The 72,089-nt window shown below is 42.6% G+C and overlaps 1 protein-coding gene across 1 annotated transcript; it reads left to right on the top strand.

The window, feature by feature from the left end:
• Nucleotides 1-11,950: 11,950 nt before the first annotated feature.
• On the top strand, nucleotides 11,951-69,795 carry LOC105732814 (cytospin-B). The gene is given in 7 exon segments (XM_064378054.1): nucleotides 11,951-12,003; nucleotides 13,243-13,340; nucleotides 21,602-21,681; nucleotides 23,602-23,781; nucleotides 26,821-26,915; nucleotides 66,176-66,295; nucleotides 69,763-69,795. Coding segments are annotated over 6 exon segments (606 nt in total). The 5' UTR covers nucleotides 11,951-12,003.
• The last annotated feature ends 2,294 nt before the right edge of the window (nucleotides 69,796-72,089 follow it).

The following is a 72,089-nucleotide window of genomic DNA, read 5'->3' as shown; positions in this document are numbered from 1 at the left end:
ATTCTGTTTTGTTTTGTTTTTGTTTTTGTGATATATTGCTGTTGAGAATAGGGTTGTATTGTCCCTAAATCCTTAGAAGTCAGCACAGACACACCAAGAAAACCAGTGTATAATTAATGTCCACAGCAAAATTCAGGCCCACCCTGTGGTTATATCATCATATATCCAAGACTGACAATAACCCAAGCAGTCTTTTGAAAAGCTGTTAAACTTTTTTTGAAAGCATTTTGAAGTATTATTCAGATTTTTTTTGCTCAGAAACCCTGGGACACTTGAATCCAGCCCTAGACCAATCACTCCTCCTGGAACATAAGATCCTGATAGGAGAGAAATGGACTGAAAAAATAAAAAGAAATTAAGGAGTGTTTTCTACTCTGCAGAATGACCTCAGACACAGACTCCCAGGCCCACTAGAACTAGAACTGCTGAGGCAGGACCTGCCCTGAAGCATCTTTTTAGGCTTCTCTAGTGATTCTGATTCACATCTTTCATAGAAAACTACTGCTCTAGGTTAGAGCATGAGGACTCATTGAGGAATTTCAGCTCGGTGACTGACACCATAAGATTTAAACTTGAATGACTCTGTTAGCCATGTGGAGTGAATTGGAGGCAGGGAGAACGAGGGGCTGCAGGTATCTTTAAGTAGGGAGAGGCGATCAAGCCACCTGGGAAGCTGTTAAGTGCACACATGCCCGGGTTCCTGCTCATGGAAATTCTGCCTCCGTGTGTCTGGAGTGTGGAACTAGAACATCGGTGCTCTTGAAAAGCTTCACCGGCTGGGCATGGTGGCTCACACCTGTAATCCCAGCACTTTGGGAGGCAGAGGCAGGTGGATCACGAGGTCAAGAGATCGAGACCATCCTGGCCAACATCGTGAAACCCCATCTCTACTAAATATACAAAAATTAGCTGGATGTGGTAGTGCTGCCTGTAATCCCAACTGAGGGAGGCTGAGGCAGGAGAATTGCTTGCACCTGGGGGGCAGAGTTTGCAGTCAGCTGAGATCGTGCCATTGCACTCCAGCCTGGGCAACAAGTGTGAAACTGTCTCTCTCTCACACACACACACAAAGAGGTGGGAAAAGTGAGTCGTTTTCAAGGTCCCTTGAAGCTCTGCTATTCTCCGGGCTGGTTGGTCAGGTGACCTTTCCCTGGTGGGAGAGTCAGAAACTCCAGTGCCGGCCTTAGCATCTTTCTGGTGCAATCCTTTGAACCGCTTTGACACAGTGGTATCCCCCTTGTTGATGAGCAGCGCATGACCCAGACCTCTCTAACAGCAGCAGGGAAAGACCTCCATTTACTGTGTTCATTTATTTCTCCTGTTCTGAAACAGTAAATGCCATTATTTTAAGGTGACTTACTTAATTCTTATCGTGTTTATATAACACCAGTAAATATCCATGGAAAACATCTTTAAAAGAGATCATTAAGCACACTTAACATCTGTGCCTAAATTATGCTATTGGTATCTAAGTAGAATGTTTGTGATTCGATTGTGTTTTGCCCGTAACACCAGTTCTTGGGTTGTCCCCTCTCAGAGGTGAGCAGTGTGGTGGCGCAGCACGTGCAGACTTCACTAGAATCGGCTTTAATTCTGTGTGTGCACGTCTGTGTCAGCCCGAGCGTCACTTCATGTGCCCGCACTGCCCTCTGTGTTGCTCTGATGGCTCTAATGGGTCACAGCCGCTCAGCACATGTTCTCCAGCTGCTGCGGAGAGGGGAAGGGTGGAAGTTGGTGGTATAGATTCTTGGGTCCCGAAGGTCCCTTTTCTAGCTCTCTTGGCAGAGATGCTCTGGTACCGAGCCCCTCTCCCAGGTGGAGGGGCCCATTCCCCTTAGGATTTCTAAGCAGTTTCAGAACAGATCTCATCTTAGCACCCATGACAGACAGGGGCCTCTGGCATTTAATTTGACTCTTGTTGTAGAACCTGGTCCTCTCATATCCTCTTACTGCAGCCAGCATTATGTGTTCACTCACATAGTACTTTTTTTCATAGTTTACATTTATGGCATTAGATACACAGTCTTTAATTGTAAAGAGCTGTGTCTACCTCCCTGTTCCCTGACGCCTGTCTTTACAGATTTGAACAGTGTGGACATAAACTTCCCTTATGCCTTTGGATTTCTAGGTTGAAATTATGAAATAAAAAAGGTTTTTTGGCCTTGGCAGTAGAGGGAAGCACAGGCCTCTGTGGTGTTCATCCTGGACATCTCTGCTTTACCACACAGTTCTTTGTTGGAAGTTCTCGTGGAAGGAGCCTAGTACAAGCATTTGCAGCCTGATATTTTTTTATGTCTGAAAACCTTTGGCTTCCAAAAAATTGGAACAGTAGGAATTAAAACCCGTTGGCCTGTCCTAGATATTAGCTTGTCCCTGTGGGACAGTGTAAGCAGAGCATTTGGTGGAAGAAAGACAGCCCAGCCCTTGCCATGATTGGGAGCCATAGCCATGTCAAGATGAAAGGGGGAATGTGTAGAAGAGAAATTGCCTCTTTATAAAGAGCCCACTTGTATCCCCATGACATTCACTATTTCTTGGAGTCATTGCCATCAAGTCTCTGCTTTTTGTCCACATTTTTTAATCAGCTCACTGCATGATCAAAGATGATCCTTCACTCTTTTTTCTTTTTCTCAAAAGCTTCAGTATTTTATTTGGAGAATAAAATGAAGTTGTCCTGAAAAAACAAAGTACAAGTCTCATGAAGAAGAGTTATTTGTAGCTGGAGCGTTGAGAGGGCACAGTGCCAGAACAGAGGCCGAGCTGGGTGCAGCACAGGCCCAGGTTCTACTTTTTGGCATTCATTTCTCTGCTTCCTTTTGACTGCGATACATGATTATCTTGGAATTCACACTACTCAAGGCAAAACAGGAAGCCATTTGAGTGATTCCTTAATCCAAAGAAGCCAGAAAGTTTGGCTTCCTTTTGTGGGGTCTTGATTGAGCCTTTTCGCGCGGGTCTGACTTGCATTACCTATTCTGAAACAAGGTGTTACTAATCTTTGGGCTGATTTCCAGAATCTTGCTGGGCTCAACATAAGCAGATGTTTGGTTGATCATGAAAGATGTTGTTAAGCCAAATAGATAAGCACGGTGACAACAGCAACAGAAATCTAACGGAAAAAGATTGAATGACAGCTACACCAAAAGCCTCGTGGATGAAACTCACCCTGGAAACTTAGTGTTCAACTCAGAGTGATCCACAATTCAAAATGTTGTTTTAAGCTTCCAGAGATAACGTGTATTTGTGAAGATCCAAATCCAATTCAGCAACATCCATCAGATAAAAACCTCCTGCAATTCTCAGCATGGAACTATTAGCTACATTATCCAAAGGATAAGACAAGAGTTACTGTCTAATATAAGGAAAATCAGGAACAGGAATGTTCTTTTTTTTTTTTCCGAGCTGAGCCAGAGTCTCACACTATTGCCCAGGCTATAGTGCAGTGGTGTGATCTCAGCTCACTACAATCTCCGCCTCCTGGGTTCAAGCAATTCTCCTGCCTCAGCCCCCCAAATAGCCAGGATTACAGGCGTGCACCACCATGCCCAGCTAATTTTTTTGTACTTTTAGTAGAGATGGGGTTTTACCACGTTGACCAGGATGGTCTCAATCTCCTGACCTCATGATCTGCCTGCTTTGGCCTCCCAAAGTGCTGGGATTACAGGTGTGAGCCACCACGCCCAGCCAGGAATGCTCTTTAAACTCAGGAAGTTGTTTTGGGATGTCAAACCAGATAGCACAGAATCGGTAAAAAATTAGGTTGGTGTGAGAAAGAAGAGACATTAATGTCTTCTGTGTAAAAATAACTTAAATACTTGCAAGTGAGACTGAAATTTATGTTCTGGAATCTCTTTACCTCGGATTCAGAGTTCTTGGGATGGTTTAAAACTCATTTGCTGGATGTTTTTAAATATAAACAGTAAGAAAACTGCAATGTCAATTTAAAAGACACCGCTGCATTTGTACCCCACATTTTGTCCTGTCTTTACTCCAGGTACTGTTGAGTATTTTTATCTGTAAGCATTTATAAAATGAATGTTATTATACAGAAGCTCCTCTGCTGCTTGAGTTTTAATCACTAGCTATGTTTCTGCAGGGCCTTTATGTCATTTTGTTCTGCATTTTTTTCATGAATACTGTTTCAGAACTTCAGAGCCTCCTCAAATAACAAGAATTTGAGGGAGAAACAAGCTGGACTTTAAATATAAGTTGTAGATAGAAGGTTGACATGGGATATGAATGATTTGATTATTAGAACAAGAGGATGTGGAGCAAAAGCACTAGTTTTGCATAAATTAATTTTTAACAAAACTATAGAGTCTCAAAAAATATAGTATGGACTTTGTAGTCTAGATGTGTCTTGTTGAAATTTAAAAATGAATAGATTGGTGAATTAATGTATTGGACTTTTTCTTAATTACGAAGTAATGTTTAGGTGTACTGGTAGCAAAATGGAAATGTGTGAAGAAAAATATTAATCTATCTCCTCCTTCACTACTCACCCTGAAAGGTAATCAGTGGTAACAGTGAGTATATTTTTTGTTACTCATAAAATGTATGGGTTCATTTATATATTTTTAAGTAAAAATAGGACTATATTCTACACAGTACACTGCACCTTTGCACCTTCACTTTTTTTTTTTTTTTTTTTGAGACGGAGTTTCGCTCGTTACCCAGGCTGGAGTGCAATGGTGCGATCTTGGCTCACTGCAACCTCAGCCTCCTGGGTTCAGGCAATTCTCCTGCCTCAGCCTCCTGAGTAGCTGGGATTACAGGCACGCGCCACCATGCCCAGCTAATTTTTTGTATTAGTAGAGACGGGGTTTCACCATGTTGACCAGGATGGTCTCCATCTCTTGACCTTGTGATCCATCTTCCTCGGCCTCTCACAGTGCTGGGATTACAGGCTTGAGCCACCGCGCCCGGCCGCACCTTCACTTTTTATGTCTTTTTTTTTTTTTTTTTTTTTGAGATGAAGTCGCCCAGGCTAGAGTGCAGTGGCACAATCTTGGCTCACTGCAGCCTCCGCCTCCCATGTTCAAGCAGTTCTCTGTCTCAGCCTCCCAAGTAGCTGAGGTTACAGGTGCCCGCCACCACGCCCAGCTATTTTTTTTGTATTTTTAGTAGAGATGGAGTTTTATCATCTTGGCCAGGCTGCTTTTGAACTCCTGACCTAGTGATCCACCCACCTTGGCCTCCCAAAGCTGGGATTACAGGCAAGAGCCGCCACGCCCAGCCCACTTTTTGTTTCATGTATCATAGACATCCTTCCAGATCAATACATACAGATCTAACTCTTTTTTTTTTTTTTTGAGATGGAGTTTCATTCTTGTTGCCCAGGCTGGAGTGCAATGGCGTGATCTCAGCTCACTGAAACCTCCACCTCCCAGCTTCAAGCGATTCTCCTGCCTCAGCCTCCCTAGTAGCTGGGATTACAGGTATGTGCCACCACGCCCGGCTAAGTTTTTGTATTTTTAGTAGAGAACAAGGTTTCTCCATGTTGGTCAGGCTGGTCTCAAACTCCTGACTTCAGGTGATCCGCCTGCCTCGGCCTCCCAAAGTGCTGGGATTACAGGTATCAGCCACTGTGCATGGCCAAATCTAGCTCATGTGTAGAGCTACATGACCTTCCATAGGAGGGACATGCCCTGGAATATTAAAATATTGTCTTACTAATGCACAGCAAGGTTATAGTTTTCCTCATTATCAGTAATGCTGTAATACTAGTCCTATTCATGTAGTCTTATATAGTTGTAGTTTTATTTTTATAGGATGAATTTCTAAAACTATGACTGCTGCGCTAGAGAATATGCACATTTTAATTTTAATAGATGGCTCCAGGTTACTCACCTTAGTGTTGTGACATTTCACTCTTGATGAACGTGCCCATCTCAACGTAGTCTGAGCCACCGCAGAGAGCATTTATCTTATTTTTGGCAATAGGATAAGTGAAAAATACTATCTTATTAGACTTTAATTTGTATTTCTCTGAGCACATTTTTTTTTTTTTTTTTGAGACGGAGTTTCGCTCTTGTTACCAGGCTGGAGTGCAATGGCATGATCTCAGCTCACTGCAGCCTTCGACTCCTGGGTTCAGGCAATTCTCCTGCCTCAGCCTCCTGAGTAACTGGGATTACAGGCATGAGCCACCGCGCCCGGCCCTTCTCCGAGCACGTTTTTATGTTTACTAACCAATTGCACTTTCTCCTCTAGAATTGCTAGTTTAGCACTTTTGCCTATTTTTTCACTGAGCTGATTGTTTCTTGTCAGTATTTTATTAGGGATATATAGAGCTTTTTTGTTTTTTGGGGGATGGGGGTTGGTTTTTTAAATTTCTTATCAGTATTTTATTAGGGATATGTAGGGCTTTTTTGTTTTTTGTGGGGCGGGGGTTGGTTTTGTTGTTGTTGTTTTGAGACAGGGTATTGCTCTGTCACCCAGGCTGTGGTGCAGTGGCACGATTATGGCTCACTGCAGCCTTGACCTCCCAGGCTCAAATGATCCTCCCACTCAGCCTCCCAAGTAGCTGGGACTACAGGCGAGCACCACCATGTCTTCCTAATTATTTCTAATTTTTGTACATATGGAGTGTCATTTTATTGCCCAGGCTGGTCTTCAACTCCTGGGCTCAAGTGATCCTCTCACCTCAGTCTCCCAAATCACCGGAATTACAATCGTGAATCACCATGCCTGGCCAAAATGTGTTTTTAGCCCCAGTATACTATGGGCCTTTGGCTTTAACATCTGTATTATAGAAAAGTTTATATTTTTATATAATGTTAACTGTGTTTTCATTTATTGTTTCTTTTTGTTTGTTTGTTTTAAGATTTTCCTTCTCCAATCTTATTTGTTATAAATAAGCTATTAAGTTTTGTCAGCTATTTTATGCGCATGCACACACACACACACACACACACACATGCATTTGATCCCCCTTTCTTTATTTAATCTGATATGAGCTGTGGGTCTTTCTCTCCCAGGTAGATAGCCAGTCATACTATTATCAGAACCATCCTTTGTCGACTGAATTGAAATTCCACCTTTACATGGTTCATTTCATCTATATTCAGAAAGACCTGCCCTAAATATGCCCCCATTTGTTTTTCTTTGAGTTAGTTCTGCTTTAAAATATTCATGAGTTATTAGATTGCTTGTATTATTTTTAATTCACCTTTCATTTTAAATTGTCATCTTTAATTTATGTCTTCTTGTTTTATTGAACTTTAGTGTTAAATTGTTTCTGGTCATGAATTTACAAATGTTGGTCCTCTTGTGAGTCCAGTTTCCCCTTCACTGTGTATTATGGAATATTTGCATCAAGCAGGGCATGATTTTGTTTGTCACCTTCTCTTGCTGAATTAGATCCAGGTGTGGCATGGCCTGATGTTTGCCCCAGGTCTGTGTCTGGATTCTGCTCAGTTCCATTGCCTTTGCCTGACAATGCTTAGAATGAAACACGATGGAAGGCTCTTGAAGGTGCATATATATTACATATTGGAAGGTACAGACGCTCAGGTAGAATAGAGAAGGGTGAGTGCCTAGCTGGGAAATTCACCTTTGCCCAGTTTCTTTCTTTCTTTCTTTTTTTTTTTAAGACGGGGTTTCACCATGTTGGTCAGGCTGGTTTTGAACTCCTGACCTCAGGTGATCTGCCCGCCTTGGCCTCCAAAGTGCTTGGATTATAGGCGTGAGCTACCACGCCTGGCTGCCCAGTTTCTTCTCTGCTTGGTGAGTCTGGAATGCAGATCCAGCTTTCTGGATCTACATTTGTGTGCCCCTTGTCCATTTTAGATGCACATTGTGGCTCTTTCTGCCTTGTCACTACTGTTGTGTCTGGGGTAAACCAAGCTTAGACCTTCTCAGATGTAAATTCCTCTTGTTCCTGATCCTTTACCAGAACTCCCTGCATCTCTCTGGGCTGCTTGTGCTTGGCATATACAGTGGAGTTATACTGTATTAGTTTGTTCTCACTTTGCTATAGAGAACTACCTTGAGACTTGGCACAGTGGCTTATGCCTGTTATCCCAGTACTTTGGGAGGTCAAGACAGGAGAATCACTTGATGTCAGGAGTTCATGACTAGCCTAGCCAACATGATGAAACCCCATCTCTACTAAACATACAAAGATTAAACCAGCATGGTGGCACACACCTGTAATCCCAGCTACTTGGGAGGCTGAGGCAGGAGAATCACTGGAACTCGGAAGGTGGAGGTTGCAGTGAGTTGAGATCACGCCACCGCACTTCAGCCTGGGCGACAGAATTGGGGGACGGGGGGAGGGGAAGAGGGGGAGGGAAGGAGGAGAGAGAAAGAGAAAGAAAGAAGGGGAAGAAAGAAATAACTGTAAGTGGGTATTTTTATAAAGAAAAGAGGTTTAATTTACAGAAAGGAAGGAAGGGGAGGGGAGGAGAGAAAGAGAACTATGACTGGGTATTGTAGAAAGAAAAGAGATTTAATTTACTCACAGTTCTACAGGTCATACAGGAAGCATGGCTAGGGAGACCTCAGGAAACTTACAGTCATGGTGGAAGGTGAAGGGGTTGCAGGTGCATATTCACATGGCTGGCAGGAGAGAGAGAGTGAATGAAGCAGGAGGTGCTGCGCACTTTCAAACAACCAGATCCCTTGAGAACTCTATTGCAGGACAGCAATAGGAGGACAGTGCTAAACCATTAGAAACCACCCCCATGATCCATCACCTCCCACTGGGCCCCACCTCCAATATTGGGAATTACAGTTCAACATGAGATTTGGGTGGAGTTACAGAGCCAAACCATATTAAATATGCATATTTGTTTTGGTGAAATTTTCAACTGTTATTTATCATAGTTTTATATGCTGGGGGCAAGTAGAACACATGCTTCATTTTTGTTGTGTTAAATATGGCCCCCAAACACAAAGCAGCTATTTTATCAACGACGTAACTAAAGAAAGAGCCAACCTCAGTGGCTCATACATGTAATCCCAGAACTTTGGGAAGCCGAGGCAGACAAATGGCTTCAGTCCAGGAGTTTGAGACCACCCTGGGCAACACGGTGAAAACCTATCTCTAAAAAAATAAGAAAACTAGCCAGCTGTAGTGGTACACATCTGTAGTCCAAGCTACTCTGGAGGCTGAAGTGGAAAAAAATCACTTGAGCCTGGGAGATTGAGGCTGCAGTGAGCCGAGATGGTGCCACTACACTCCAGCCTGGGTGACCTACCTTGTCCTTCTAAAGTACTGGGATTACAGGTGTAAGGTGTGAGCCACCAGGCCTGGACACTGATAGCATTCCTTTTTTTTTTTTTTTTTTTTTTTTAAGAGACAAGGTTTCTCCATGTTGGTCAGGCTGGTCTCGAACTGCCGACTTAAGGTGATCCACCTGCCTCAGTCTCCCAAAGTGCTGGGATTACAGGCGTGAGCCACTGCACCCAGCTTTTTCTTTTTTTTTTTTTTTTTTGACTGAGTCTTGTTCTGTTACCCATGCTGGAATGGGAACGATCACTCCTGCAACCTCCGCCTTCTGGGTTCAGGTGATTCTCCTGCCTCAGCCTCCCAGGTAGCTGGGATGACAGATATGTACCACCATGCCCATCTAATTTTTGTATTTTTAGTAGAGACAGGGTTTCATTAGGGCAGGCTGGTCTTGAACTCTGAACCTCAAGTGATTTGCCTGCCCGCCTCAGCCTCTCAAAGTGCTGGGATTACAGATGTGAGCCACTGTTTCCAGCCACCAGTAGCATTCTTAATAACCATTTTCTTTGGTTATTCAATTCAGGCTTTGTTTTGTGAATCCTTTCTACACACACACACACACACACACACACACTCACACACTCTCTCTCTCTCTTTCTCTGTCTCACAGAATTGCTGTTATATAACATGGTGAGTATTTAGTGAGTATTTCTCTAATCTGCTTAAATGACACAGGGTTCTCTCATACTGACTTGTATTGTTCTAGCCAAGCAGACTGAGTATTTGAAATAACAGCTTAGGATGCCCGAAGATAGGGGTACTGGAAATTGATTCTTGTGGCCTTACTTTTTTCTTGTAAAGTCTAAATGAGTCTCTTTATCATTCAATATTTTGAATTGCAGAGAAATTTAGATAACTGAAAGGAATACCTCAGCAGAATGTAGGCGTCTCTATTTTGTTCTTATTAAATTATCAAAGAAAGAAATGAAAATGAATTATTTAAAATGATCGTCCTTGGAGGCCTTGGGCACCAGGCCATTTAAATGGACTGGTAAGAAGGTGGCCCATTTTGTTCGTTGATGACCTTCCTGAGAATGGCTGGTGCAGACAGAGGAGATTTTTTTCTCCTCGGACCTAACCTGATTTCATTCTCTTTCTGCATATTTGCCACCTGATTTTATTCTATGTAACATAAAGGGGAAAGTGTGAAAACAAGTTCCTTTCAGTAAACCTTTAAAAAATTATTTAAAAACCCAACCCCTTACAATTTCTGAAGTTCCTGATGGTTTCTTCCAATGAGGTTTTCAGTTTACTGATTTTATTTCACTCAGAAGAAGGGGCTGTAAAGTCAAGAGTGTAAGGCAGTGTGGGGTAACTGTTTTTTACGTTCTATTTCTGTGAAATTTATTCTATTCATTTTTACAGAGCAACAGAAGAAAGCTTAGAGAATTAAAGACACGTAAATTCAACCACAGAAGCCTATGAATAGCTAGATTAACTTCAAAACAATCAGTAAACAAGTATTTTAAACTTCCACTGACCTTATTAAAAACTACTTCCAGAAACATTGTTTGAACTATTCTCATAAATTAGTCATCTTGCAAAACAGCTATGGCAATATGATATAATAAAGAGAGCAGTGATTTAGCAGTCAGAAGGTTGGGAGTCCCTGTCTTGGCTCGTTCACAGGGAGATCACATGACATGCCAAGGTTCCCTAGATGAGGAAGCCAGGCGTGAGAGGCTAGTCAATGATCTGTCATAAAAGACTTTCTATGAGTCTGTGTGTAAACTTAGAAACCTCACAAAAAACACACCAGAAAATTTGGGTGAGAGCAGGAGCTTCACCTCATGCAAAATTGCAGTGTTATTTTAGATTGCTATTATGATTATGTTAGGCTTAGAAGACAGAGTGTCTGAGTCTGGATTGCACTCTCGTTGGCTTAGGCAGAAAAGTGTTAAATGGCTTGCAGAATTGTTGGGAGGGCTGAGCTTCCACGAGCAGCTCCCAAGGTCTTCACACAGAATTGGACCACCAGAAAACCTGCTCCCTCCACCGGGACAGGAGCCTTAACTTCAGAAAGCTGCCCACCCAATTGGAAAGTTGCCACCACAGTTACCAGCACCAGAAGCATCTTGTTTCTGCTACAGTCTCTGTCCACATAGTGAACACCCTGTGCTCTGCCTCTCTCCCCCTGACTCAGGTGCCGCTCCAGGTCTTGCTCAAGTTTTCTGATTGGTGCAATTTAAATCACACCCAAAATACTGGCTGTGGGAGAGCTCTGAGATTTCATCTTTCCAGCCTCTGTGTGCTGCGTGGGGTTTGGAGCATTTGCCAACAAGCCAACCCACTGTATTCACCATTGACAGTAAGTGAAATGTTTATGATCAGTAACATTTGCATTTTTCACAATTTGCAGCATACATACTTCTTAATTAGAGCTAATGTCAAGTCATTCTACATATAAAAATATTATTTCTGACCATTACTGAAGAAACAGCTTTTTTAGAAATGGAGAGCAATGCCTACATTATTTCCTAAAGATGCAAAGCTGGTAGAGAAAATAGGATGTTAAATTGAAAATTTCCCTTCCAGCTTTGTTTATTTTCTCCACATCAGCTCTGTTTTCCTCTGTGCTTTTTCTCCTGTGGGAACGTCCTCTACCTTTTCAATCTGATTTGCCCTTTGCCGTGCAGACTTGTGGATGAAGAGCCAGAGTTCCCCGAGGTTGATGCTGATGACCAGTGGCCTAGTGTCTGTGTTAACAGAACATCAATGCCCTCAGAGCCTGAGACCACTATAAGGCACTCATCAAGTCATTTGCCCAGGTATTGAATCATTTTTTCCTAAAAGCAAAGCTCCGAATTCAAACTTTGGCCTGACATATCAAACATTTCCCAACTGTACCCTGGCCCCATGTTGTTACAACCACAGGGGCACTTTCAAGCTCCTACCACATGCAGCCACTGCCTGCTAGAGCCTGGCTGAGGCTCTGGGGAGGCACTGATGGAGAACCTGACTCATGAATAACACAAATACAGCCTCTTCCTCTCTACCTCTTCCTCCCCTCCAGTTCCTGCCTTGCCACATTTCTTTTCTGTGTCTCATAACCATTAAATTCAGGTTACTATGATTTGCCATTTTCTCATCTCATGAGAATTAGCATGGTCAGCCAGAGGCTTCATCTCCTAGGAAACAAGGCATCACAACTGTGCACCTGACCCTTTTGTAGGCACCCCGGCCATCCCCATCTTGCAACCTAATAGACATTTTTCTACCTGGTCTTATACATGGGCACCTGTACTGATCTGTCACTCCTGATCTTGGTGTGCTCTCAGCTTTTCCTGGAATTTTCTGACAAACTCATAATTCCCCTTTAGTCATGCTTATCTATCTTCATATATGAGAAAGATGCATAGCTATACTTCATACACATACTGTACACAGAAACATAGCAAATAGAAGAAACAGAATATGCATCTCTCCACAGTAACAATATCTTTCTTCCCTGGACTGCAACAAACATGCCATTGTATTGGAAGACTGTAGTAAAAATTAATCCTAGAGTGTACCTGATTATTATGTTTGCTAAAATAGTTTGCAATTAAGTTAAATGAAGATTAAACTTAAACTTAAACACATAAAGACATGAAATAGTTTGCATGAAATAGTTTGCAATTAAGTTAAATGAAGATTAAACTTAAACACATATTTAAAGACATGAAAGCCCAGTGAGTTATTTTATGAACATGGGAAATGAATTAACAGTAACAATTTGTGCAAAAACTTTCCTGTTCCTTCCTCCCTTAGGCACCTCATTATTTAAACATTTTCATTTTATTCAGTTATCCTACATCTAGAACTGGCCTCTACTCAGCTAACTCCTCTTCCCCTCTCTTTTCTCCAATTCGGCTCTAGTGCAGAGGTGAAAAGGATAATAGAGTAAATATTACACTAAACATCATGGGTTACTTCTCAAGACACCAAAAAGATAACAAATCAAGAAGTATTATTTGCTATTTTGAACTGGAACAACATGTAAATGTTCCTATCTCTTTTCTTGGCAGATGGAACTGGACAGAAATTCTGTCCATAAGGCCCTTAGAAACCCCCTAAGTGGGATATCAGCAAGGACTGCACCAGCAGCTGCTTTCTCTGCAGTCAGGTAGATGAGCCTCAGAAATAACCACTGCTTATGGTTTGCCTTGTATCCCTCTAGGCGTTTTTCTGTGTGTGCGCGTGTGTGTGCACGTGTGTGTGTGTGTATGTAGAGAGGGTGTATGTTTTATAAATGGTATTGTACTACACATTAGTCCAACACTTACTCATTTCGCTTTATCATTGGAATGTGAGCTCCGTGAGGACCAAGATTTTTGTTTATTTTGCTTGCTAACACATCGTTTGTCTATAATAGAGGGTGAAACATGGTCACATCATAGTAAAAGCTCAATAAATATTTGCTGAATGAAGAAATATGTCTGAGACATCTTTACATTTCAACATTTAGAGAAATGATTCCTTTTTGTAAAGGTTACATAATATGCATCGATTTATGTAGCCGTACTTCACTGTTAGATTTTAGGTTGTTTTGGGTAAACATACAGTGAAGATCCTTGTACCATTTTTTGACCACTAAAGGAACTATTTCTGCATAAGGGTGTATCAAGATTCATTTGCAAATATGAGAGATCACTACAGTTAAGCAGAAAGGGATTTCATACAGGGTATTTGGTACTGAAAGGGCTGGAGAAGGCAGTAGGCTCCACTGAGCTTCCAGGAAGGGTTCCCAGAACATCTCAGTGCTGGCCCATTAAAGGAGCTTCTGTTCCTGCCAGAATCAGGAAATTTTTCTGTAGGTACATGCCAGGACCACCACTGCTGCCAAGATCAGCTTCACAGCCCACTCTCATTGGCTTAGGCAGAAAGGTGTTAAATGGCTTGCAAAATTGTTGGGAGGGCTGAGTGATTTATAAATTGGATTTATTTATAAATAATAGTACAGTCCATGCCAGCAAACTGTGCTTTATACCTGTCTCATACTACCCAGAAGATGATGGAACAGACCCCAGAACCTCTGCTTTCCTGCCACAGAACAGCAAATGCCTTCCCAGCCATGCTTGCCAGGGGAAGCGGCAGAAGGGCAGCCTTACACTCCCTTATACCTTTCTGATCCTCTGAGGGGGTCCTGTTTGACAGAAACTAGGCTACTTGATGAGCCAAGCTTCAAGGACTTTGGCAAATACACCCTTGGCTTTCCAGTCTCTTATAAGTCAGTAAGTCACCCTACAAAGAGACGAGGATAGAGCCAAGTGAGCCCATCCTGAGATCTTCCACACATCGATTCCTAGAAAAGGAAAATGGAGTCTTAGAAAAGGAAGTGTATTTGACCTGTCCTGGCACATTGAAAAACTTGATAGACGCATTGCCCTTCAATTTACCCTCCTACTCACAGTATGCAAGGTAGTTTTCCCAGAATTTTCACACTGTATGAATTTTAAAGCTTAAGTAAATGAACAATAATATCTTGATTTACTTTGTTCATCAGTAAGGTTGTGCACTTCCTCATATGTTTATAGACAATTTATCTGTCTTTTGTATGTGTAAATGAAAACTTACATACTTTGTCTATATTTCTTTTGAGGTATTAGTGTTTTTCCTATTTGCAAGAAATCTTGATATATTGTGCTTTTTAACTTTTTTATATATAGTACTATTATTTTCTTTATCTTTGAACTTTGAAGTTATATTTTACTGAAGAAAAACATTGCATTTTGTGTTCAGTGCTTTCCTTTATGGTTTTAAATGTTTTGTTTCCTGCCTTAAAAATGTCTTTCTAGCTATTAGATTATTAAAATATTCTTCCTTAACATCTTAAAGAAGTTTTTTATTTGTTCAGTCTGTAGAACTCAAAGAAATATGAGTTTGGATTTAAGTGATCTTTCCCTATCTTAACTGCCTTGTGGAATCAGATATAAATACTCTTTGAAGGAAGATTACGTCATCCAGAACCTCAAACTATACACATTAAAAAAAATACAGTGTCATAGTCAATTTAAAAAATACTAGGCATACAAATAGATGATACCAAATGATGAAAAAACAAGAGAAAAATATAGGCAACAGAAACAGACACAGGAGATCCAGATATTGATATTATTAGACCTGGACTTTAAAACAAGTGAGATTCATCCATTAAAGAAAATAAGTAACAAGGTGGATAATTTCAGCAGAAAACCACAATCTGTAAAAAAATAATCCATCAGACATTTTATAACTTAAAAATAAAATGCCTAAATTTAAGACTCAACAAAGTTTACCTGTAGATTAAACATTTTCAGAGAGACTTAAGGAACTGAAGACAAGTCAATAGAACTATCTAAACTGAAGCACAGAGAAAAAGAATAGAAAATAGAGTAAAGGACATAAGAGATATATGGGATGACGTGAAAAGATATGGTGTGTAATTGGAATCCCCAAAAGGGAAAGCAAGACAGATAGGGCTGGAGCAATATTGGAAGAGATAATGGCCAAGAATTTTGAAAACTGGTAACAGATATCAAGCCCCAGATTCAGAAACAATATGAACCAAAAGCAACAGAAGTGCAAAGAAAACCACCTAGACATATTAGGCTAAAACTGCTAGTAATGAAAGAGAAAGCATCCTAAAAGCACTCAGAGGGAAGAAAGAAACCTTAATGTCAAAGGAGCATTAGCAAAACTGACATCTGTCTTCTTAATGAAAATGATGGAAGCCAGAAGACAGTGCAATGGCATCTGCAAAATGCCGAAGGAACGCCTGCTTTCCTAGAATGCTCTACTTGGTGAAAATACCCTTCAAAGGTGAGCACAAAAGAGAAGATGCTTTCAGTCCAACAAAAACAGATTTCTTTTTTACTAGTGTGCTTGTAATGAAAACGTTATTTTTAAAATTTTTGCATGAAGTTTGTTCTTTTAAAAGATTATTAAAATTGACAAGCCTCTGACAAGGCTGCTATAAAGAAGAGACATAAATTAGTTATATCAGGAATTTTAAAAGGGGTGTATCACTAAAGATCCCACAATTATGAAAACAATGATAAGGAGATTACAGATTACTGCTCTGTGTATAGTACCACTCTATAAATTAGAAAATGTTGATGAAATGGTCAAAATCTTTGAAGAACATCACTTACTAAACTGACATAAGAAATAAGTAGTAGGAAATCCTGATAGCCTATAATTTAAATAATTTTCTCAAAGGAAATGCCAGGAGGCCCAGATGGTTTCATCAGGCAATCTCCCAAACATTTAAGGAAGAAATAACACCAATATTACATAAATTCATACAGAGACTAGAAAAAAGGGTAAACCTTCCTAGCTCATTTTAAGAAGGCAGTATACCTTCAATACCTAATTCTTGCAAGGACATTAAGAGAGGAAAATTAAAGGTCAGTCTCTCTCATGAACCTCCACCTAAAAATCCTGAACAAAATCTTGGAACACCTAATTCAGAGATACATTATTATATTTTATTTTATTATTTTTTCTCTTTTTGAGATGGAGTTTCGCTTTTGTTTCCCAGGCTGGAGTGCAATATTTATTTGTTTTTCAGACAGAGTTTCGTTCTTGTTGTCCAGGCTGGAGTGCAGTGGCGCGATATTGGCTCACCGCAACATCTGCTTTTTAGGTTCAAGCAATTCTCCTGCCTCAGCCTCTCGAGTAGCTGGGATTACAGGCATGCACCACCACACTTGGCTAATTTTGTATTTTAGTAGAGTTGGGGTTTCTCCATGTTGGTCAGGCTGATCTTGAAACTCCCGACCTCAAGTGATCTGCCCGACCTAGCCTCCCAAAGTGCTGGGATTACAGGTGTGAGCCACCACGCCCAGCCTCAGAGATACATTTAAAAGATCATGTTAAGTTGAGTTTATTCCAGGAATGCAAGATCAGCTGAAACCAGTCAGGGATATTTACTACATTAACAAAGGTATAAAAAGTGTGCAATCATTCAGTAGATGACAGGAAAATATATTCAATAAAGATTAATACCTCTCTTGATGAAAAATCTTAGGAAACCAGGAATAAAACAGCAATTCTTTAATCTGATGAAGGGTCTCTATTATATATCTACATCATATGTCATTGGTGAAATTTTGGACACTTTCCCACAAGATTGTGAATAGAATGCCCAATATTGTCACTTTTGTTCAGCTAATTTCAAAAGCAAAATTTAAAACTACTTTTGAAAACTGTATACCACAACCATTGTATTTATGTGGGACGTGGATACATGGAATTGTGTTTAATGTGATGTGGAGTAGGGCCTCTAAGGGAAAGAATGCTTTGGAAAGCCTCACAATGGCCCTGCTCACTCATATGCACAGACTGATGTACCAGGGTGTTCATTTCCTAATACTCGTATCAGTATCAATGCCAGTATTAACAGAGGATTGATCAAATAAATTATGGTAATGAAAATAGCTAAAATCTACTGAATGCTTACTATGCACCAGGCCATGTTTTGATTGTTCTAACTGGTTTTAACTCTTTTTTTCTTGAGACAGACTTTCACTCTTGTTGCCCAGGCTGGGGTGCAATGGCACGATCTCAGCTCACTGCAACCTCTGCCTCCTAGGTTCAAGCAATTCTGCCTCAACCTCCCAAGTAGCTGGGATTATAGGCATGCGCCACCATGCCCAGCTAATTCTGTGTTTTTTTTAGTAGAGATGGGTTTTCACCATGTTGGCCAGGCTGGTCAGAACTCCTGACCTCAAGTGATCCACCTGCCTCAAGTGATCCCAAAGTGCTGGGATTACAGGCGTGAGCCACCACACCCAGCTGTATTTAACTCAATCCCCCCAACAACCCTCTGGGATAGGTACTATTTGTATCAGTGCCATTTTATAGATAAAGAAAATGAAGCACAGAGAATGAAGTAACCCAGAATCATGCACCTGGGTGGTAGCTGTCTGGCCCCAGAGCCCCATGCTTGGCCTCTCGTGTAGCACTTCTCATGGGAAGCCACCAAAATGGTGGGTAGAGAATGACCTCCAAAATACAGTAAGTGAAAGCAGCAAAACTGTGCAAAACAATGTAATCCTATGATAACATTTGTGTTTTCGGAATAACAGAGGGTTTTTCTCAAGGTTTTTCCTTGAATAATATCACTCTCACCTGCATTCTGAAATGCTTTTTTTAATGATGGTGAAACAAGTATGCCACGAAATCTACCCCTTAACAAATTTTTAGGTACAGTTAACTGTAAGCACAATGTACAGCAGATCTCCAGAAACTTTTCCTATAATTCTTTTATTTTTTATTTTTTAAGACTAGTCAAGTGCAGTAGTGAGAAGGGGGGAAAGAGTAGAACAAGGAGTTTGATCTGTAACTGACTGTGAACATATAATTTCAACTTCATTTCAGATTCAGGGGGAACATGTGCAGGTTTGTTACATGGGTATAGTGTAGGATGCTGAGGTTTGGGGTATGATTGATCCCATCATCCAGGTGGTGAGCATAGTACCCAATAGGTAGTTTTTCAACCCTTGTTCCCCTCCCCCCTCTAGCACTCCCCAGTGTCTATTGTTGCCATCTTTTCGTCCTCTAGAACTTTTTTGTCTTGCTTGACTGAACTCTGTACCCACTGAACAACTCCCCACTTTTCCTCCCCACAGCCTCTGGTAGCCACCGCTCTACTCTCTGCTTCTGTGAGTTTGACTACTTTAGATTCTTACTGATACAATTTTGCTCTGTGTCCCCACCCGAATCTCATCTCGAATTGTAATCTCCATAGTCCTCATTTGTCTAGGGAGGGACTTGGTGGGATGTGATTGAATCATGAGGACCGTTTTTCCCCCATGCTGTTCTTGTGATAGTGAGTTCTCATGAAATCTGATGGTTTTATAAGTGTTTGACAGTTCCCCCTTCACACGCACTCTCTCTGTCTCACCCCTCCCCCTGCCTCCCTCCTGCCACCTTGTAAAGAAGGTGCCTATTTTCTTTTCCACCATGATTATAAGTCTCCTGAAGCCTCCCAGCCATGCGAAACTGAGTCAATTAAACCTCTTTCCTCTATAAATTACCCAGTCTCAGGGAAGTTCTTTATAGCAGTGTGAAAACTGACTAATAGAGTAAATTTGTACCAGTAGAATGGGGTAGTGTTATAAAAACAACCTGAAAATGTGGAAGTGACTTTGGAACTGGGTAACAGGCAGAGGTTAGAACAGTTTGGAGGGCTCAGAAGCGGATAGGAAGATGTGGGAGTTTGGAACTTCCTGGAGACTTGTTGAATGATTTTGACCAAAATGTTGATAATGATGTGGACAGTGAAGTCCAGGCTGAGGTGGTCTCAGGTGGAGATGAGGAACTTATTGGGAACTGGAGCAAAGGTCATTCTTGCTATGCTTTAGCAAAGAGACTGGTGGTGGCATTTTTTCCTCTGCCCTAGAGATCTGTGGAACTTTGAACTTGAGAGAAATGATTTGAAATTGGAACTTGTATTTAAAAGGGAAACAGAGCATAAAAGTTTGGAAGATTTGCAGCCTGACAATAGGATAGAAAGGAAAAAACAATTTTCTGGAGAGAAATTCAAGCCAGCTGCAGAAATCTGCATAAGTAACGAGAAGCCAAATTTAATTGCCACTCTGTGGCAGTGGGAAAAATGTCTTCAGGACATGTCAGAGATCTTGCTGGCAGACTGTCCCATCACAGGCCCACAGACCTAGTAGTTAAAAATGGTTTAGTGGGCTGGACCCAGGACTGCCCTACTCTGTGCAGCCTTGGGACTTGATGCCCTGTGTCCCAGCTACTCCAACTCCAGTGGTGGCTAAAAAGGGCCAATGTACAGTTTAGGTCATTGCTTCAGAGAGTGCAAGCCCCAATCCTTGGTGGCTTCCATGTGCTGTTGGCCCTGTGGGTACACAGAAGTCAAGAACTGAAGTTTAGGAACCTCTGCCTAGATTTCAGAGGATGTACGGAAACACCTGGATGTCCAGGCAGAAGTCTGCTGCAGGGATGGACCCTTCATGGAGAACCTCTGCTAGGGCAGTGCTAAGGAGAAATGTGAAGTTGGCGCCTCCACACAGAACCCCAATGGGGCACTGCCTAGTGGAGCTGTGAGAAGAGGACACCGTCCTCCAGACCCCAGAATGGTAGATTCACTGATAGCGTGTACTGTGCACCCAGAAAAAACACAGGCATTCAATGCCAGCCCATGAAAGCAGCTAGACAGAATGTTGTAACCTGCAAAGCCATAGGGACGGAGTTGCCCAAGACCATAGGAGCCCACCCCTTGGATCAGTGATGGGAATGTGAGACATGGAGTCAAAGGAGATCATTTCAGAGCTTTAAGATTTGGACTTGCATGGGGCCTGTGGCTTCTTTATTTTGGCCAATTTCTCCCATTTGGAGCAGGAGCATTTATTCAATGCCTATACTCCTATTGTATCTTGGAAGTAACTGACTTGTTTTTGTAACAGCATGAAAACAGACTAATACACTCACATACGTGGAATCATGCAGCATTTATCCTTCTGTGTGGCTGGCTTCTTTGACTTAGCATAATGTCTTCAAGGCTCATTTATGTTGTAGCATGGGACAGGATTTCCTTATTTTTTAAGGCTGAATAATATTGCATTGTATATTATATACCATGTTTTCTTCATCTATTCATCTGGTGGTGCACACTTGGGTTGCTTCCACCTCTTGGCTGTTGTGAATAATGCTGCAACAATGATGAGAGTGTAAATATCTCTTTGAGATTCTGTTTTCAGTTCTTTTGGATAAATACCTAGAAGTGGCACTGCTGGATCATTTGGTAGTTCTATTTTTATGTTTTTGAGGAAGCTCTGTACTGTTTTCCTTAACAGCTGCACCATTGTACACTCTCATGAACACTGTGCAAGGATTTCTCCACCTTCTCACCAGCACTTGTTATTTCCTGGTTTTGGATAATGGCCTTCCTAACAGATGTGAGATGGCATGTCACTGTGATTTTGATTTGCATTTCCCTGATGATGAGTGATGTTGAGCATCTTTTCATATACTTGTTGGCCATTCAAAATAGAAAACTTTTACACACGTCCTTGAATATACAGAGAACATTCCAGGAAAGATATTCACCAAGTTGATTATTAATGATTACCCTCAGGGAGAAGAATTGAGGAACAGGAGTGAAAGGGAGACTTTCTCTTCACTATTTGCCCTTTATGTTTCCTTTGAGGATGGTGTCTATTGCATACTATTTGAATAAATGAGTTAATTAAAAACTCCCCGTTATTCCACTGTGTTTAAGAACTGTTGGGCGTGCACGCACACACACATGCACACACATACCCCTGTGTTTGTGCTGTTCTTGATGTCTCAAGCTCACTGTGCTGGTGTCCCCCTGTTTTTTTTTTTTTCCTTTTCTTTTCTCTGTAGAAATGGAATCCCCTGTTTTTTACAGAGGCATCTGGCTTAGAGCAGTGTTCAGTCTGCCAGCAAAGGGGTGACTCAATGCTTGGACCTTCCTGACCTTCCACTCTCAGGTAAATTACATAAACATAAAGGACTTTTGACTTACTACAGTTTCAACCCCTGAATAATGGACACGTCATGGACGTTAGATCCAACAGTGCAGCTGACACAAGGAAAAAGTGTCTTGTCTCCTGCCAGCTGCACTTCTCAGTGTGCTTGTGCTAGGGAGACAGGAACTTTGCTGCTGATTTTTTCAAGACATAGGGTCTCACTTTGTTGCTCAGGCTGGTCTTGACGATCCTGGCTTCAAGCAATCCTCTTGCCTAAGCCTCCCAAAGCACTGAGGTGTGAGCTCCCATGCTTGGCCAAAAAAAAAATTCCTTTTTTTTTTTTAAATTTCAACATTTTAATTTCTTTGGAATATAAGTCATTTTTTGCAAGCTAAAAAATAGAATAAAACTAAGGCAATCTAGTGCTCCAGGCATCCAGGCTGAGCCTTGCAATCATGAGCAGAATAATGACATAATACAAGGTGCTAGCAACAGGGCTATACACTCTAACTAATAAACACTTATCTATGTGTTTCATTAGGAACAGCCAAAAGTCTTGCCTTTAAAGGAATAATCTGTAGAACATCTTGATTTAGAGGGGACAAATGACCCCAATTATATGCTATCCAACCTACTGGTGAACTGGATCAGAATGGGCCAAGGACTGTTAAAACAGAGGAAGTATTTTAATTGCCAAGATGCAAACTAAAGTTGAGATCACAACAACTATTGCTGTGAAGTAAATATCTTATTGACAGTCCTCCCCGCTCAGCCCCCACCAGGCACCTTTCTGCTTGGATGATTCTATTTACTGTAATAACAAAGGACCACAGTGACAACTCCTTGCTTGCAGCAATCCCCAGAAGTTGCTTGTCAACACTGAGGTCATCAGAAGCTGCAGAAACAGGGATTAATGGGCTGTTTTTGTTGTTCTCTTTCCTGATGTAAATACTGTTTTTCTCTGTTATTTAGAACTAATTAGCCCCACTCCCAACTTTACTACCCATAATTGGTGGCTGTGAGTTGTAGAAGGATTGTTTTCTTCTGTGACTATTGTGGGTCATGGGTAGCAACTGTGGGCCTGGTCTCTGGCCTGCTGTGTGGCTCTGAACAAGACACTTAGTTCTCTGAGCTCCAGTTTCCTCTATAACTATAAACTAGACAATCTTGAAAAGTTTCTCCTATTCTATACTTTTATTGTCCTTTACGAAATATCATCTGATCAGGCATCTGGCATTCTGTAGTCCCAGATACTCAGGATTCTGCAGTGGGAGGATCACTTGAGCCCAGGAGGTTAGGTGCAAATCAAGCCTGGGCAACATAGCAAAACCGCATCTCTAAAAAAGAAAAAGAAATATCATCTGGAGGATTTAGTCTATTTCATTACCTGTTTTGATTCCGACTAATATGACAGCAGAAAAGAGCTTTGAAAGAATGATTTCTACTTTTTTTATTGAACCAGGCCCTTGGCTGGAGTGGCCTTTTCTCTTGTAAAATAGTTCTTTTTGGTTCCCAGCCTCTTGCCTGCTGCTACCTGTGAACTGATCATCACATGAGGCATTTTCCTGCCACTCTGTCTCAATCTCTCTCTCTCTCTCTCTCTCTCTCTCTCTCTCTGATGTCTGTCAATAAATGTCTTTCCCCAGGTAAGGGCAATTTTACAAGGCCCTTATAAGGGTATATGCTTGGTTTAATTCTCTGATGACATCGTCTTGAAATTAATAATAATGTTTGAACAAGGTTGATTGGTGATAGATCCTATAAAGATGTAGTGGTCCTGCCTGGAGAATCCACGTCCCTATTTCATTTTCACCACATCAGAAGCATATATATGTTTATGCTTGAGGATAAAATGAGAACTGCACTGTACTGGAGAATGAAGTTTGATGGCGATCAGAGCTTCTTCTTCAGGAATAGGTGATTATGCGATTGTTCCCACAGATCTTCTAAATGGAGGGACCTAGGAACTGAAGCCAGACCCCCACCTCTGCAAGAGTCCCTCGCTGGAGTCACTGAGCACATCCCCTTCTCTGGGATCTGGGGGCATGAGACTGCTGAGCACTTCCACCAGAGGGAAAGTGGAAGTGGCCCCAAGAAAGAGGGAGTCACAAAGTAGTCCAGGTGTTGTGTCTCAAACAGTAAGAAATCAGAAAAACATAGGGCTGATCAGCTTTCATTCTTCCTTCTGTTTTGTCCTCCTGGCCAATTGACTTTGACAAATATTTCCTGCATGAAAATAATTAAGATGCAGTGCACGCCTTCTGCGAGTTTAAAAGGAGGACGCTGGACGGACAGTAAGTAGTTTGCAAGATGAAATTAAGGGCTGTGAAAAAACAATACTGAATAGGGAAAGTACTTGAGAGTTGTTAGTTGGCTTAAGAAGTCTAGAGAGCAGTAGTAATTCAGGGAATGTGGGTAGTGGTATGTGTCTGGACTAGACTGGCCTTCCTGAGGGCAGATACCCTGCCATATATGTGCATGGTAGGCTCTCTGTCAGTATGTGTTGGTTGGTGGATAGGTGACTAGGACGTTCCAGCTGGAAGGCAGGTTGGAGCCATATTGCAAATAGTCTTCATTGCTAAGGAAAGAGGTTTATGCTTTATTTAGGTAAAGCACCGAGGAACCACCAAGTTTATGGGATTTTGTTCCTGTTTTTGAGTTGTGGTACAGTGAGATTGGACCCACATTTTAAGGAGGAGTCATCAGAAAACTGTGGCTTATAAAGCTTAGGGAGGCATTTGGAAATCAGTGTTTAAAGAGGAGTTTCCCAGTGTTTAAAGAGGAGTTTCCCAGGGATGTGAAAGAGGGGTTGGCAGAGGGAGAGGACTGTAAGGCCAGCAGGGTGGTCACTAAGAGCTGGCCTTTGCTCCCATACCTCTGTCACCTCCTCCCTTTTCAGTGCCTCTGGTCACCCAGGTTACAGCAAACCTCTTTCAACTGTTTTTCTCTGTCATGTCTTCCTGTTTCTTCATGTTAGTTAATCTTCTGAAGCACTGAGCGTATCCTGCTGCAGACCTTGCAGAAATCTGCCATGACTCTATCATCCACACTCCTCATCCTGGTCTTCTAGATGCTCTACTACTTAGCACCACCCCTGCCCACCTGAATGGCCCAGCCTCTCCCTCCAGCTGAGCCTGTTTTAGGCCGTGCCTTAGCAATATTGCACAAGGATTTTTGAGTGTAAGTCTTTGTATATAAGGTTCTAACTTAAATTGTCTTCTCCTTTCATACCCTAAATACTGTTCTCTTTATTTGAAGGTCCAAACTTCCATGAAGTTATAGCTAATGCCTGGCAGCATTGACATTTCCCTTCTCTCTCTCTCTTTTTTTTTTTTTATTTGAGATGGATCTTCACTCACTGTCACCAAGACTGGAGTGCAGTAGTGTGATCTGGGTTCACTGCAACCTTTGCCTCTTGAATTCAAGTGATTCTCATGCCTCAGCCTCCTGAGTAGCTGGGATTATAGGCACGCACCATGACACCAAGCTAATTTTTGTATATATATATATATTTTTTTTTTTAGTAGAGGTGGGATTTCAGCATTTTGGCCGGGTTGATCTCAAACTCCTGACCTCAAGTGATCTGCCCACCTCAGCCTCCCAAAACACTGGGATTGCAGGTGTGAGCCACCGTACCTGGCTGACATCTCCCTTCTCTGACTTTGGTGTCTTACACTGTTTCAGTTGTTTAGTTTCTGTACTGCTTTGTGGTGTGGATAACTGCTGCACAGTATATGCCTTGATCTCCATTTATGCTGTAATTTAGTGGACAGTAAATGTTCAGCTCACATTTGGTGTCTCTCCCAGCCCCTTGCATTGTGCAACACGTGTAACAGTTCACTCAGTAAGACGTATGAATGAGTATACTCATTCATATCCAATATGAATGTATTGAATACTTATCAGTATACAAAATTGGCCACTTTTGGAGTAATCACTTTTTTTTTTTGGAGACAGAGTCTGGCTGCAGCCTCTCTTTGGGTTCAAACACTTCTCCTGCCTCAGCCTCCCAAGTAGCTAAGTTGTAGCTTTTTAATAACTATTATAATTACAAATACAAGTACTATCAAAGGATTCATGAGTAAGTTCAGGTCTTATTGTTATACTTTGGATGTAGCCTGTATTTGGACCCAAAAAGATGAAGTCATATATTTTAGAGGTTTAATTTAAAGCCCCAGATATTACATATTGTCCTGTTTATGTGCATGAGATTTAAATAATCAAAAGAGGTTTTGAAAACCAGAATTAGTGCTTCTCTAAAATTGTTTTCAATATACCAGAAATGCATACAGGAAGGCTATTTGTATGTTAATATGCTATTGATGTCAATCTCTTTCATAGTGAAAAATTAGTAAAATTAATTTATTTCAATTTTGCATTTATCTTATTGAGATAAAGCAATGGCAGAATATCCGGTATTTTTAATATGACCTTCCAATATACCTTAATTTTTTTTTTAAGAGATGAGGGTCTTGTTCTGTTGCCCAGGCTAGAGTGCAGTGATATAATCATAACACACTACATCCTTGAACTTCTGGCCTCAAACAGTCCTCCCACCTCAGCCTCTTGAATAGCTGGGACTATAGGTGTGCATCACCAGCCCAGATTGCTTGCTTATTTATTTATTTATTTCGGAGTTGCGGTCTCACTCTGTTGCCCAGGTTGGATTCCAGCTCCTGGACTCAAGTGATCCTCCCCCCTCAGCTTTCCAGAGTGCACGGATTACAGACATGAGCCACTGTGCCATGCCAATCTCTATCTTTTACCTATTATTTAGATACTGGTATAGTCTTAACGTGTAGAATGCTTTCGTATAGGTATGTTTCTTTAATTCAAATGAGATTGAATTAAAGGTTCTACCCTGAATTATATTTACACAAATAAAAGACTAGATGGATGAGCGACAGATGGATTTTAAAACAAAATGTAGCAAAACTCTCCCCAGACTCATGACAGTCAGGAGGCACAATTTCATGTTTATTTCACACTATGAGGCATCATAAAATGTATTAATGTCACTAATTTGGTTGTTTCTGTAGAGTCTGACTGAATAAACTAGACATTTGCTTTTCTAAAGTAGGTAATTATTTCTGTGTATTTGAGGATTCTGAACATTAGCATCTTCTCCTTACCATATGCTCTTCTCTGTAACCAGTGTAGAAAGAAGAGACCCTCTCGTAGCCTTGGCCCAGGAATATGGCAGCTCCAAGCACAATGCTCTACTGAAATGGTGCCAGAAGAAGACCAAAGATTACATGGTAAGGGACAACGTCAGCCAACTTCCAGCCAGCCCTGGGCAGTAGTAGTCCTGTACTAATACATGTCTGTGTGTGCCTGTGCTTGGTGGGCCAATGTGTGTATAATTATCATCTTTGTATTCAACTAGATAGAGAGGCAAATAGAGTATGCAACCCTCAGTATTACCCCTCACTACTAAGATAACCATTGTCCTCAATTCTTCTCCTTATGGATTTTAACAAAAGTATGCAGCCCTAAATACTATGTTAGTATTGCTTGCATTTGAATTTTATTACAAATGGAACTTTAAAAACTATATAATGTTTGCATCTAGCTTTTTTTTTACACAGTGTTGAATCAGTAAGATTTATTCATGTTGTCGCCTGTACTGTAGTTTGTTCATTTTCTTCACCATTTAGTAACCCATTGTAGGGTTATACCATTATTTAGCTGTCCATTCTGTTATTGATGGACAGTTGAGTCATGTCCAGTTCGGGGCTAAGGTGAATAGTGCTGTTGTGTTCTCGTGCGTGTTTCTTGAAACACATATGTGCTCATTACCACCGGATACATACTTAGGAATGGAATTCCTGGACTGTAGGGCATGCATACGTTCTAGGATCATGCCAAATAGATGACTGAAATATTTGTATAATTTATGTCTTTTCAGCAATTTATGAGAGGTTGATTTCTGTGCATTTTCATCAACACTTGGTAGCATCAGTCTTTTTACTGGAACTCATGTGGGTAATGTGTAGTAGTGTCTCATTGTGGTTTTCTTTTGGCAGTGGGGACCGAGCACCTTTTCATATGCGAATTGGCCATGTGGATAGTCCCTTCGGGGATGCACCTGCTCAGATATTTTGCTCACTTTGTTGTTGGGGGTGGATTTATTGGCTCTGTTGGCAGGATATGAACCTTTGCTCATTTTAAGAATCAGATGTCATTCTCTTCCTTATTGCTTTTAAGAGTTATTTATATATTCTTCATATAAGTCCTTTGCGAATACCTTCTCCCAGTGTGCCTTCAATTTTCTTCTTTTGATGAACAAAGTTCTTAATTAAGTCTAATTTATCAATCTTTTCTCTAATGGTTAGTGCTTTTTGTATTTTATATAAGAAATTGCTTATTCCTGGATGATAAGCATGTTGCCGTATGTTTTCCTGTAAAAGCTTTATTGTTATATCTTTCACACTAAATAGAAATCCTCTTTAAAATCAATGATAGTTTGTTTGTTTTGGAAATGGAGTCTCAGTAATCCCCAGCACTCCTACAACATTTTGCTAAACCTTCTGAAGATTCTAGCACCACAACACTCCCTCCCCAGTCTCAAGCTTTTTGGAGAGGTGGGGAGAGAAAGAAGCTGGAAAGAAAAACCCAGTCTTAGGCAAGATGCAGGCCAGATAGTAAATTAGCAGGACTGGGAGTCTCTGTCATATCAGTAGTCAGAATCCCAGGACTTTGGGAGGCTGAGGTAGGAGGATTACTTGAACCCAGGAGTTTAAGGCTGCCATGAGCTGTGATAGATAGCTCCACTGCACTCCAGCCTGGGTGACGGAGGGAGATCCTGTCTCAAAAAAAAAAAAAGGAAGGAAGAAAAAATCTGTCATGTTAAAGGGAGATCCTATCTAAAAAAAAAGGAAGGGAAAGAGAGGGGAAGGGTTAGGCCGAGGTTGGCGGATCACCTGAGGTCAGGAGTTCAAGACCAGCCTGGCCAATATGGTGAAACCCTGTCTTGTTTTTTTTTGAAAGAAAAAAGAAAAAAAAAAGAACGGGTGAAAGTCAGATGGTTCACAGTCCTTTTGAAAACCAGTAGCCATGTTCATATATGTATATATATATTTCACCTTTTATTTTAGATTCTTGGGTACATCTACCCCCAAAACCTTACCAATGTAAGGTTTGTTACATTGGTATATTGTGTGATGCTGAGGCTTGGGGTACAGTTGATCCCATCACTCAAGTACTGAGAATAGTACCCAATGGTTAGCTTTTCAGGCCTTGTCCCCCACCCTCCCTCAGCCTTTTTGGAATCCCCAGTTTCTGCTGTTCCCAGTTGTACTTGATGTTTAGCGCCCATTTATAAGTGAGGACATGCGGTATTTGGTTTTCTGTTCCTGCATTAGTCTGCTCAAGATAATGGCCTCCAGCTGCATCTATCTTGCTGCAAAGGACATGGTTTCCTTCTTTTTTATGGCTGTGTTGTATTGCACGGTGTATATGTACATATTTTTTTTTATCCAGTCTGTCATTGATGGGTATTTAGATTCATTCCATATCTTTGCTATTGTGACTTGTGTTGGAATGAACATACAAGTGCACGTATCTTTTTGGTACAATGATGTGTTTTCCTTTGGGTACATACCCAGTAATGAGATTGCTGGGTTTAATGGTAGCACTGTTTGAAGATCTTTGAGAGATCTCCAAACTGCTTTCCACACTGGCTGAACTAATTTACATTCCCATCAACAGTGTATAAGTGTTGCCTTTTCTCCACAGCCTCACCAGCATCTCTTACTTTTCAACTTTTACTTTTCAACTTCTCACATCTGACTGATGTGAGAAAGCATCTCATTGTGGTTTTGATTTGTATTTCTCTGATGGATGAGTGATGATCAGCATTTTTTCATATGTTTATTGGACACTTGTCTGTCTCCTTTTGAGAAGTGTTTATTCATGTCCTTTGCTCATTTTTTAATGGGGTTATTTGTTTTTTGCTTGTTGGTCTGTTTAAGTTCCTTATAGATTCTGAATATTAGATGCATAGTTCCTGAATATCTTCTCCCATTCTATAAGTTGTCTATTTACTCTGTTCATAGTGTCTTTTGCTGTGTAGAAGCTCTTTAATTAGGCCCCAATTGTCAATTTTTGTTTTTGCTGCAGTTGTTTTGGGGACTTAGCCAAAATTTTTTTGCCAAGACTGATGTCAAGAAGGGTATTTTCTAGGTTTTTCTTTTAGGATTTTTAATAGTTTGAGGTCTTACATTTAAATCTTTAATTCATCTTAATTAATTTTTGTATGTGGTAAAAGGTAGGTATATAGTTTGAATTTTTGTTGAGAGACCTGTTCAGCTCTAGGTAATTGCAGGTGCTGGGGATTACACAGCAAAAGTTCCTGCTCTCATGGAACATACATTCTCATGGGGACTGGCAGTTAACTGAAAGAAAAAGGTAACATGTGCCATATTTGAAGGGAGTATTGCTGTGGAGAGAAATAAATCAGGGAAGGAGGTTTGGGAATGTTGGGTGAATGGTACAATTTATATTCAGTGATCGGGGAGGTGACATTCTAGCACTTGTTCCACTCCCCTGAAGGGCTTTGGTGTCTGCACGAAGGTTTATTTCCCATCAAGGACTAGGCTTGGAGGGTCAGAGTAAGGAAGTCCTTACTGCAGTGACTGTGCCAATAGGAGCTGAAGTGATGCACGGTCGCCGCCCCAGGTCAGCAGCACTGGGAAGTGAGCATCGCAGCCAGACCCACCTGCAGAGCCCTGGGCCAAGCTGCCTAACTTTCTTGAGTGCCTCAGGATTAAGACCCAGTGAAGAATGTGAGTCTGCCCTCACCGTGAAGTGAGGCCCTCACTGAGCTCAAAATGATGCACCTAGGAGACCCTTTCACACATTCTGCTCAACTTAGACATCCTGAGGTCTTTTTGGAATAAGTCACTCCCAGAAAGGCCCTGCAAACTACTCCCAGTCCTCAGATTTCATGCTCCTAATGCCTGTTAGCTATTTTCCAAGCCAAGGACTTCCCTGACCCAGCGAACCCCTACACCTCCCTTCTTTGATCTAAAAATCTACTTAGAGCTTCTAGTTTTGTGTTATGATAAGAAAATCTCTATCTCTAATGTAATTACCAGTGAGAATTCTGAAAGGACAAAAAGCCAAGAGGGTGAATGTGACAGGCAGAATTCTAAGGAGGACCCCATGACTCTCCCTTGTCTAATGTCCTCCCCTTTTTATGACACACGGAGATGGTCTGGATGTGCCCCACCTGATCACAGAGTCCCGTAAAAGCCAAGCGATGTCTCTGGCTTGTGGCAGAAGTGGGGAAATTCAAAGCATGAGAAGGACTCTGCATGTTCTTGGTGGCTTCAAGAGGGAGAAGCACGTGAGAAGGAGCCAAGAAGGGCCCCTAGCTGATGGCCAGCAGGAAACAGGGACTTTCTAGCACTAAAGTATTAGTCCTCGCTGAGGTCCTAGCCATGGCCAGAAATTGCCACATGGGCTGCTCTGCAGTTATGAGGTTGACAACTGCAATTGTGGTGCCACCGAATCCTTTGTCCTCTCTCCCTGTCTTGATGCCCTCAGACCTCAGCTAGGCCAAGGATGCTCAGTTTGCTCTCCCTTCTGCCTTCCCTCAGCTGGGGGATCTTAGGCTAAAAGTCATTCTGATGAATGTATGTAATTCAGCTTTAAGTTTCTCCTACGTCTTCTGTCACCTCCCAAGAAGCATCAAGAGGTACAGCTGCCTCACCCCTTCATGGGTGGCACCTTGGCTATGCTCCCTGGGCTTTTGGCCAATACTGGTGAATCAGTCAAGGGCATGGGTAGGGAGTCTGTACATCTCACCTGCATCTCCAAAGCTGGAATCCATAATTCTTAGGAAGTTATAATAGGCCAAGTTTAAGAATTTTAAAGTCCTCTGGTTTCATGTCAATTTAGAATGTTACAGCAGTATTGTAGCAGAAAGGAAAAGATGTAAAGTGACAGCAAAGTTCACTCTTATAGAAAATATAACTTTGAAAACAGTTTGGCCAGAAATGGCCACGTACTTTTATTGCTTTCATCTAAATCATTGCATTAGTTTTCTTTCACTGTATAACAAATTATCACAGACTTAGCGACGTAAACATCACATGTTCATTAGCTCATAGCAGGTCAGAAGTGTGGCTCAGGAGGCTGTCCACCAAGGATCCCCTGAGGCTGCAGTCAGGGCATCAGCTGAGCAGTGCCCTTACCCAGAGGCTCTGGGGAGAGCCTGCATCCACGCTCATTCAGGGGCTGATAAGGTTTTTACCGTTGTAAGACCACAGTTCCCCTTTACCCTCTGGCTGTTGGCCAGGGTCGCGCTCACCTCCTAGATCGAGGTTTATTCCGCATGGCAGTACCTTTGTGCTCGTGCTTCCAATCTCAGACTTCCTCTTCCACCAGCTACAGAGAACTTTTCTCCCTTTAAACACCCAGTGTGATTAGGTCAGGCCCACCCGATCTTCTCCCTATCTTTGGGTCAGTTTATTCATCAGCTAATCACATGTAAAATCCCTTTGCCATAGGTCATCATGGGAATAATGCCAGGTTGACACCAGGGAGTAGAAGTCATAGGGGCATCTTAGAATTCTGCACCCCAGGCATGGTTCTCAATATGGACTATGCATTGGAACCACCTAGAGAGCTTTTAAAAATATTTGTGTCTGGGCCTAACCCTGGATCTAAAGAATCAAATTCTAATGTGGAGGGCCCCAGGCACCAGGGTTTCTAAAAAGCTGCTGCTGTGTTCTAAGTGTTTTATGTTCCTCTTTTCCCAACCCCAGATTGGTATGTTGAAACCTAATCACCAGTATGAGGGTGTTAGGCAGTGAGGTCTTAGGGAGGTGATTTGGTCCCCTCCTGGGGTGAGAGCGCTTATCCAAGAAACCTCACAGCTGCTTTGCCCCTCCCACCATGTGAGAACACAGTGAGAAGGTATCACCTATGAACCAGGAAATGGGCCCTCACCAGACACCAAACCTGCCTTGACCTCGGACTGTCCAGCCTCCAGAACTGTGAACTAGAACTTTGTGTTGTTTATAAGCCACTGTGCCTGTAGTTCTTTGTTATAGCCACAGAATCACCTAGGACAGCCACTCAGGTGATTCTAACATGCAGGCAGCATTGAGAACCTCTGATCTAACACTCAGGCCTAAGCCTGAGAGAACCCTTTCCAGTTCTGTGACTCCAGTTGCCAACTGTCTGCATGCTGTAAAAGGTGAGAAACGCAGTGGACATGAATGATGGAGACACTGATGGCCTGAAGAAGAGACCACCACTCTTTCATCATCTGGCCAAGAAAATAATCTGAGCCTAAGAAAGGAGCTGTGGAATTCTGTGTTACCTCTTCATCCTGGTAATTCCACTCTATCGGGTTTCCATTGCTGCAAAAGACTACAAAGATAGCCGTTTAAACTATGCGCATTTAGCAGCTCACGGTTTAGTACATCAGAAGCCCTTATGAGCTCAGGTGCATTTTCTGCTCCCTGTGTCCAGGTGTTGACCAGGCTCTTACCTGGAGGCTCTGGGAAGGAATCTGATTCCAAGTTCACTCCAGTGTTGGCAGACTTTACCCTTTTAAAATTGCCCTATAACCCTGACCACATCACCAGTGTCAGCCGCAGAGTCTAGGACATGGCAGAGCCCTAGGAACGTAGTCAAGGTGCGAGCTGTGGAGATGTGCAGTAGGTAGTTGTGCCTCCTCATGCTTCTTGGGAAGTGACAGAGGTCTTAGGAGAGACCTAAGGCTGAATTTCTTTCTTTTTTTTTTTTAAAGACAGAGTTTCACCATGTTGGCCAGCCTGGTCTTGAACTCCTGACCTCAGGTGATCCACCCTCCTCGGCCTCCCAAAGTGCTGAGATTACAGGCCTGAGCCACCATGCCCGGCCAGGCTGAATTTCACACATTAATCAGAGTGACTTACAGGCCAAGGTCCTCAGCAAGGGGAAGGCAGAGGGCAAAGCAAACTGACCGTCCCCTATGAGGAGATGCCTATCAGGACAGGGAGAGAGAGGACAAAGGACCCAATGGCACCACACTTGCAGCTGTGAACCTCAGCACCCTAATGCTTTAGTGTTGGCCTGTCCCAGTCAGCCCACAGGCACCAAGAAAAATGAGGTTCTGTAGTTGGATCTGGATTCACTAGAGGCACCTTTTATGTCAAGTGTCCTCCTGTAAGGCCTGACGTAAAAATTCTGAAGCCTCCTGACAGGAAAAGCCCTACACTGCCCATGGAGTGGATCATTCACCCCATGGCTCTTGAGTTGATTTACCTCTTAACAGAAATTCATTTTCCTATATTCTGTATGATAAAAAGCAACTGCTATTTTCTATAACAAGCCTGTTTTACAAGCTTTGCTACCATAGTATACTTCATAGTTAAGGGCTTCATTTATGAGAAACTAAATCAAAAATTGTGGCAAATAGTTGAATAGCTCAGGGAGCTACTTTCCCTTTCTCAGGAAATTTTGAACAGAATGACTGTGATTTCTGATGAATAAGAGAAGCACCACAAGTTTAAACTGAAATAAGACCTTTGCCCTCTTCTGATCATGTTTCTCCTCCCAGTGTGTTCATAGATACTGGAGTATGAATACCCTCTAACTGCCTCTTCCTTTGTGTCCCTTCAGTGAGGCCACTGACCTAAGATCATTGAGGAGAGATAATTTAGTAAGAGAATTTCATTGTCAGCAGAATTGTTTCTTCACCAAGCACCCCTTATACATCAATATGATTCACATTTTATCTTTTCATTGTAACCCAGGAGAAATCAAAGTTTAAGGGACTTATAATTTTATTTTACAAGAACTGGGCCCAGAGGAGTGAGAGTCAGAGGATGAATGGAACCTGGCTGGGGCTGCAGGAAGAGCCGGTGTTGGAGACTGGGCACTGCTGTTGACGGGAGCAGTGCTGCATCCAGCAGTTTCGGTTCAGGCAGCTTCAGGATGAGGGAGTACATCATGGGGATCCTTCAGCCCCAACCTGAGACAGTCAATTAGGTGAGTAGTGACTGTGGGATGACCGAATGAGTTCCAGTCCGAGGAATTGGGCAGAGGGGGCTCTCCAGGCTAACGCTGTGAGCATGTGTGTGCACTCGGTGAATATATTCTAAATATTTGCTGGACACTGTGCTCTGCAACCAGGCCTAGACCCCCAGGAAGAAGGTGGGTCGAGGGGAGTGGGACAGACAATGAAGAAAATAAATGGAAGGGGAACAGGCCCAGGGGCTGTGCAGAGAATTGCGCAGGATGGACAGGAGTGCCTGGGGTGCTCCGGGTTGGGAAGTCCTGATGAGGAGGTGACGTGTACACCTGGACGAGAATGGGAGGAAGAGCCAGCCCTGTGGCGATGCGGTGAAGGGATCCCAGGTACAGGGGGCAGTTAGAACCAAGTGCCCGGGGCAGGAAGGAGGTTGCCATGTTGAGGAAGGCTCTGTGGCCAAGGTGCTGGGCAGCAGGCACAGAGTGGGTGTGATGAGATTGGAGAGTTGAACCAGTATTGCATCATAGGTTGATTATTTTCAGTGGAAATGGTGCTTCTGGGTGAGGGTTTAAAGCCCCAAAAAGGGCCGGGCACGGTGGCTCACGCCTGTAATCCCAGCACTTTGGGAGGCCGAGACGGGTGGATCACGAGGTCAAGAGATCGAGACCATGCTGGTCAACATGGTGAAACCCTGTCTCTACTAAAAATACAAAAATTAGCTGGGCATGGTGGTGCACGCCTGTAGTCCCAGCTACTCGGGAGGCTGAGGCAGGAGAATTGCTTGAACCCAGGAGGCGGAGGTTGCGGTGAGCCGAGATCGCGCCATTGCACTCCAGCCTGGGTAACAAGAGCGAAACTCTGTCTCAAAAAAAAAAAAAAGCCCCAAAAAGGTGATAGTTGCTTGACCTATGTTCCATCCCAGCTGGAAAGCGGCTACCCTTGAAGTCATGGACACCTTAGTGCCTGCATTCCGTCGCACTCCCCATGTATTGTCAAGGGATCTAATGTGGCAACCCTGCCTTCCCAAAGCATTGAACATCTCTGCAGCACAAGCTCAGACAACTACCTCTGACTGTAGATCCTGGAGTTCAATATAGTGAACTCCGCATAAGTTAAAGTGATTGGTTTCAATCATTAACAGGCATTCTAAATAGTTATAAATAGCCAGAAATATTGAAATTGTTTTTTAAAACAAATGTTAAATTGCTCAATCCCATTGGTCACCAAAGACATGCAAATGAAAGAATGAAATGCTGTTTCTTTTCTTTTTTATTTTGAGATGGAGTCTTGCCCTGTCACCCAGACTGAAGTGCAGTAGTGCGATCTCAGCTCACCACAACCTTCACCTCCTGGGTTTAAGCAATTCTCCTGCCTCAGCCTCCTGAATAGCTGGGCCTACAGGCATGCGCCACGACGCCTGGCTAATTTTGTATTTTTAATAGAGACAAGGTTTCTCCATGTTGGTCAGGCTGGTTTCAAACTCCTGACCTCAGGTGATCCACCTACCTCGGCCTCCCAAAGTACTGGGATTACAGGCATGAGCCACTGTGTCCTGCTGAATGTGTTATATTTTTAATGAAAGAAAAATGTTTTTAAAACTGCCTCTTCTTTACATAAAGAAGTCAGGTGCAAAATGTCACATCCTGTATGATTCTATTTATATGAAATGTCCAGAATAGGCAAATCCATAGAGACAGAGAGGAGATGAGTGGTTGCCGGGAGCTGGGGAAAGGGGATGGAGACTGACTGATAATGAGACAGAGCTTCTTTGGGGGTTGAAAATGTTCCAGAAGTGGACAGTGGGGGTTGCATAACCTTGTATATGGTCAAAACCACTGAATAGCACATTTTTAAAGGATATATTTTGTGGTATGTGATTTATATATCAATAAGTTATTTATTTAAAAAGAATAAGTGCAGTTTGAAGGGCTTAAGTAAAGGGATCAGGAAGGTGTTGGAACAGAGTACATTGAATGGGGTCGGAGCTGCCATTTAAGTTATAAATATTATCAAACTGTAATTTTAAAAATATACAGGTATTGCTTTATATATTAAAAAATAATTGAAGGCCAGGCACAGTGCCTCGTGCCTGTAATCCCAGCACTTTGGGAGGTGGGTGGATCATCTGAGGTCAGAAGTTTGAGACCAGCCTGACCAATATTGTGAAACCCCATCTCTACTAAAAATACCAAAATTATCCAGGCGTGCTGGTGCCCGCCTGTAATCCCAGCTACTCAGGAGGCTGAGGCACTAGAATTGCTTGAACCCAGGAGGTGGCAGTTGCACTGAGCCAAAATTGCGCCACTGCACTTCAGCCTAGGTGACAGAATGAGCCTCCATCTCAAAAAATAATGATAATAATAATTGAAGCAAAACAATAAAAGAGGTAGATGCAAGGTATTAGTAATTTAGTTTTTACTTGGGAGGCAGGATTCTCAAGTATTTCTTTTATTATTGTCATTCGTAATCCAAGCGTATTCTTTGTATCAAAGGTTATATTATGACCTACAATTTGGGAGGTGGAAAATCTGAAGGAAAGGCCAGAAAGAAGTATTGTACTCAATAATTATACCAGTTGCTTTTGAGAAAAGATTTAAAATGGAGAAACAAAACCCACGAGGAGGGTGCTCTCCTGGAATGACAGTGTCGGGAATGGACCTGAGGGGCCTCCTGGGCTGGGCAGCATCTGCTGTGCTGCTATCCCACTTCACAGCCCTGTGACAATTAACAAGTCAGTGATTTCTCCCTAAACTGCATCTTTTTAAGTTAAAATATAAACATAAAAGATTGATAAAACATTTTTCAGTAAAACAGCATTTTTCCAAGTGGCTTACCTAAAAATACCCTTAGCCTGGATCGCATATACTGTGTTATAACTCAGAATTTTCTCATTTTGACGTGGTCCATTCTTATTTTATAAAGGTAATAAAAGTGAGCATTTTGTATCATCAAAGCTTTTGCAATTTGATATAGTAATGATATGACTCTGACACTGTTAAACTAGATTTAAGTCTTAACTCAGATGAATGGCAAATCCAGCTCACCACGTTTTTGTAAATAAGTTTTGTCAGCACACAGCCTCACACACTCATTTACATATTCTCTAGAACTGTTTTTTTCTGCAACTGCAGAGCTGAGTAGTTGGAACAGAAATTTTTCAGTTAGATGACCTACCAAACTGAAATTATTTACAATTTGACCCTTTATAGAAAAAGTTTACTTAGATGAAGAGATATATTAGTTTGGTGCAAAAGTGATTGCTGTTTTTGCCATTACCGCAATTACTTTCACACTGACCTAATGCAAGTATTCCTTAGATGAAGATACATACAGGTATCTCTTATAGTTCAAATCCTATTGGGGCCTGACATAGTGGCTCACACCTGTAATCTCAGCACTTTGGGAGGCCAAGGCAGAGAGATCCCTTGAGCCCAGGAGTTCGAGACCAAGCTGGACATACCAAAAAAATTAGCTGGTTGTGGTGGTACATGCCTATAGTGCCAGCTACTTGGGACGCTGAGGTGGGAGGATAGCTTGAGCACAGGAGGCCAAGCCAAGATCACGCTACTGCACCCCATCCTGGATGAGACTGTTGTCCAAACTGAATCTTGTTTTAAATCTGGAAAGAACACCCACGTAGCAGGCAAATTCTGTTTTTCTGTCTCTGAATTCTCACAGATAAGCACTTAAGTCTGCTTAGCCAATAGTAAGCAGTCTCTGAAATATCAGGCCACTTGGGGTTCTGTTGGTTGTTTTCTTTTTTGAGACAGGTCTCTTGAGGGCTACTACATGCATAATTCAAAGAACCTAAAGCTTTTGACGTGTTTATTGCCCTCAGAGTGGTCCTTTCCCTGACTTCCTTGTGAAGATAAGAGTCTCAATAGCAGATGTGCGGCACTGTGGGCTTCCACTCTGTTGAGACCTTTTCCACCCATTCTGTGCTTCTGCGCCGTTCCTGATGCAGTGGTTTATGAAGACATTTTCAGTGGCATAGGCATTGTTCTACAACCTGAGACAACAGTGGAATTTGTTTGGAAAATAAAGACAAAGAGCTTTCCCATGTTGTGGGAGACATAGTCCTCTCCCGGTGGCCGTGTTTCTGGTTGGTTTTCTCTCATGAGTTAGTGTGCTCTGAGTCACCCGCTCCCACTCTCAGTGGTGCGTGCACTCCCAGAGGTATGAAACTTCAAGGAATAAAAATGACTTTCTCAACAAAAATATCAAACAGTGTAGAGACCTGTCAGAATCTTGGCACAGCAGATGGGGAGGGAGGCATTCTCCCACCTTCATCTGCACAAACACCAAAGAAGCAGCCCAGACGAGTCTAAGCTGGGCCCATCAGCCTCTTCCTTGGAAATTTTGAAAATAAAACTGAGAAAGATCACCTTAAAATATAAAGCCCAGATGCTGCTGGCAGCCATGTTTTTGCCTCTGTGCAGAAAAGAGTTAACTCAGCAGGCCTGGGACAGCTCTCCTTAGCAAGGCTGCTTGCAAGACTGGCCCTTGGCTGGCATCTGGGAACTGGGATTATAGGAGAGTTCCCACCATTCCCAGAACTGATGAGAGGGCCTGACGGTGCTCAAACTGTTGGTGCAAACACGTGGTTTGTGCTTAATAGCAGCTTTCCTATGAGGAGTCTGGAATGTGGTATATGCTGGGAAAAAGGGGCCCATGTGACTAGCCCCTCATAAAAACACTGGGCACTGAGTCCCTAGTAAGCTTCTCTGGTTTGCAGCATTTCACAGGAGTTGTCATGGCTCCTTGCTTGGGGAATTAAATGTGCCCATGACTGCTGGAGAGGACTCTTGTAAGCTCATGCCTGGTTTCCTCTGGACTTCACGCCCTGCACCTCCCTTTGCTGATCTGGCTTTGTGTCCTTTCACTGTAATAAATCTGCGAATAGCTGTGGCCATGACTCCATGCCGTGTCCTGTGGGTCCTCCTCCTGATCATTGAACATGGGCTTTTTATTGAGCCTTAAAAAGGAGTAAGGCACTGACACCGGCTGCAGTATGAATGTTCCCTGAAGACGTGATGCCGGTTCAAAGAGCTGGGTGCACAGGCTACATCTGGTACAAGCCCATTTATAAGAAAAATCCAGAATAGGCAAATTCACAGAAACAGAAAGAAGTTGAGTAGTTGCCAGGAGCTGAGGAGAGAGGGGAATAGGGAGTGGAGTGGCTGCTTAGTGGGTACAGTTTTCTATTGCATGATGAAAATGTTCTGGACTGGTGATGGTTGCACATTGGGAATGTACTCAGAAGCCACTAACTATACACTTTATTATACTGGTTTAAAATATACAAATTTGGTTCCATTGGTCTATGTGCTTACTTTTATACCAGTACCATGCTGTTTTGGTAACTAGTATAATTTGAAGTCCAGTAATGTGATGCCTCCAGATTTGTTCTTTTTACTTAGGATCACTTTGGCTATTCAGGCTCTTTTTTGGTTCCATATGAATTTTAGGATTGTTTTTCTAATTCTGTAAAAAATGTTGTTGGTATTTGGATGGGAGTTTCATTCAGCAGATTGTAGATTGCTTTGGACTGAATGATCATTTCCACAATATTGATTGTATGAGCATGGGATGTGTTTTCATTTGTTTGGGTCATCTCTAATTTCTTTCAGCAGTGTTTTGGGGTTCTCCTTGTGGAAATATTTCACCTTCTTGGTTAAGTATAATCCTAGGTTTTTGTTTTTGTTTTGCAGCTGTTGTAAAAGGGATTGAGTTCCTGACTTGATTCTCAGCTTGGTGGTTGTTGGTGTCTTCATGGGGAATGTGTTTGACTTTTCCCCATTAAGTGTTATGCTGGTTGTGGGTTTGTCATATACCCATATATATATTATTCTGAGGCAAGTCCCTTCTATGCCTAGTTTGTTGAGAGCTTTTATCATTAAGAGATGCTGAATTTTGTCGAATGCTATTTCTGCATCTATTGAGATGATCGTATGGTTTTTGTTTATGTGATGTATCACATTTATTGACTTGCGCCTCTATCACCTTATAACAAAAAATCAACTCAAGATGTATCAAAGACTTAAATATAAAACTTGACACCATAAAGATTTTAGAAGACAATTTGGAAAAGCTTTTCTAGACTTCAGCCTAAGTGAAGAATTAATGACTTAGTAAAGCAAATGCAACAAAAACAAAAATAAATAAGTGGGACCTAATTAAACTAAAAAGCTCTTCAGAGAAAAAGAAATAATAATCAGAGTAAACAGACGACCCACAGAATGGGAGAAAATATTTGCAAACTACAGTCCAACAAAGGGCTAGTATCCGGAATCTACAAGGAACTCAAATCATTAAGAGAAAAACAAATAGTCCTATCAGAAAGTGAGCAAAGGACATGAATAGACATTTCTATAAAGATGATTCAAATAGCCAAGAAACATATGAAAAAATGCTCAACATCACTAATCATCAGGGAAATGCAAAATAAAACCACAATGAGAGACCACCTTACTCCTGTAAGAATGGCCATTATTAAAAAGTCAAAAAACGATAGATGTTGGTGTGGATGTGGGGAAAAGGAACGCTTGTACACTACTGGTGGGAATGTAAATTAATACAACCTCTTTGGAAAACATAATGGAGATTCCGTATGTTTTTCCAACTAAAAATAGATCTATCATTTAATTCAACAATCCCACTACTGGGTATCTACCCAAAGGAAAATAAGTCAATATATAGAAAAGATACATACACATGCATATTTATAGCAGCACATTCACAATTGCAAAGATGTGTAATCAACCTAAGTGCCCATTGACTAATGAGTAGAGAAGTAAAATGTGATATATGTACACACACACACACACACACCATGGAATACTACTCAACCATAAAAAGGAATGAAATAAGGTCTTTTGCAACAACTTGGGTGGAGCTGGATGCCATTATTCTAATTGAAGTAACACAGGAATGGAAAACCAAAAATCGTATGTTCTCACTTACAAGTGGGAGCTAAGCTATTGGTACACAAAGGCATACAGAGTGGTATGACAGACTTTAGAGACTCAGAAGGGAAAGGGAGGGAGGGGAACTAATTTTAAAAAATAAAATTAAAATATATGAATTTTGCCTCATTTTTTAAAACGACTAAATTTTTTGACTTTTTAATAATGGCCGTTCTTGTAGGAGTAAGGTGGTCTCATTGTGGTTTTATTTTGCATTTCCCTGATGATTAGTGATGTCGAGCATTTTTTTCATACGTTTCTTGGCTATTTGTATATCTTCTTTTGAGAAATGTCTATTCATGTCCTTTGCCCACTTTTTGTTGTGTCTGGGCACAGTGGCTCACAGCACATTGGGAGGCCAAGGCGGGAGGATCACTTGAGGCCAGGAGTTTGAAACCAGCCTGGGTAACATAGTGAGACCCTGTGTCTACCAAAAAATAATAATAACCAATGTGGTGGCGTGAACCTGTAGTACCAGCTACTTAAGAGGCTGAAGATGGGGAATGGCTTGAGCCCAAGAGTTGAAGGCTGCAGTGAACTATGATTGTGCCACCCTACTGCAGTGTGAGCAACAGAGAGCCATCGTCTCTGGGGAGAAAAAATGGCCATGATGATGCATATCACTTATCATGCCTTTTTATGCTTTTGCTAAATAGTTGTGAAATGGTGCTAAATTTTTGTAAAATAAGTTTCTGGAAGTGAATTTGCTTTGAAAAGGGTGTGTTATACTTTCCATTTTAATATATATTCTCAAATTGCTCTACTGTAAGGTTATTTAGTTTACACTTCTCTATGCAATGTACAAGATTTACAATATACAAGATGTACAATGTAAATTCCCAATACTGAATACATGTACCCTTTTGATCTTCTGCAGTCTGAGGAGAAAATGACATTTCTTTTCATTCTTCATTGTAGATGAAAGTGAAGCACCTTTTATCAGTTTGTTAGTCGTTTACATTTTTCTTCTGTGAACTACTAGTACATTTGCTTTGCTTGCTTTTCTATTTGCATGTTCTTTTTTCCTCAAAATTTCCAACATTTCTTTTTGGTTTTGTTTTGGTTTTTATTTCTGTCAGAGCTCTGCGTGCACATAATCAAGTCTGCAGAGATCCTGATGAGCAAAGCAGTCAGCCTGGCCTGAGAGCTCTGCTTCCTGCTCCCCAGAGACGTTGTCAAGTTGCCTTGCTGATTTTTTTGGCATTTACCCCTACGTTGCTAAATAGCATGCTTATCACTGCTATTTCTGGTTTTTCATTTTAGATGTTGTGTTTTGATCTCCTGTGAAAGATAAGGATTTATTTCTTTTTCACCGCCCCCTACCCTCCATGCTGCCTGTCTTTGCATTCTCTCGTTGTGGTTGTGTGTACCTGGAGTTCACATTAAAATGCTTTGTCAGCCGGGCACAGTGGCTCATGCCTGTAATCCCAGCACTTTGGGAGGCCGAGGTGGGCAGATCACGAGGTCAAGAGATCGAGACCAGCCTGGCCAACATGTTGAAACCTCGTCTCTACTAAAAAATATGAAAATTAGCTGGGTATAGTGGCGTGCACCTGTAATCCTAGCTACTCGGAAGGCCGAGACAGGAGAACCCAGGAGGCAGAGGTTGCAGTGAGCCGAGATCATGCCACTGCACTCCAGCCTGGTACCTGGTGACAAAGTGAGACTCTGTCTCAAAAAAAAAAAAAAAAAAGAGATGCTTTGTCATTCATAGATTAGCCTTGTAGTAGTATACACTGTTGCTGCTTTTTCTTTTACACAACGTTTTATTCACCCTCCACTTAAAATCATCTTGTTTTTGTCTGTTTGCTTAGTTTTCTATGTGTCACTAATTCAACCCCAACTCTTTGTGAGATGTCCCCACACATCACAGGGGTCAGGGATCGCAGCAATGTCATCTTGAGATCTATCTGGAGCTCTGACCTCCTCCATCATGACCGCCCTCTATGCCTGGTGCACAGATTCCCTGTTATTTCTTTGCCCCTCTCTTTTTTGGTCTTCTGTATCCTACATCCTATTCTTTTTTTCCTTTTTTTTATCTGCAGTATCGCTCTGAGAATGGGTTCATAGAAGGTAATGACTTTACCATTTGACTTTGCATATTTGTTTTACCCTGATGCTTGATGGTTTCCTTGAATATAAAATTTTAGGTCAGAAACTATTTCCCTTTATAATTATGTGGGCATTGCTCCATTGTCTTCTATTTGCCAGTGTTGCGGTAAGAAGAAAATGATTCCAGTCCTTTGTGACTTTTTTCTCTCCAAAAACTCATAGGAGGCTCTAGTTGTTCCCAGGATTTTAAACTTTCAGTGTGATTTGCCTTGCTGTATAGCTTAAGTTTTGTTTTTTTCTGTCATGCTAGTCACTCACTGCACCCTTTCAATACACTAATTCATGTCTTTATTTTCTGGAATTACTTCATTGGTAATTTCTTCTGCTCTGTTTTCTTTTTCTGGAACTCACTTTACCCTGGTCCCCTAATTATCATATTCTTTTTCTCTTATTTTCCATCTCTTTGCCTCATAGTTTTGTTTTCTGGGAGGCTTCCCTAAGTTTAGTCTTCCAAATTCTATTAAATGCATCATTTCTGCTTATTTTGTTTTTCCATCACTTCAATTTTATTAGTTTTTAATTGTGGTAAAATACACATAAAATTTGCCATCTGAACCATTTTTGAGTGTACAATTCAGTATTGATGAGTATATTCACATGGTTGTGTAACCAATCTCCAGAACTTTTTCATTTTGCAAAACTGAAACTCTATACCCATTAAATACTGACCTGCCATTCCCCTCTTCCCCCAGCCGTCATTCTACTTTGTATCACTATGAATTTGACTACTCTAGGTACTTCATGTAAGTGAAATCATACAGTACTTGTCCTTTTGGTCTGGCTTATTTCACTTAGCATAATGTCCTCAAGGTTCATCCATATTATAGCATGTCAGAATTTCATTCCTTTTTAAAGCTAAATAAAATTCCATCGTATATGATTGCTATCATATTTTTAACTTCTAGGATTTTGTGTTCCCTAAATATTTTATAGCATTCTGTTCTTGTTTCCTAGATGTAATGTCACATATGAATTACGCTGAGGATTGTAGGTTGACTTTTATCACCAAATCTCCCTACCTGGATTGCTTCCTACAGTCCCTTTGTTCCATTGGTATCTTTAGGTCTCCATTTTTATGCTTGAGGTTTGATTGCTCATGTTTAGATGAGGGGCTCTGCAAAACTGACCCCTGTCCTGCCCTGCATATGACACCTGTAGCTATGGTCTTCATAGTAGAGAGCTGTTCCCATGGCATGTCCATGACAAACTCCTGATGTCAGTGTCTTTAGGTACTTCCTCTTGGACTCATCCATTCCCCAGAGAAGGGCCTTCCAGTCTCCCGCATAAGGGCTTTGACTTGGCACCCAGGATTAGGGGATCAGTCAAAGAAGAGGTCTGGGGGTGGAGAGTGACTATCTCAGCCCTCACCATGTAAATTCACTTAATTCCCTTATTTTCGGTGCTTCACTTGTGCCTCAAATACTCAATATCCACCCAGTCCAGCAGCCTCACTTTATCCTCTGGATGTGTAGAGAAGAGAAGGCGTCTGGAGCTCTGGCTGCTCTGTAAACAGATCTCCAACCCAGTCCTGTTTTTAACCACCTTAATTCCCCCACCTGAAGCACCTCTTGCCACCAATTTCCTGAGCCTTTGGGGGATTTTGTACCATAAATCAGGTTGGGTCCTTGACCCTCCCTACTGCTGGCTTGGGATTTAGTTTCCTTAAGTCTGTTATGTTATTTTTTGTCCATCAACTTTGCAGCTGCCATCATTTTGTTTTCTTTCCTGTTCTCTTTTTCCTTGTCAGTTAATGCCTTTGGGGGAAACAAAGAAATTCCTTTCTGTGGTTTCGAGGGGCTTCACCATGGAATGAGATTGTGAGTCCACGCTTCATTGCCATTTGCCTGGAGGCCTCAGAGAGCTTTATTCGTTTTTCCTTGAGGATATTAACCATTATCTGTCACAGAGGTTCCAGATATCCTTTATATATATGTTATATAGATATACACATCCCTTTGTTCCTTCTGGAGTGCATTTGTGTTGATTAGATTGAGTTTTATTTTTCCCCTAGATGGATGGCTGTTTATTTCAGCATCATGTATTTAATCACCTCTCTTGAGCTACCTGATAGGCCCAGGTATGAATGGGAACTGAGTGGTGTCTGGACTTGCTTTGCCCTTCTGCAGCTCTGTGAGTCTGGTCTTCTGCCACAGGTTGCTGCTGAGCAGAGAAATGAGAGTGTGACCCAAGTGCAGCATAGCACCCTGGGCCCCAGCTAGGGCCCCGTGAGTGTCAACCAGTGCTGTGATGCGTATTGTTGTGATAACTTTTATGCCCTGGCATTTTTCATTATTTGAATATACTTGTTGGTTTTCTAGATAAACTATTACAGATAATGATAATTTTATTTCTTCTTTCCAATATTTATACCTCTTATACTTTTTTTGGTTTATTGCATTCATGAAAGTCCAGAACAACTAATACTACTGATGGTGGACATTCTTGTTTTATTTTCCATTAATAGTAATATCTTACCTTTAAATAAGATTTTTGTATTGTTTTCTAGTAAATAGCGTATCAATTAAGGGAAGCTTGCATCTGTTTTGAGTTAACTGAGAATTTTTTTAAAATCTAGAAATAGATAATAATTATAGCAAATTCCTTTTTGGCAGTTAATGAGCTACCTGTATGGTTTTTTTTTTTAACTTATTTTTGTAATTAGTAACAAATAGGTTTTATAGTAGGAAAAAATTCTTACATATCTGGGAACAAAAGTCCAACTTAGTTATGGTATATTATTGCTGTGGGAAATCTCTATTATGGTTAATATTTAATATAAGCATATTATTTTTAATACTCATTGATTAAGAGACATTTGGTTTGTGGTTGCTTGCTTTAAGTATAAATGAGGTTTTGTGTTAAGACCTGATTTTTTTTTAGTAATGGTATTAGTGAGCTCTAAAACCCTGTATCATCTTTATATAGTCAAAAATGCAATAAGGGCCAAGTACAGTGTCTCACACCTATAATCTCAGGGCTTTAGGAAGCCAAGGTGGGAGGATCGCTTGAGGCCAGGAATTTGAGACCAGTCAGGTCAACATAGCAAGACCACCTCTTAAAGTTTTTAGAAAAACAGCTGGGCATAGTGGCACATGCCTGTAGTCTCAGGTACTTATGAGGCTGAGGTGGGAAGATTGCTTGAGCCCAGGAGTTCAAGATTGCAGTGAGCTATGATCATGCCACTGCACTTCAGCGTAGGCAAGAGAGTGACTCTCTAACTCTTTAAAAAAAAGTAATAGGTATTTATTTTACTGCCTCCTGTAGTAGAATTGGTGACAGAATTAATTCTTAGCCAAAGAAATGTTTTGTACTCTGTTTATAAGACTCTGACTCTCCAGTCTGACAAACAAAAACCTGAAGCTTTAAAAAAAAATTTTTGGTGGCGGTCGAGATCTCATTTAAAAGTTCCAGACAATTTTTGTATTCTCTAACAGTGAAGACTTAAGTTTTCCCTGGGACCAATACTCTTGTTTTGGCGAAAGTCCTCTGAAAGGACTATTAGTTGTACAGAGGTAAGGCAAAGCCCCTGACTGTTCTCAGGGCTCAAGGTGTGAGTAGTTCCGAGGCCCATTAGTGACCCCCGAGCCTCAGTGGGAGATCAAATGTCTCCCATCCCATGTGGCCACTTGTTCTGCTGAATCCTGAGTCAAGTGTATTGAAGTCACTTACTCTGACTGTGGTTTGTGTTAAAAGCTTTGATTTCCAAGAGATTATGTTGAACCATACATAAAGGTTTCTAGCTCTATCTTCTTGGTAGTTTTTACCTTTAATTTTAGTTAATCCTTTTCCTCTTGAAGTATGCATTTTACAATACTAATACTATTGTTTCCATCTATGTTTTGTTTGATTTATGATTTTGTGTTTATGTTATTTGCATGATATCTCTTTGTACTTCATTTTTTTTCTTTTTCTTTTTTTTAGATGGAGTCTTGCTCTGATCACCCAGGCTAGAGTGCAGTGGCACAATTTAGGCTCATTGCAACCACCACCTCCTGGGTTCAGGTGATTCTCCTGCCTCAGCCTCCCCAGTAGCTGGGATTACAGGTGCCCCCCTCACCACACCTAGCTAATTTTTGTATTTTTAGTAGAGTCAGGGTTTTGCCATGTTGGCCAGCTGGTCTTGAACTCTTGACCTCAGGTAATACACCCACCTTAGACTCCCAACTCTTTCTCTATTATTATCATTATTATTATTATTATTATTATTATTATTATTTTTGAGATGGAGTTTCGCTTGTTACCCAGGCTGGAGTGCAATGGCGCGATCTCGGCTCACCACAACCTCCGCCTCCTGGGTTCAGGCAATTCTCCTGCCTCATCCTCCTGGGTAGCTGGGATTACAGGCACATGCCGCCATACCCAGCTAATTTTTTGTATTAGTAGAGACGGGGTTTCACCATGTTGACCAGGATGGTCTCGATCTCTTGACCTCGTGATCCACCCGCCTCAGCCTCCCAAAGTGCTGGGATTACAGGCTTGAGCCACCGCGCCCGGCCTATTATTATTATTTTTAAGGAAACAGGGTCACCGGTGGTGGTGGCACATGCCTATAGTCCCAGCTACTCGGGAGGCTGAGGTGGAAGGATCGCTTGAGCCCGGAAGTTCTGGGCTGTAGTGTGCTATACCAGTCGGGTGTCCTCACTAAGTTTGGCATCAATATGGTGACCTCCCGGGAGCGGAGGACCACCAGGTTGCCTAAGGAGGGGTGAACCAGCCTGGGTTGGAAACAGAGCAGGTCAAAACTCCTGTGCTGATCAGTAGTGGGATCACGCCTGTGATTAGCCACTGCACTCCAGCCTGGGCAACATAGCAAGACCCTGTCTCTAAAAAAATAAAATTAAAGAGGGTCTTGCTTGGTCACCCAAACTGTAGTATAATGGCGTGATCATAGCTCACTGTAGCCTCAAACTCCGGGGCTCAACTGATCCTCCCACCTTAGCCTCCCAATTTGCTGGACTACAAGTGTGTGCCACCACACCCAGCTACTTTCTTTTAAAATTAATTTTTCTACATATAGAGTCTTGCTGTTGCCCAGGCCAGTCTCAAACTCCTGGGCTCAAGTTATCTCTTACATTAGGCTCCCAAGTAGCTGGGATTACAGATGTGCCACCATGCCAGGCTCCTTCTTTATTTTTAGCCTTTCTTAGTTGCCTGTATTAGGGTTATATCTTATAAATAGTTTTGCTTTATGTAATCTGAAAATTCCTTTAACAGGGCAGTTTAGCCTGTTCACATTTTCTTGTGACTATATGTGTTGTATCTCTTTCCTCTGTCTCATTTTCTATTTTTTGTAGACTTCTCTTGCTGGCTTCCTTCTTACTGATTCCCAGGTACCTAGCAGCATGGTAAGGTGTATGGGTAGAAGAGGTGGAAAAGCCCAGACCTAAGACTCTGAGGGGTCACCACAGTGGCATAATCATAAAGTTAAAGTTAGAGTTCACTTTTGTTAAACTGGAGCAGAATCATAGGTCTTTTCCAGTCAAACACATTTTTTTTAATGCAGAGCTCCAGAGCCAGCTGCATTAATGAGAAATGGCTCCTCTGGCCCCTTTGGGGTTAAAAATCAGAGTTGGAGGCAGGGCCTGGGCCGAGGTGCTCTTGCCACGGGTGCTTTCTGGGGTGAAATGGAGGAAGAGCCATGGGCAAGGGCCAAGTCCACTGGTCACTGTCACCAGGGGAGCAGCCCAAAGCCAGTGCTGTGCTTGGGAGCAAGAAGGACTCCAAAGACCCAGAGCAGATCTGGAGCACTGTGAGCTGGAGGAGATGGGGTCAGACAGTAGCGTGCAAGGGTGAGAGTGGTGAGAAAGCAGGTAGGCAGAGAGGCACAGATGTGGCCCGCTCAGGAGTCTGCACCAGTGTCTTGTGGCATCTGATGCCTAGTCACCAACACGCACAGGGACTCGTCTGTACTCGTGGGCTGGTGCTTCTGCAAAACTGAGCCTTGTAGCACCAGGGGCACTGGAAACTCTCCATCCTAATTAGGCAAGATTGCTTATAATTTGCAAAATAGGGCATATGCTTAAAGTACTTTTTAAACTTTTTTTTTTTTTTAAATGATACTGATAAATGAAAGTACTTTTAATTTCACAGGAGGATCCATTTTTGCCAAATGAAGTTCACTTGGCTCCTTTTATTGGTGCTTTGGGGAAGAGAGGGCGTGGTCTGTCCCTTTAGCCTTGTTGGTCTTATCTGGTTTTTCTTTTTTTCTTTTTTATTTTAAAATACACATAACATAAAATCATTTTTACTATTTTAAGTATACAGTTCAGGGGACTGAAGCACATTCACATGGTTGTGCGGCCAGCAATACTTCCTATTTCCAAAACTTTTTCATCATCCCAAACTGAGCTCTGTATACTTTAAACATGGGGGAGAGGACTTCCTATTTCCCACCCTCAGCCCTTAACCACCGTTCTGCTTTGTCTCTGAATTTGCCCATTCCAGGAACCTTGTAGGCGTGGACTCACACAGTACGTGCCCTTTAGTGATGGGCTGATTTCACTCAGCACAGCATCCTCAGGCCTATGCATGTTGCGGCCTGTCAGCCACACTGCCTCTGCATTCATCCGTTCACCTTCTTTTCTCGGTAGCCCTCACCCCATCTTGGGTCAGGGATTGTGGTTTTCCTTGTGTCTTCCAGAACTACAGCTGGGAGACCACCTGCCACCATGGCTTGAAAACCCTTACCGACTCTGTAGCCAGTGGACTGAGACCCATATTCCCGGCCTGTGTGGAAAGACTAGCTTTTTCTAATAGGAATACTTAGTTGTTTTATTTATCCTCTCATTCTCAGAGGTATGGAACCCAACTCCCCTCCCCGCCCTCACCGCCACCTACCTGAAAGATGGGAAGATTAGGTTCTCCGTTTCCTTAAGGAAAAGGAGAGAATGTTTTGGTTGCCAGCAATTTGGGCACTAGGTCATCATCAAAGCAACTCACTGGGGTCCATGTTCGAGAATTAGAGGCAAGAGGATAACAGAGGCAGAGGGTAAGAGCAGAGGCTCCAGGGGGCTTGGAGGGAGAGCAGAGGCCGGCATGCCCCCTGGAGGTGGTGACTGGTGACTGAGAGGAGCATCTGGGAAGACCAGACACCCTGCAGGCTAAGGGCCCATATCCTGCCTCTTCCCACTTGCCAGATTCCTATGAAATGCAGGAGAAAGTGAGGGGACTCACAAGATGGGCTTTTAGAGACAGCATTTAAAAGACTGGACTCCAGTCTTTTACATTTTAGAGACTGGACTCCAATTAAAGGTTCTTGGCCAGACACAGTGGCTCATGCCTGTAATCCCAACACTTTGGGAGGTTGAGGCAGGAGGATCACTTGAACCCAGGAGTTCGAGGCTGCAGTAAGTCATGATCATGCCACTGCACTCCTGCCTCAGTGACAGAGTGAGACCCTGCCTCTAAAAAAAAGGAAAGGTTCTTACTATGAGCCTCATTTTCTGGCTTTCCAGGGTCATTTGATGGAAGCATCTGTATTAGAACTGCCCATTTACACTTTTTCTCATAGAAATAGTAGATGTCATGCTGCCTTTAGAAAGGAAAAACAGGATTTTCAAAATAAAATGTTGTAAGAATGTGTCCTCCTCCTGGGGACTGAGGGTGATTTAAGTCCCTTTGTCCTCTTTCCTCCCTTGAGCTGTTTGTCCCAGGCTGAGGGCCTCAGTAGGTTAAATATGCCAGCAGCTGGTGCCGCAGCATGACACCATCCAACACCAAAGCCATCATGTCACCATTCAGAAAAAAGAGGCCTTGATATTTGCTGCTGTTCCCTTTCCATCCCCCAGGACAGCATGTGAGTGTATTTAGATCATTACAGTCCCAAGTGAATCTGCACTGAACATTTTTCCACTCCCTTACCCATGAAATGTTGTTCATTTGGGAAAAAGAAGTAATTTCACCAGAAGCCTGAATTCAGTCTTTCTAAGGATAAGAGGTTAATAGGGGTTGCCGGTTACTTTTCTAGTATAAACTAAACTTAATCTTGGAACAAATTCCTTAGAATTAATTCTTTAGTTATTACATATTATTTTCTTAGCACATCAAAAAATGTAGAAGTGCTGTTTCCTTTAAAAAAATTTCTCTTACTAAGAATGTTCTCTTTGGAGTGCTAGAGCATTGCAATGTGAACAAAATCGTGCTGTTTTCTAAAACTTCGTGGATTAACTTATGACTTAATGTCTTTTCACACCGGCCAGGAATATGGGTCTAACTTCACTCGCCACAGAGTTGGAAAGGGTTTTCAAGCCTTGATGGCAGGTTGTCTCTCAGCCAGAACTGTGGTTCTGGAAGACACGAAGAAACCCACAACTCCTGAACCAGAATGGGGATTAGGCTATGGAGAGGAGACGGGGATGCAGAAGCAGCGTGGCTGACACATACCACAACACAAATGGTCCTGTGCTGAGTAAAATCAGCCCATCACCAAAGGGTGCATGCTGTATGGTGGAGGGGCACAGTCAAGTGTGTGTTGTTGGGAGGCAGAGTATAAGGTGGAAGAACCTCTTTGAGGGCAATTTGGCAGAATCTGTCAAAATGGATTCCACCTGTGTGTAGAGTTGTGCATGGGAGGATAATTATTGCAGTAGAGTTTGTGATAACAAAAGACCAGAAACATCCTAAACGAGCTGCTGTATCCATCCAGGTGATGGATCTGCATGTGTCATCAGAGAATGAAGTAGGCAATGGTGATGGAAGTAAAGCTAGTAGTGATGAAATATTTACCACATGACCAACATTGTTCAAGTGCATTTAGTCTTGACCACAATCCCATGAGCTAGGCATTTTATATCCAATTTTTGAATATGAAACTAAAGCAGCAAGATGCTCCATGACTGCTCAGAGCCGAGACCGAACTACTATTTGGGCCTAGCATCCAGTCCCTTGGTCTCTACACTGAAACTGTTCCTCAAGATGTAGTGGGCCAGGCGCAGTGGCTGACACCTGTAATCTCGGCACCTTGGGAGACCAAGGCAGGTGGTTCACAAGGTCAAGAAATCGAGACCATCCTGGCCAACATGGTGAAACCCTGTCTCTATTAGTAAAAAAATACAAAAATTAGCTGGACATGGTTGCACGCACCTCTAGTCCCCGCTACTCAGGAGGCTAAAGCAGGAGAATTGCTTGAACCCAGGAGGCGGAGGTTGCAGTGAGCTGAGATCGCGCCAGTGCACTCCAGCCTGGTGACAGAGTGAGACGCCTTCTCAAAAAAAAAAAAAATGTTGTAAAGGACCTATCTCTGTATATCTTGGTAAAGGTGTAGAACATGCCACCATCTGCATAAAAGAGAGGAACTATGCATGCATGTTTGCATAAGTACAGGGCAGTGCTGTCCTGTAGAACAGATCTAGAGCATTATGGGAATGTTCTAGATCTGTGCTGGATGACCCTTAGCCACAGGGGGCTGCTGAGAACTTAAAAGGTGGCTAATATGACTAATAAATTGAATTTTAATTTTATTTAATTTTAATTAAAAAAAAATTTTATTAAAGTTTTTTTTCCCTCAACTTTTAAGTTCTGGGGTACACATGCAGGATGTGTAGGTTTGTTACATAGGGAAACATGTGCAATGGTGGCTTGCTGCACAGATCAACTCATCACCCAGGTATTAAGCCCAGCATCTATTAGCTATTCTTCCTGGTATTCTCCCTCCCTCCATGCCCCCAGACAGGCCCCAGTGTGTGTTATTCCCCCCAATATGTCCATGTGTTCTCATCATTTAGCTCCCACTTATAAGTGAGAACATGCAGTGTTTGGTTTTCTGTTCCTGCATTAGTTTGCTGAGGATAATAGCGTCTAGCTTCATCCATGTCCCTGCAAAGGATATGATCTCATTCCTTTTTACAGCTGCATATAATTCCATGGTATATATGTACCAAATTATCTTTATTCAGTCTATCATTGATGGACATTTGGGCTGAATCTTCTTTTGAGTGTATCACTGATGGACATTTGGGCTGAATCTTCTTTTGAGTCTATCATTGATGGACATTTGGGTTGATTCTTTTGAGAAGTGTCTGTTCATGTACTTTGCTCACTTTTTAAAGGGGTTGTTTTTTTCTTATAAATTTGTTTAAGATTTTAACTAATTTAAGGAGCCACATGTGGCTACTGGCTGTTCTGTGGGGCAATGCAAGGTAAAACATTGAAGGATGTAAAAGAAAAGATCACTAGATTTTGTGATTTGCAAACCCTACCTTTAAAAATCTTCTGTAGCCAAGCATGGTGGCTCATGCCTGTAATCCTAGCACTTTGGGAGGCCGAGGCGGGTGGATCATGAGGTCAGGAGTTCAAGACCAGCCTGGCCAAAATAGTGAAACCCCGTCTCTACTAAAAGTACAAAAAATTAGCTGGGCTTGGTGGTGGGCGCCTGTAATCCCAGCTACTCAGGAGGCTGAGGCAGGAGAACCACTTGAACCCAAGAGGCAGAGTTTGGAGTAAGCTGAGATTGCTCCATTGCACTCTAGCCCAAGCAATGGTGCAAGACTCAGTCTCAAAAAAAAAATCTTCCACAGGCCAGGCGTGGTGGCTCGCCACCTGTAACCTCAGCATTTTGGGAGGCCGAGCAAGCAGATCACTTAAGGTCAAGAATTTGAGACCAGCGTGATGAACATGGCGAAACCCCGACACTACTGAAAATAAAAAAAATTAGCCATGCATAGTGGCATACACCTGTAGCCCCAGCTACTCAGGAGGCAGAGGTTGCAGTGAGCCGAGATTGTGCCACTGCACTCCAGCCTGGACAACAGAGTGAGACTCTGTATTAAAACAAACAAACAAAACTGTGCAGAAATGTCAAGTTGGAAGAACAGGTTTCATAACTGTTTATTTCAGAACCACTAATTTAATCTAGCCATTTCACCTGAGAGATGAGAAAACTAAAGGCAGAAAAGTTGAGTCATTTTCCTGAAGTCACACTGAGCTGCTTTAGTCGAGAAGGGAGGAGCTGGTCACAGTTTGGGTTGGTTTGTTCCTCTTTTGAGCAATGGACATTCTGGTTTGCCAGGGGCTTCATTCAATTTGGTATCAGCTCAGTTCTTAGTGTGACCAGTTGGTTCCTGGAAACAGTGGCTTTGGGTGAAACCACATGCTACAAGCCATGGGCACTCAACTCTGGCTCCTATCAGTTAGCTTGGGGTGATCCTGGTTTTGTCATACAGCACGTCACCATTTCACTTAACATCACAGTGTCCAAGAACCTCTCAACGACAATGAGAACTTACTATTAAAGAAGGAACCAGACTTTTGTCTCCCGAGTTCCCACAACTCCATGTAATCCTGCAGCGGCTTGTCCTTTCCTGAAGCCCCAGAGTGTATCCTCTGCACACTGGGGATCCAGTGATCCCCAGATCCACAGAGTGCATCTGCCTCCTGCATACCTCAGGCTCAGGCTGTCCTGCTTGCCTACACCACAGCATGGGTGAACTACGTGCAGCAGGACCATGCTTCCCTGCGGTATAATCCCCAGCACCTCATGCGTGGAGGGCTCTGGAAATGTTTGTGTGGATTCTACTCCCAGCCTCGAGGACTGAACCACTATGAGTCGTGCAGATGTCACAAGAAGGTTTCTCCAGCATTTCCTTGGGGGAGCTGCTGGACACAGGTAAACACTCAGCAAGAAGCAGGATGGGACCTTGGGGGGCTGCCAATCCACTCAGCCTAGGTAACTCCAGGAGGAGAGGAGCCAGCAGAGCTGTGCATAATAACCATGACCTTTTTTTAGAAGCAGCAAGCAAGGAAGAAGAGTGGAATTAATGGAAATGAGGTAGCCAACTTAACAGAAAGAAGAAGAAAGGAGAGGAAAAAAATTCCAGAAAAGTATTTCTCCAGAGGCCTGGAGCATGGTCCTGGGAACAGAAGATAGCAGGAAATCATCTGGGACCTGAACTGAGGGCACAGAGAAGACCTGTTCTCAGGATGCCACAGAAGAACCAGAGGCCTCTGCTAGTTTTTACTATAAAAGAAAGAACCAGACTTTTGTCCCCCAGGTTCCCAGAACTCTACGGGGCAATGCCTGCCTTCAGGCACTGTGCAAGGCCAGTGCTGCCTGAGCTGCTGGTGGGCCAGAGGAAGGGGACCCAGCCAGGGGACAGGAGGTGTTGGCCACAGGCCTGCACTTGCAAGGCAGCCAGATCCTGTGTCTCGATGCCAAAGCCAGGGAACCTCAGGGAGGAGATGCTTCGGGTAGAGACTCTTGAGTGTTTATCAAATGAAAACAGGAAATAAGAAAGACGGGACCCTAGCCACTCCTGAGACGTGAATCTCCTGTGATTCTGTCTCCAGGGAGTACAGCCTGAACATCTCTGGGACACAGCCGTCCTCTTGCCATGGGAAGGCTCTCGCCCACAGAGGAGTAAAGGGAAGGGCGCTGCTTCCTGGACCAGCTCACTGAGGCTGCTGTCTTCTGTTTCCAGGTCTCAAACCCTCAGTGCCTTCAGTACAGATAGTGAGAGGAACCCTTTAAAAAGCAAATTATTCCAAATCAATCTCCAATCTTGAATTTAAGAAAATAATTAAAAATTCACTTGGAAGAATAAAGAAGAAAGTTTAGAGAAAGAGTGTTGATGAAGGCAGCTTGCCCTGCCTGATTGGAGAGGTGCTATGAAGCCATGCAGAGGAGGCCCCCTTCACATGCCATTCCCCCCTGTACAGTTGCAGAAGGGAAGACAGTGGAAACAGCCATGAGCGTGGCCCCTGCAGCTCATGTTTCAGAGTAGTAATGACATTGAATTGAGTGGGTTGAGGAGGTCTGCATTTTTTTAATGTTAAAAGATAAGCAGAAGTTGCTAAACTTGATTTGGGAGATAATGAGCCTTATAAAATTAAGTGATTAAAACAATAATATGAACAGGATCAGAATTGGAAAAGAATTCCAAAGAACCCTGGAGTTATTTGCTTGAGGGACAATAGGTTGCTTTCCACCGCCACAGAAATGTGATTTACTCATTTGCAGCAGATATAAAAGAAGTCAAGTGAGGTGTTCTGGTTGTCTGTATCTGTAGAGCAAACCACCCCAAAACACAGTGGATTAGAATAACAGTGTTCACTTTGGGCATGATTGCTGTCTGCTCCATGGTGGCCGGCCCTCATGGCTGCAGCTAAGACCGTGGGACTGCCATCTCTCTCCATGCAGCTTCTGTACTTGGCCAGTGTGAATCTCCACACACCTCAAGGGTCCAAGAGAGCATTCCAAGAAACCTGAGTAGGAACTTCAAAATTCTTATGAACTGGCCTTCTGAGTCCCAAGTCACTTACTCCACATTCAAGCAAATTGTTAAGGCCAGCCCAGATTCAAGGGGAGAAGAATTTGACTCCATTTCTCAAGTGGAGGATTGCCCAGACTCTGTAGCCATCTTTAATCTATCACATAAAGAAAAAACATTAAGGCCTGCCTTCCTAGCAAGGATTTAACTGCATCTTGCTTCCCTCATTTATAGCCAAGTCATATTCAAAATTTTTGGAATAAAAAAGAAAAAACATTCCCTCACAATCTGTTTGACACAGAATCATATAATTACTAGAATTCTCATTCATTCATGACTTTGGAATCCACATTGGCCTTCCCCAGGCTGGAGTGCAGTGGCATGATCTTGGCTCACTACAACCTCCGCCTCCAGGTTCAAGTGATTCTCCTGCCTCAGCCTCTCAAATAGCTGGGATTACAGGGCCTCACCACAATGCCCAGCTAATTTTTGTATTTTTAGTAGAGACAGGGTTTCACCATGCTGGCTAGGCTGGTCTCAAACTCCTGACCTCAGGTGATCTGCTCCGCTCAGCCTCCCAAAGTGTTGGAACTACAGACATGTGCAACCACACCCAACCCACTACTAATATTTTTAATAATGTGTATTATTTTTACAAATGTGTAATCTGTAAAAGTAATAGCTTGTCATCGTGAAAAAATTTAAACACACATAAAAATGAATAATTAAGTTTAATGTCAGCTCACTTAATTTGGTTCCTATTTCTGGCCTATCAGAATCTTTTTGGATATTAAATCTATTAATTTGCTATTCTCTATCTTTCCCAGATTTCTTTGATCGCATTAGAAAATGTAGAAATGCACAGATCCATCCTTTTAGGATGACATGTATCAAATAATTAGTGAAAAACATCAAGTACCTAGAAGGTACTGCATATAGCAAACCCATCAAAAATCAGAACATCAGATTTTTCCTATGAGCTTTACAGGAATGTCTAAAGATTAGTCAACAAAGTAATAAGTTGTTTTTTATAGTTTTTTTTTTTTAAGTTTACTCAGCCCAGACTGAACGTGGTGGCTCACGCCTATAATCCCAATACTTTAGGAGGCCGAGGCAGGTGGATCACCTGAGCTCAGGAGTTCCAGACCAGCCTGGCCAACATGGCAAAAACCCATCTCTACTAAAAATACAAAAATTAGCTGAGCATGGTGGTGTGCACCTGTAATCTCAGATACTCAGGAGACTGAGGCACGAGAATTGCTTGAACCCAGGAGGAAGAGGTTGCAGTGAGCTGAGATCATGCCATTGTACTCCAGCCTGGGCTACAGAGCAAGACTCTGTCTCAAAAGAAGTTTACTTAGCCTAATTGATAGATAATTCAGATATTTCTAGTTCCCCATTCTGAACAGTAATGCTGCAGTAAATGTCCTTGTGGGTGTGTCAGGACCATTTCCTCTAGACTAGACACCAAGATGTGATATTACTGGGTCAAATCATATTTTCATTTTCTAAAAAAATGCTTCCAGCTTCCATCTTAAAAGCTTGTGCCATTTTATGTTCCATCAACCAATATAATAAGAATACCCATTCCCCCACATCTTCATCAGCCCTGTGAATTGAGTCATTTTAATTTTTGCCAGTTTAATGAGTGAAAATGATACTTTACCATATTTATTTTCTGTGAAACTGAGCATTTTTTCATACATTTCAGACTGTCTGTGTTTCCTCTTCAGTACGTTACTGGTTCATTTCCCTGCCAAATTTTACTTGAGTTATCTCCTTCTTAGTGATTACAGGAATAAATTCCAGATATTAGTAATTTGCTATATATACACTGGTTTTAATTTCATTTTACAGAAACTTAATTTTTTGTAGTCAGATTTCTTAGCCCTTTCTTTTATGTTTTTTGTACTTAGTGCCTTATATGGCTTTCTCCAGGATTATAATCTGAATTCTTCTGTATTTTATTTTTACAACGTTACAATTTTGGTTTTTAAACTTATCCATCTGGATCTCATCTCTAGGAAACAAGCAGCATGGGACTAATCCCTGAGAGAAGGGAAGCTCCTGCAGTGATGGCCAGCTCACCAGCTGTCTGCCTGGGAACTATACCCACCTTGCAGTTCAGGGAACTGGCCTCTGAGCAGAGCACCGCAGCCCCACTGGCTGAGGTGGCAGTGATCAGAGAGGGCAGCCTAAGTAGCCCATTTTATGGAATGGAGCATCAGAAGGGAGGACACTATGTAGAGAGGGGGCCCAGGAGTCTATGTACAGGTCTCCACAAGTCCATGGCCAAGAATTGTGCTTTTGGTGTGCAGGACGAGACCACTCAAGGTTTACCAGATAGCCTGAGATAGAAACAGAGGTACTAAAATTGGATGTATGTGGCTAGGCGCAGTGGCTCACGCCTGTAATTCCAGCACTTTGGGAGGCCAAGACGGGCAGATCACCTGAGGTCAGGAGTCCCAGACCAGCCTGGCCAACATGGTGAAACCCGGTCTCTACTAAAAATACAAAATTAGCCAGGTGTGATGGCGCATGCCTGTAAACCCAGCTACTCAGGAGGCTGAGGCAGGAGAATCACTTGAACCCGGGAGGCGGAGGTTGTAGTGAGCCGAGATCACACCACTGCACTCCAGCCTGGGCGACAGAGTGAGACTCTGTCTCAAAATAAATAAATAGGCCAGGCGTGGTGGCTCACGTCTGTAATCTCAGCACTTTGGGAGGCCAAGGCAGGTAGATCACCTGAGGTCAGGAGTTCGAGACCAGCCTGATCAACATGGTGAAACCCTGTCTCTTCTAAAAATACCAAAAAAATTATCTGGGCATGGTGGCGTGCACCTGTAATCCCGGCTACTTGGGAGGCTGAGGCAGGAGAATTGCTTGAACCCAGGAGGCGGAGGTTGCAGTGAGTCGAGATCACGCCACTGTACTCCAGCCTGGGTGACAGTTCAAGACTGTCTCAATCAATCAGTCAATCAACTTGGATGTGTGTGTACATCTGTCCCAGGCAAGGACTAAACACTGAATACACAGCAAGGAAGGAGCACAGACTGCATTTGCTGAGACTTCACATGAACCTGATTATGTGTGCGTTTGCTCTGTATTCTCTCTCACCAGACCTTCAAAGTAAGTGTGGTCCTCCCTGGGCTCTTACTGCACATGCTGAGCTCTTACTGCACTTGCTGAGCTCCAGTGAGGAATGAGCTGCTTTTATCCTCTGTGATCTGTAAACTGTTACATTTTCCCAAAAGTAAAAACTCAATCTGATTCCACAGCTGTAATAATAAAGACCTATTGGGAAAACCCCGAGAGATTCTGGGAGTGAGACTTTAGATCATCATGAGCCTGAGACAGCTGGTTCCTACAAGAATGAACATGCAGCACTTTCTCTTTCTTTTTTTTTTTTTTAAGATGGAGTCTCTGTCACCTAGATTGGAGTGCAGTGACATGATCTCGGCTCACTGCAACCTCCGTCTCCTGGGTTCAAGCAATTATCTTGCCTCAGCCTCCATAGTAGCTGGGATTACAGGCATGCACCACAAGAGCCGGCTACTTTTTTTTTTTTTTTTTTGGGTGTATACCACCCAAACTGGTATACAGTGGTACGATCTTGGCTCACTGCAACCTCTGCCTCCTGGGTTCAAGCAATTATCCTGCCTCAGCCTCCCAAGTAGCTGGGCTTACAGGTGCCCGCCACGACGCCCATAATTTTTTTGTATTTTTAGTAGAGATGAGGTTTTACCATGTTGGCCAAACTGGTCTCCAACTCTTAACCTCAGGTGATCCACCTGCCTCAGCCTCCCAAAGTGCTGGGATTACAGGCATGAGCCACTGTGCCCAGCCTAATTTCTTTTCTTTTTTCTTTTTTTTGGGGACAGAATTTGCAAAAAAGTTCCACTCTTGTTGCCCAGGCTGGAGTGCAATGGCATGATCTCGGCTCACTGCAACCTCTGCCTCCCAGATTCAAGCGATTCTCCTGCCTCAGCCTCCCAAGTGGCTAGGATTACAGGCATGTGCTACCACACCTGACTAATTTTTGTATGTTTAGTAGAGACAGGGTTTTACCATGTTGGTCAAACTGGTCTTGAACTCTTGACCTCAGGTGATCTGCCCCTGTTGGCCTCCCAAAGTGCTGGGATTATAGGCATCAGCCACTGTGCCCAGCCGAAATTTTTTTTTTTTTTTTTTTTTTTTTTTAGTAGAGACGGGATTTTGCCCTGTTGGCCTGGCTGATCTCAAACTGCTGACCTCAAGTGATCCAACCGAGTCAGCTTCCCAAAGTGCTGGGATTACAGGCATGAGCCACGATGCCTGGCTCATGTCTCCCGCCTTCTTCCCAAGAAGCTTTGCTTTTCTCTTTCCTTTTTTTTTTTTTAACTTTTGCAATTAGTGTACAGAGTCAGTTCATTTATAGACACCTCATGGTGGCACCTAGAGGACTTTGACAAAGGTGAAGAAATACTGGGGATGCAGCCGCGGAATCCAGCTGTGTCCTTGGTGGAATTTAGCACAGTGTGTACCTGCAGCTTCTCCCCGTGATTGATGTCTTTACCAGATGTTAGTTTTTCCAGACAACCAAGGCAAACGAAAGCATCTTCTAGAAACAAATGCTGTGGGCTGTACGGTTTTGTTTTCCCCTGTCCTGCTGCGTTTTTCACGAGTGCTGCCTCTGCATTCCCCGGTCTGGAACTTTAGTACAACCTCAACACTCAAGGAAGATATTCTTGGATATACACTAAAATTAGGATTTTACCTTCCCATGTGCAATTCAGTGTCTTCAGTTTTCTTAAATGACTTTTGCTGTACCGAGGGGAATAAAATCTGTGTATTACACAATATTTATCTAAGCTCTCCTAGAGACCTAACCAATTTTGGAGAGCTTGGAATGTTACCTCTTTTTATATCTGAGACTTCCTTCCATCAAAAGTTCCATATTCCACTCAGGAATATCTCTAAGGTATTTATATCCTGGGGAAAGTTAGAGATAATTCGCAATGAGTAACTACCATTTCCCTGAGGAAAAATAATCAGTTAAGTTTCTTTCAGTTTTTGCTCTGCTTTTTCCTCCCAATAAATCTTGTACATAAATTCTGTGTCATCATTCAGAGTAGACACCACACTCCAGCCCTTTAAGATAATCAGAGTCCCTCCCTTCCTCCCTTCCTACTTCCTTCCTTCTTTCCTTCCTGTCTTCCTCCCTGCCTCTTCCTTTCCCTTCCTCTCTCTTACCTTCTTTCCTGTCTCCCTCTCTCCTGAACATGGGGATGTTCAGGAAGTGACCCAAGTCTAAAAGGCATTCAGCTCCCCCAGAATCCTCTTCATGTTCCCCTTGTTACCAGCTGCCACTCCAGGACAACGATGATCCTAGTCCTTTTAATTCAGGCATGAATATCAAGAAAAATACCTGAAGATGTAGCCTGTAGAACGCCTGGTTGGCTGCACAAGCTCCTTGGGGCAGTAGCATTCTCCAGTGCAGAGAGCGATGCTGTCTACCTCAGAGCCTGTTCCTGGTGGGCCTGGCCTGGCCTCAGAAAATGATGTTCCAGTTTCTTTAACTGATGAGAAGGAACAAAAATTTCACTGTTCACTCCTCTAGAATCTGCCCTTTCCCACCCTCAGCTTGTCCTTCCACTGAGACCTGAATCAAGGGAGCTGCAGAGCCTCTTTCAGCAGGGTCTGCTCTCAGCACTGCCAACAGTGCTGACATCCATGCCCCGGCCATCCTGCCTGGTGCCGTCTCCTGTCCTCACCATTCCCTGATGGCAGTGTCCACAGCAAACAGGAGGTGTGCTTCAGAGGCAAACAGAGCTGGCCTTCTGGCCCTGACTCTGGCACTAGAAATATCATTTCTGCTTCCGCTTTCTTGTATGTAAAAATGGGTCACCATTACACCAGTCACTGTGCATGGCTGTCCTGAGAATTAAATGGGGAAATGTGCAGTGACAGGCTCATTGCAGGCACTCAGCAAATGCCACTGCTCTTCCTACCCTTCCCAGCCCATTTTGGGATCTTCATACTTAAAAAGGGCTTTGGTCTTGATCATCATGCATTTGGTTTTCTATTTAAAACGTGGCCTTTCGCTTGGAAATTATCTCGTATCTATCCGCATTGCCTTTGAGAAAGAACACTTCCAGGCAGCACAAATGTGTGCTCCATGTACACAGATGCCTTGAGGTTAGCATAATGTAAACATCAACACAGGGTCTCTGGGGTTGGAGATGGGGTCTTGGGCAGCCTGTGTGTAGCAGAGGAAGGAAGTGGGAGCTCAGTACTGTCAGGGGCCACAGTGCTCTCTGCCTTGCCCAAGACTGGCCTGGCCCCCCTTGTTTTTGGCTTCCTAGGGTTTGATGTCCACAACATCTGGTTTGAATGCTTTGAGTGAACTGGATGGGGTGCAGCCTCCTGCCTGTTTCTTTCTTTTGCTTTTTTAACTACAAACCTCTTCAGAAAGTGTCAAATCAAAGCACTTTCCATTTCTAAAGCAGTGTCCAGGTCTCATTGAACTCAGATAGCCATTGAACTCAAAGACACCGTGAAGCCAAAACTCCTCAGGATCAGCTTCCCAGTGGCCCTGGGAATTACAGTCACCTGAAAACCGAGTTGGGGCCCTCCCAACAAGGGCATCCTCAGGCTTTTATGTAATGCCGATGCTTAGCGACTGCTGAAAGTTGGTTGTGCTTGAGTTGTGAAAGCCAAGATGAAGAGGGGTTAATATGGTTGTGTGTTGCTTTCAGCCAGATACTTCTCCCTGGGGAAATATAATTGCAAAGCAGACTCAAGAGCGCAGCATCTTCCTGAAAGCCGGTGCTTTTGTGGGGCGTCCTGGGGTCCACAGGAATTTTCCTGGACCCTGACTAGAACAGAGAAGAGGTTTGCTAGAAAGACAGGGACTAGCATTCCTGGTATCTACATCATTCAGGTAAACCCTGCGTGTGACATGTGACACCATCTCTTCTGACCTCAGTTTATTTACCCATAAAATGAAGTATTTGACCAACCTCACTGCTAAGGACCAGGATAGCTTGAACTAACTTAGTCTAGATAAAAAGCTAAATGAGATTATAGGCCAATGGCTCCCAGAACCCTAAGGAAACTTCACAGGAAACATGGTACCATATTTTGGTGCACACTTCTACCTATGTATATTTTCCAGAACCTCTTTACACACACTTTGAGGAGAGTTCCATAAAACCTCCCTCTCCTATTCCATCTTAATGTGATGCCTTGTTCCTCTTCACCCTTCCTCTCCTTTTAAGCTGCAAATTGCTCCTGATAAAAGCACCCTTAATGACCTTCCCAGGGCAGTCAGAGAGTTAATTTGTCATGGGGTTGCATTTGGCCTTCTGGGCAGATGGAGGGAGCATCTCCATCCCCACCACCCCTCCCATGGTGGTCTGTGTCCACCCCATGGGAGGGAGCCAGCACCCACCACACCCCTCTGACTTTGCTGGCTTTGCATTTCCCAGAACAGGGTGTTCTGAGGAGGAGCAAGAGGAAGAAGAAGAGGAGGAGGAGGAGCTTGCAGGGAGATTGCAGGAAGGAGTCCTAACCTTGCCCAACTCTTCTTACTGTCCGCAAACCCAATACAGACCCAAAACTCAGCCAAGCCCAAGCTGTGCCCCACTTATACAATCCCTTGCAACAATCCCTAAAACAACCTGAGCAATAAAGTGTTAGCAGGCTTAGGAACCTGACATTTCATTTGGAACAAGTCTCGTGGATCCAAGGAAGAAAACATTGTTGAGGTGAGCAGGTGGGTGACAGGACTGAGAATCTAAGAGGTGGGGATGCACTGGAGCCCCCAGGTCACTAGGGGACCTGCATAGGAGTCTTTAGAACCCACCATCTCCATGGGCAGGGACTTGGATTTCAGTTTCCTTATCACTGTGTACCAAGCAGCTGCTGGGGGCTGCATCCATCCCGAAGGAGGAACTCCTTTCTACCCATGTAGCCTCACGATCCCTGCTTATTTGGTGTTCTCACGGGGCTGCTGAGCAGGAAGGGTTTCCCTTTTTTCTTTTCCTTTTTTATTTTTTTGTTTTGAGACGGGGTCTCCACTCTGTCACCCAGGCTGGAGTGTAGTGGTGTGACGGTAGCTTACTGTAGTATTGACCTCCTAGGCTTAAGGGATCCTCCTGCCTCAGCCTCCCAAGTAACCGGGACTACAGGTGTGCAACACCATGCTTGGCTAATTGTTGTTTTTGTTTTTGTAGGTAGAGATGGAGTTTTGCCATGTTGCCCACTCTGGTCTTAAACTTCTGGGCTCAAGCAATCCTTCTGCCTCTGCCTCCCAAAATCCTGGGCTCAAGCAGTCCTTCTGCCTCAGCCTCCCAAAATCCTGGATTACTCCCAAAATCCTGGATTACCATGCTCTGCCAGAAAGCGTTTTCTTTTCCCCCTGAGAAGCCTCCCAAGTTGTGGGGAGAAGAGTGTAGTAGCAGGAGCATGCCAGAGACAGCCATGTAGTTCTTTAAGATCTTATATCTTGTTCTGCTTGTTGTGAGTTGGGATTATACGGAAATGATGATGATGATGATGTTACTGATGGTGATGATGACAGTGGTGGTAGTGGTGGTGGTGATGGTGGCAATGAGGGTGATGATTATGGCGATGATTTTTTTTTTGACAATACAACCTCCGCCTCCTGTGTTCAAGCAGTTCTCCTGCCTCAGCCTCCCGAATAGCTGGGATTACAGGCATGTGCCACCACACCCAGCTAATTTTTGTATTTTTAGTAGAGAGGGGGTTTTGCTATACTGGCCAGGATAGTCTTGATCTTCTGAGCTCATGATCCGCCTGCTGCAGCCTCCCAAAGTGCTGGGATGACAGGCATGAGCCACTGCGCCTGACTATTTTTAGCTTTTTTTCCCCAGTATAGCTTAGGCCACCTTGAACGCCTATGGTGATGATTCTTCCTTGAGCAGATAAGTCTGGGAAATGCTGGTGTATACAAAGTTAATCAGGTAGGTTAATTTGAGAATAAGATATCTTTGAGCCTTTAATGAGTCTCCCAATGGTTGGACGAATCCCCTACTGTTTTGAGCACTAAAGACTTTTTCTTATGCTATTCTGTGAATGGATTTGGACAATATCAGGCTGTTCCTGGTACCAAAATAAAATTTAGCACCACCAAATTTGAGAATTTTATTCTTATGTTGCCTTACTGAAAACCCAAAGGTGGATTTCCGTCTTACCACAGTGTCTCTCATCTATGACACTGCACAGTTGCAATAGTATTTGATTAATACTGCTTTTCTCTCCTGCAAAACATTGACATCACCCATTTTGGCAGCAGCTGGAGCAATGGCCTTGTCTTCTGTGCTCTGCTGCACAACTGCCTGGCTGCCCATATCCCCTACCAAGAGCTGAACAATCAGGAGAAAGTAAGTCATGGCCCTGTCACCTTGGTTACCCTCTAGGAAATACAGGGGAATTCCTAATTGATAAACTCCAGTGTGGGAGGGGCTTACAGGCCTGAAGCAGAAATTGGGATGTTGATACTAGCTACAGATAACTCCTGAATGTGTGACTATACCATGGAATCCCATCCTCAGCAAATATTCCTCAGCTTCCCTTCTCAGTATATACCACTTGTTACCTAGAAAGAAGCAGTGAAGAACAGTTTGATATGGCCACTAATAAATTCCTATCTCTGCTTTCCAGAGAAAGCCCTGCTGGAATCTCACCTTCATGGTTTCAAGACCTTGGCCAGCATTTTTCAAAGCCTATTCTAAAGAACCAGCAAGCACCAACAAAATGAATTCCCTGCTCAAATAAGTCTGGAACACTGCATATTATATCACATTTTTGGAGGGCACAGTGCCCATTAACACATTAAAAACTTCAAGGAGTCCTACATTAAGAAATCTATGTGACTGTTTAACCCATCTTAGATCAGATACACATAAGTAACTTCTTTACCTGTATTTGTTTATTTTACTAAAATTACCATAACAAGGGTTGGCAAATTTTCTCTATTAAGGGCCACGTAATAGGCTTAGTGGGTCAGTTGGTCTCAGTCATAACTACTCAACTTTACCATCGGGCTAAAGAGGCCATCGATGCTTTGTAAACAAATGGGCATGGCTTTCTCCCAACAAAAACTTTATTTACAAAAACAGGCCGTGAGCCAGATTTGGCCCATGGGCAGCAGTTGGCCAACCCCTGACCTAGAACATCCTACAATATGTCCCATAGAGTGTACTTTGGAAAATGTTGTGTTGGCCCCTACACTCAGTCACTCGGAGTTTCTTGCCAAGGACCGGGCATCATAAGAAGAAAGCAACAGAGAAATGTTCCGTGCCCTCATTAAGTAAAATTATAAATGAACAAGGATAAGTCATCAACGAGCCCAAGGAAAAACTCAGCGCTGTGAGAGTGAGTGATGGGGATCGCATTTAGACCAGGGAGACTGGCAGTGATGTCAAAACTGGTGTCAGAAGGTGGAGGAGGCAGCAGTGTGGAGCCAGAGCAAAGAAGCTGCAGTGAGGGAACACCTTGGTGTGGTCCAAGAATGGAAGAAAGCCAGGTGGCTGGATGCAGTTAATGGGGCAAGAGAGGCTGTGCTGATCAGGGATTCCAAGGGGGAAGAGCCTGCAGAGCTTCCCCATGGCTCAGGTTTGGCCTCACCCACTAACCACGAGAGTGGTAGCAATGCAGATGGAAAGACATAGAAAGATTCATAAATATGTCTTAGAATCAACTGGACTTCGTGACAGATTGGTTGTAGGGGAGGAGGAGAAGAAGGAGTCAAAGACAACACCCTGGCATCTAATTAGACAGCGATTTCCTGAGATGGGGAAGACATAGATATGTTTAAAAGCTCTGTTTTGATTACTCCACATCAAGATTTAAATAAAGTCCAAAGAATGGTCATGGTAATGACAAAAACTCAGCAAAGTAATTTAATTTTTTAATGTGTTAGAGTTCTCTAGAGAAGCAGGATCAATAGGATATTGGGGGTAGTGGGGAGGGGAGTGAAATTTATTCTGGGAAATTAGCTCAAGAGTATAGAAGATAGCAACTCCAAAATCTGCAGGGTAAGCCAGCAGGTTGGAGACTCGGGAAAGAGCTGATGTTTGAGTGTGAAGGCCATCTGCTGACAAAATTCCTCTTCTTGGGCGAGGTCAGTATTTTTCTATTAAGGCCTTCAACTGATTAGATGAGGACCATCCACATTAAGGAGGGGCATCTGCTTTACCTAAAGTCTATTAACTTAAATTAAATGTTAACATATAAATGTAAAGCTCTTTTTAAAAAACACCTTCACAGAAACATCTAGAATAATATTTGGCCAAATATCTGGGTGCCGTGCCTATCCAAATTGGCGCATAAAATTAACCATCACAGAATGTATTAAAATCTTTAAATTACTTTTCTATGGGGTACTCTGTGAAGCAGTCTAGACAGGATTATTAAACATTCTGGGGGAAAGGTTGTGTTTACATCATGTGAAGTCTGAGGTGCTGTGAAATATGCAGGTGGCGATGGCAGGCAGATGATTGCACAGCAAATCCAGACCTGGGATGGGAGAGCAGAACTGAAAACACAGATCTGGAGATCGTCCATGATCCGTGCCATCTCATGGAGGTTCCTGAGATGATGCAAATGTTCTGTATCTGCACTGCCTTCATGGCAGCCACCAACCACATGGGCTCTTGAGTCCCTGAAATGCGACTAGTGTGACTGAAGACTGAATTTTTTATTTCAATTTTAATTTTAATTAATTTTAATTTAAATAGCCACGTCATGTGTGGTTGCTGTGTTGGAGAGGGCAAGAACAGCAATGTTATTTAAAGCTGTCAGAGTGGAGGACAGCATCTAGGCCTTCAGTCTTAGGGAAGCATAGAGAGGGAAGACTGAGGAACACACCTGGGGACCCCAGTGTTTGCCCACACAGGAACAAGAGACAAGGCCCTGCACTTTCATAAACAGCATTAGTACCACGAACCCTGTGTAAAGCCAAGGCTCACAACATGCTGCTCTTTTTAGTAAAAGCAGAAATCGATGCGACTCCACCTACTAGTCCAGGGAGGTGATAAGGAAGCTGGTCTCCACCTGTAGTCCAGGGAGGTGATAAGGAAGCTGGTCTCCACCTGGTATTTTTTGTGTATGAGTAGAGAGAGGAAAATGAGAGAGAGAAAGAAAGTCCCTTGTAAGGAAAGAAAACCAGGCCAGATGAGGTTTGGAATCCAGATTTATAATATCTATGCTGCATAAAGACCTTAGATTATACTCTCAGATACAGGAAGCCCCTGGGCTTATAGTAAACAATAACTGCTTTAACCATGACAGAACACTTGAGAAAATTATCTACTTGAGCTAGTCAGCAAATACAGCAAATGAAAGGATTATCTACCAGAACTTGAGATGATAAATAATGAGAGACTACAAAAAGACTATGTTTAAACATATTAAAGAGATAAAAGGAGCAATAGAAACCACAAGGAATGAATGAATCTATTTAAAAAAGAGATTTGGAAAAAGAAATAACAATTCTAGAAATGAAAATTTGGAATTAAAGCCACAATGAAATGTGTCGCCAAACTGATTAGATGCAGCAAAAGAGAGAACTAATGAACTAGAACATAAATATAGGGAAATTACCCGGACTATAAAAGAGATGTTAAAAAATAAAAAATATAATAGAGGGGTTGAATTAGTATGTGTTCACCCTCAAGAAACCAGCAGTTGCTTAAACCATTAAAAATGTTAATATTCTTTTTTAACAAAAGTAGTTTCAGGATTGGTTCACCACTCAAGGCCCCAGAGTGTCTCCTCTCCATGCTCACCATCTTAATCTTTTGGCCTTTGTCCCCATACTTGTTCCTTTGTGGTTGATTCCTTTTAGCTGCCAAACTTTAGACATCACTTCCACCTGTAGGGCGGGAAGAAGAGGAAGAGATAGAACAAGTGTCTCCTATCTTTTCCCTTCAGAGAATGAAAGTAAGAGCCTCCCTGGGTTTCTCCAGCTCATTGGCAGTACTCTGTTACATGGTCCCCAGCTGCAAGGGCATTTGAGGAAGTGAGCATATAACATTTTTCAGCTTCTTTAGTGGGAAGCCTGCAAGGGAGAGAGAGCTTAGGAATGACTGTTGGGCTATTGAATAGTGTCTGTCTCAGAGCTTAAGAGACATAGATGAAAAAAATCGGACGATAGCCATGCCTCATGCCCAGAGGGACTTCCAGATGAAAAAGATAGAAAGAATGGAGTGGAAACAATATTTGAAGATAAGATACCTGAATTTTTTCTAGAATGATGAAAGACAAGAGTTCATAGATTCTTCATTTATCTCAAGCAGGGTGAATTAAAAAAATACTCCTTCAGATACGTTATAATGAAACTGCAGAAAGAGCAAAGACAAGGTAGATAATCTATCAAAAATTTCTAGCCAGGCATGGTGGCCCACACCTGTAATCCCAATACTAAGGAAGGCTGAGGCAAGAGAATCACTTGAGCCCAGGACTTTGAGTCCAGTCTGGGCAATATAACAAGACCTCGTCTCTGTGAAACATTTAATGATTAGCCAAGCATGATGTTGCATGTCTGTGATCTTAGCCTCTTGGGACACTGAGGCAGGAGGATTAGTTGAGCCCAGGAGGTCGAGGCTGTAGTGAGCCTAGATCACCCCACTGCACTCCAGCCTGGGTGACAGAGTGAGATCCTGTCTCAAAAACAAAACAAAAACAAAAAACCCTTACAACTGTCTGCTAACCAGTAAGAAAAAGACAACCTAGCAGGAAATTATCAAAGGCTATAATAGACAAGTCACAGAAGAGGATCACAGATGCCCAATAGACATTTTTAAAGACATTCAATCTCATTAGTGATCAAGAAAATATAAGTTGAAATAACAGTGAGATATAATTTGATAACCCTCAGAGAATGTGTTGAATCTAAGAAATGAGACGGTGACAGTACAGCCATTGTAGAAAGCTCAGCACTATGAACAGTGCTATGCCAGTATATTTCTGAAATAGAATAGACAGTTTTCTAGAAAAATATAAATATATTTCTTCAAATATTAAATGTAAATATTTCTCCAAAACTTACTCAAAAATAAGTAAAACTTTAACTGTTAAATTGAATTCATACTTTAAAATGTAGTCACACAAGCAAAAAATGTCCAAACAAGCCCAAATTCTACTAAACCTTTAAGAAACAGATATCCCTATTGTGTATTTACAGGTCCAGGGAATTTAAAAAGGAGTGAGGAAACTTACACATATGAACAGGGTGGAGTATAGCAGGGATCTCCCTTCAGAAACAACAAAATTAACAAGTACCAACAAGAGATCAGGTAAGGATAAAGATACAATGAGACCTTGTTGGAAGATTATATGCTACGCAGGAGACATTTTTCTTTGGAGTGTTGTAATTAATATTTGCTTTTTATTTTTTACTTTATTTTATTTTTTTAAGACAGAGTTTTGCTCTTTCGCCCAGCCTGAAGTACAGTAGTGCAATCTCCACTTACTGCAACCTCTGCCTTCCGGTTTCAAGTGATTCTCCTGCCTCAGCCTCCCAAGTAGCTGGGATTACAGGCACCCACCACCACGCCTGGGTAATTTTTGTATTTTTAGTAGAGCTGGGGTTGCACCATGTTGGCCAGGCTGGTCTCAAACTCTTGACCTCATGATCCACCTGCCCTGGCTTCCCAAAGTGCTGGGATTACAGGTATGAGCCACTGCACCCAGCCTTGCCTTTTAAATTTAGCATCTTTTTCTTAGTTTTCATCTAATGCACTGTAGAAGTTAGCTGGGAAGAGAATGAGATCATGTGATGTCCTAATTGTCAGAGCCAGGGATTTTATTTGTACGGATGGTCTGTGAGGATCTGCTGACACACATAATTAATCTCTAAGGCACTTAAGAGTGTTTGTGAACATTTTAACCAGCTTATTCCACCAACAAAATAGAAATTTCCTACATTCTTAAATTTACTTTTCAATACCTTGATGTGGCCTGGTAGCTCATGCTCATAATCCCAGCACTTTGGGAGGCTGAGGCAGGCAGATCATGTGAGGCCAGGAATTTGAGATCAGCCTGGCCAACATGGTGAAACCCCATCTCTACTAAAAATACAAAAATTAGCTGGGCATGGTGGCACACACCTGTAATCCCAGCTATTTGGGAGGCTGAGGCAGGAGAATCATGTGAACCTGGGAGGTGGAGTTT

This window comes from Aotus nancymaae, unplaced genomic scaffold, assembly GCF_030222135.1.
Source record: "Aotus nancymaae isolate 86718 unplaced genomic scaffold, 86718_ANA_hifiasm-v0.15.2.pri h1tg000018l, whole genome shotgun sequence".
Classification (NCBI taxonomy): Eukaryota; Metazoa; Chordata; class Mammalia; order Primates; family Aotidae; genus Aotus; species Aotus nancymaae.
This window is presented reverse-complemented; position numbering and strand designations above follow the sequence as displayed.